Genomic DNA, 72,089 nt, shown 5'->3' on the forward strand with positions numbered 1-72,089 from the left:
CTCAAATATTTAATCCAATTTTCAGTTAATAATGGCCAGTCAAACTTTGAAGAGGCATTGTCTAACTCTGATTAACTCGCCTCTGTTGCCTTATAAAACAAATTAGTCTGAGCATCTCTATCTTTTCTAAAATCATCTTGTACATTCTAGTCTCATCGAATGCTTGATAAATGGATGATGGAATAAATGGAATGGAAATTCTATGCTTCCCAGCATGATTTCACTTACGTATTTAATACTTAGCAAGTTTTACAGTAAGACTCAGTGTTATTTTATTCTTTGGAACCCAATAGAGGAAGCCAAGATGACACATGTACAGTGAAAATAGCAGTGAGCCAGAACTAAACATTAACTTCTAAGTGGGAAGAAATAAGAAATAAAGTGACAACAGAATGGATAAAAAAGTCAAATTTAGCAATCATTTGCAGAACATCTATGGATTTAGTGCAGTTGTATTTTTTTAATGTTTATTTATTTATTGATAGAGAGAAAGAGAGTATGCACATGCAGGGGACAGGCAGAGAGAGGGAGAGAATCCAAAGTAGCACACCATCAGCACAGAGTCCAACAATGAGGCTTGATCTCAACTGTGAGATCATGACCTGAGCCGAAATCAAGAGCCGGACGCTCAACCGACTAAGCCACCCAGGCACCCCAGTGCAATTGTATTGAATTGTATTTTAATGGTATTTGCCATTAGACTGAAGCTCTATGAGAGCAAGACCCAGGTCTGTTTTAGTTGGTGTACCCTTAGAACTTAGCACAGAAGCTACCACGAAAGGAGCTCAGGAAATACTCACCAAGATGAATGAATATTAAAACGGCTCTATGACTGATCATTTCATATAAATTATCTTTGCTAATCTTCAGCACACCCCTGGAGTTGGGTCTATTGCTGCCAATTTTACTAATGAGGGAACTGAGACTAGAGAAAGAAGACATGTGGCCCAAGTTCTCATAACTAATAAGAAGCAGAATCAAAGGGAAAAACATTAGTAGCTAAATACATAATTTATTCTGCCAGAGTAAGTGCTTGATAATTCACTGAAAGCAGTTTCCTAGGTTGGTTAAGTTGGAGGGCAAGATAAAGGACAAAAAAATTGATTTATGTACATAAAATGGAACTAAATATTCAATGGGTTTTTCCATGATGAACAAAAGAAACTAACACAAAATAGAATGAATGGCAAATGACATTACAAACATATTTATCAGAACTAAGAATGTATATGATGACTAAAGGTAGAAGACAGAGCTCCTGATAATGCCAGAAATGATGGGAATAAGAGAATTAAGTTCCTTTTTAGAGATACAAACTTCATAATTAAAGTGTATTTCTTTAACCCACAGAGCAATTGCTTGTACCAGAAATGTCACATGTATAAACCAACTGCAACACACCAGGCAATGAAAAGATGAGACCCCTTAATTCTTACGTGTCTAGATCCCTGGCTTATCCATTGTGTTATGTCATTTCTCTGGTTTGTGTGTACCTTCTTGTGTATATTAGTCAGGATTAGGGCCTGATAGTTGCCTCAAAATGGTAACAAGATAAATAAAAGGAGAAGGAAAAAATAAAATAGTTGCCTTGCCTTTATTGTACAAACTATTTTCCAGATTATCAAAATAATCCATAGAAGAATATTCTTCTTTATGGATAAACTCTGGCTAATAAATGATAGAATTAGAGTAGAACCCTTTTGCAACCCTGATGAAATCATGAATCTAGGCAAGAGTCAGCAATGGCTGCTAAAATCAATAGGTAAAGAGCTGTTGAGGAAATTATAATGGATCAATCAACTGACAACAACTACACTCACTGATCAATTATCACAAAAAAAGATAACCAGATATCATGAGCTTTCTGATGTGATCCAAGAAGAAATATATTGTACTACTAAGCAAGCGGTCTTTCCACAAAAAGTAAACATGAGTCTGATCAACACTCTAGGTCTCCCTGCTCTTTCACAGAAATTCCAGGGAATGAGAGGAACATGGTAAATGACACCTCCTGGAATGCAATAAGCTAAATCCAGGACGTAGGAAACTCTAGAAACAAGTGACTTGTTTTCCTCAATAAGTAAAGGGCAAGTGAAAAAGAAAAAAAAAAAAAAACAGGAAGGAGGAGCTGTTGTTTAGAAGTCTTGTCCTTAACCATATTATAAATAGACATATGCATTGTGGACCTTTTCTGGGACCTGATTCAAATGATACCGACTGTAAACAGACATTTATGACATAATTGGGGAAATTTGGATACTGCTGGACACATTTAGTGATATTAAGAAATTGTTGTTAATTTGGGGAATGTAATGATGCTAAAAATAGTCCCTATTTTTGTAATGCACACTGAATTCTAACATAACATAATAAGCTATCTGAAGTTAGCTTCAACATAATCCGTTAGGGGAATATAAGAGTTACAGTTGAAATAAAATTGGCCATTTGCTGGTAATTCTTGGAACTGGATGATCAGTTTTTTACAGTATTCTCTCTTCTGTTTTGTTTTATTTTTTATTTATTTATTTTGAGAGACAGAAAGAGACACAGAGAGCACAAGCAGGGGAGGAGCAGAGAGAGAGAGAGAAAGAGAGAGAGAACCCAAAGTAGGCTCTGTCCTGTCAGTGCAGAGCTCCAGATGGAGTTCGAACACACAAACCATGAGATCATGCCTGAGCCGAAATCAAGAGTAGAATGTTTAACCGACTGAGCCACTCACGCACCCCTCTCTCTTCTGTTTTTATTTAAAATTTTCCATCATGAAGATAAAGAGAGGGATCACCTGATAGAGTACTGAGAATCTGACATCTCCTTATCATAAAATGAACTTTCAAGGCATCGTGAGGAGCAAGGTGTAGCACTGTAGTAATCGGTTAAGTCCCCATCCCTAGAAATCTAGACTTAGACTCATGCACAATATGGCTGGAAGAGCAAAAGAAATTTCTTTCCGGAGTAATGTTTTACAACACTGTTAAAGTTTCTCTTGTCTCTGATACATTGGCTGACTCTGGTCTTGTGAGAACCTTGTCTCCCAGCTGAAAAGCTTCCACTTGTGCTGGGGTTGGGAGAGGGAAGTAGCCGCTCCCTCTGCCGCAGACCCATGACCTGCTGTCACCCACAACCCTGCACATCAGTAGGAAACTAAACACTGTAAATCCATAGCAACCACCTCAGTGCCATCCAGACTTGCAGAAAGCTCTAGAAAACATGTGTTAATAATGGTTATGATGATTCACTACAAAGCTGGCAGTGTTTCACACTGCCCACCTCACCCAATTCTGCACATAGTTACAGAGACTTCAACAGGATCAATATGAAGAAAAAGATACCCCTAATAATTTGGCCTGTGTTTTTCCAAGAAAACCTATTTTAGTGTGCTTGGCAATGTAGTTTAGTTGGAAAATCTTTTTTTTTTTTTTTTCCTTTAGAGAAAGGCAGCCGTCCGTGCACCTGTTCACATTCTTCATTTGCAGTAGAGAGTATCAGGGAGAAATGGTCAGCCACTTTGGCAGCTATAGTTAGTCAGGGCTTCCTTTTTTGCGACCCTCAGAACAAAAACATTTTTTTTTAATTTGGCAAATACTTGAATGCTATATATAGCTGCAAATGGCCTTTGAGAGACTAGCAATCCAGATATCAGAGAATATATAATATGATATGTCATAGAATTAGAAAGGAAATCATAGGAAATTGGTTGTTTTGAATCAAGAGTTAAATCTCTGGGGCACCTGGGTGGCTCAGTTGATTAAGCGTTCAACTTTGGCTCAGGTAATGATCTCACAGTTCATGGGTTTGAGCCCCATATAAGGCTCTGTGCTGACAGCTGGAGCCTGCTTCGAATTCTGTGTCTCCCTCTCTCTCTTCCCCTACCCCGCTCACACTCTGTCTCTCTGTCCGTCTCTCTCAAAAATAAATAAGCATTAAAAAAAATTTTTTTAAAGAATTCTGAAATCTGGAGAACACCCACCAGATTCAAGAATTCTTAGGTTTTCAGTCAAATAGGAGATTAAGAAGTCACAAAGAAAAAATCTGAAATTTATTCCTCTATTTATATATCAAGTGGTGTTTTTTTCTCGGTGGAAACATTTACAAAATAGGATTGATGAATTATTTGGGGAAAAATGTTGTGTGACATTCTATTATATTATAACTGTATATAATATTTGGTTTTTTCAAAGTCAAAGTCACACTAATATGGGGCCAGACCACTACTAAATAGTAAAAATACAATTAGAAATCTAAATATATGTCTACTTGCTCTTAATAGATACCATTAAAATATGATTAAACCACTGTAAGAACTGCCTTTAAAAATTACTTAATTGCACCTGCTGGGCTCCATACCAGCCATGGTGTAGACTTCTAAAACTGCAGTCTTTGAGCTTCCCTGGTTGTAAAGACTCTCAGTAATCAGGCCCTTCTCATTTTCAATGGTTTGGGGACGTTCTTTTCTTATGTGATCCTCTGTGTGTTCCTCAATAGTTCTCACTTTCACGCTCTTTCTTTCTCTTTCTCTCTCCTCTCTCCAAGATAAGGGCTTCCTCCCCTCTGCAGCACCCATGATCCTTTTCTCTCCCAAATCACAAATTCATATTGCCTACCTTCCATGATATGGCCTCTTCTCTCCCTCTAGCTGTGCTTAGATTGATTTATTGGGTGTTCAGAATGATCTTGTATTTATCTAGCTGTGTTTGAGGGATGAGGTAAGCACAGGGTTCCCCTACTACTCCACCATCTTAACAAAGCAGGAAAGAATATCCAATGGAAAAAAAGACAAATGGTGTCTCTTCACCAAATGGTGTTGGGAAAACTGGACATCAACATGCAGAAGAATGAAGCTGGACCACTTTTTTACATCATATCCAAAAATAAATTCAAAATGGGTGAACGAACTAAATGTGAGATAGTAAACCATCACAATTCTAGAGGAGAACATAAGCAACAACCCCTTTGACATCGACCATAGCAACTTCTTACTAGATACATCTCCAGAGGCAAGGGAAACAAAAGCAAATGTGAACTATTGGGACTTCATCAAAATAAAAATCTTCCACGGAGCAAGAAAACCATCAACAGAACTAAAAGACAGCCTACAGAATGGGAGAATATATTTGCAAATGACATATCTGATAAGTGGTTAGTATCTAAAATCTATAAAGAACCTATCAAATCCAACACCCAAAAAAACAAATATCCAGTGAAGAAATGGACAGAAGACATGAATAGATATTTTTCCAAAGAAAACAGATGGCTAAAGACATTTTTATAAAAAGATGCTCAACACTACTCATCATCAGGGAAATACAAATCAAAACTATAATGAGACACCGCCTCACACCTGTCAGAATGGATCAAAGTAACAATCAGGAAATAACAGCTGTTGGTGAGGATGCAGAGAAAGGGGAACCCTCTTACACTGTTGGTGAAAATGCAAACTGATATAGCTACTCTAGAAAATATTATGGAGGCTCCTTAGAAAGTTCAAAATAGAACTATCCTATGACCCAGCAATTTTCACTACTAGGTATTTACCCAAAGAATACAAAAATACTGACTCCAAGGGTCACATATACCCTGATGTTTATGGCAGCACTATCAACCATAGTCAAATTATGAAAAGAGCCCAAATGTCCATTGACTGATAAATGGATAAAGAAGATATAGATAGATAGATAGATAGATAGATAGATAGATAGATAGATAGATAATGGAATATTACACCGCCATAAAAAAAGAATGAAATCTTGCCATTTGCAGTGATGTGAATGGAGCTAGAATGTATTATGCTAAGCAAAATGAGCCAGTCAAAGAAAGACGAATATCATATAATTTCATTCATATGTGGAATTTAAGAAATGAAGCAGATGAACATAGGGGAAAAAAGAGAGAGAGGCAAACCATAAAGCAGACTCTTAACTATAGAGAACAAACTGAGGGTTGTGGGAGGGGAAATCGGCAGGGGGATGAATTAAATGGGTGATGGCTATTACGGAGAACACTAGTTGTGATGAGCACTGGGTGTTGCATGTAAGTAATGAATCACTAAATTCTACTCCTGAAACTAATATTACATTCTATGTTAACCAACTAGAATTTAAGTAAAAACAGAAAAAATTAATTCCAAAGACAGACTTGGAAATTGAGATTTGCTATCAAATCCTAGAAACTACAATTTGCCTGATTCTGGAAAAATAGTATCTCAAACTATTGAGATGAGGGATTTTCACTTTCTGCTTCCAAAACCTTGTGTGACTTAATAAATTAAAAACATTGAAAAGCTGTAGAATCTAGTTTAAAAATTTTTGAAGTAGAAAGGCGACCACCTAAAAAGATGATTATCTTACAAGATTTCTGAAAGAAACTAATTGCTGGACTGGGACATTGTACTTAATGTTAAGTTTCCCAGGGAGAATAATTTTTTGAAAAAGAACAAATTCATCAGCACAAACAACCTCATTCCTGGAAATAAATTTGAATAGGAATGAATTCATCACCTGCCTCTAGTAGAGAATCTGGCTAACATTGTAAAAATTTGTCATTTAATCAATTACAGCTTTATAAATGGCACAGAAATGTCACTCAAATGCATGTTTCAATTACAAACCCTCTCAGTAAAGACAGAGCAAAACATAAAGGGATAGTAGGATGAGATACTGTGGCTTAGGCACACTGTTCCCCGATGACTTCACCAAAGAATGAAAAGAACTCTTTCTCAAGTATCAGATATCTTAAGAGAACTTTATGCAAAGCAGCTTTGTAGTCAGCAAAAATTGTTTTCTCTAGCTTCATTTGTATTGTGTCTAGGCTGTGATGTTAGCTCAGGTCCAAAACATATGCTTTAGATATCAGAGAAATGGAGGTAAACTATTCATTTGGTTGTGAAAACTGTAGCAGCCTGACTGGTGTTTTGCCTAGGTAGGAGGCTAACCTTCTCTGCACGTACAGCGATAGACACCTCTTAAGTTGAGCTAATTAAAAAAGGATTTGAGAACTTTCCAAGCACCCACTCATGTTAATTGTATAGTACAGAAGAACACCTGCACATGCAAAAACATACAGGAATCTTTTTATTTTAGGGATATAATCCTTGATCGGTGATATCAGTTATTGCTCTTTCCAACTGTCACTTATATTTAGAATTTGTGTGTGGTCTTTTGTCAAATTAATTTTTATTTTTATATGATGAAATATATCATCCTTCTCCTTTATGCTCTAGGTTTCTGTCTCGTTTTCTGCCACGCTCCCTATTTTCTCTAATATGTTTTTTTCTTAAATTTTGATCTATTTATTTTAATGAATGATGTAAGGAATAGATCTAATTTTTTTCTTCCAGACAGACTGCCAATTTTGACAGCATCTTTATTATATAAACCTGGATTAGGATTTTATTTTAAATGTAGGAAAGAACATAAGGTACTGATTTTTTTAATTTTTATGTAATTGGAATTAAGTTGTTCCCTAGGAGAATTACTGGCCAAGAGGTCTCAGTGCTTCCTGAAATTTACTCTACTTAGACAATAAAATTGTCACGAGCTTAGATAATGACGATTATATTTATGCTTATTATAATCTAAGATCCTTAAAGACAGAAACCATACTTTATTGATTCTATATCCCACCACAATTCAGGGATTACTTTGCATATATTAGGTTTTCAATGATACTTTTTTAAATTAACACTATGGTAGTGGAGTATGTATCCAATTTATCCAAGAGACGTGAGAATATCTTGAAAAGAAAAGAGTCTCAAGCTTTATTGTCATCATTGAAGATTCATTTTGCAATACATGAAAACATGTCTACCAACTGCGGTTAACAGGAAAATTCCCACAGGTTTAGTGTGATTATAACATTTGAAGGAAGGAAGCCACAACATAATTGATCATGATAGCAAATTAGGAGATGGCTAATTGTTACAAACACTGTTGATAATGTACCCAACAGTTAGGCCCCTTCTTCCTTGATAACAAATCAGACTTGTTTGGGGCTTCATTCCTTTATGTAAGGTTAATTCTCAAGAGGTGAATTATGACTGTTGTCATAATCATGACATTACATGATGTCTCATTTCCCTTGATAGTGATTTGTTAACGCATGGGCATGTGACCCAATACAGGCAAATCTGCTGTAGGATTTCTTAGAAAAGTTTTCTCTGATAATAGCAGGAAATGCAACAGATGAGACCCTTTTCTTTTTCTCTGGTTGTTGTTGATCTGTCTTCCAGTAACAGATTGCTAAAAGATTAAAAAGACCTGGATCCTTAAGGACATCGCTGAACCACAAAATCAACTAACTCTGGAACTTCCACTAATTCCAGATTTATCATTACATGGAGAATTAAACTCCTTATGTTTAAGTGGGATACTTGTAGTTGGATTTTCTTTACTTACACTTGAAAGCACTATAACTCCTACATACCAAGCAATAAATAAGAGCACAGACTTTGGATCAATGGCCAGCTTTCTATCCACTACTTTTTATTTGGAGACTGAAATAAATTTTTATTTAGTTTCTTCTATCTTGTTTTGTTCCATACAACTGAAACTAATCCCCGTTTGAGTTTATTAATCAATGAAATAGATAATTACTGGCAAGAAAAAGGATAATATGAAACATTGTTTTTTTATTTAGAAATAGAGTTGAGGTACATGGGCACATACACTCCAGTGTTTATAGGAGCACTATCAACAATAGCCAAATTATGGAAAGAGCCCAAATGTCCATCGACTGATGAATGGATTAAGAAGATGTGATAGATAGATAGATAGATAGATAGATAGATAGATAGATAGATACCAGAATACAACTCAGTGATGAAAAAGAATGAAATCTTGTCATTTGCAACAACATGGATGGAAATGGAGGGTATTGTGCTAAACAAAATTAGAGAAAGATATCAAATGATTTCACTCATATGTGGAATTTGAGAAACTTAACAGATGATCATAGAGGAAGGGAAGGAAATATAAGGTAAAAACAGAGAGGGAGGCAAACAATAAGAGACTCCTAAATACAGAGAACAAACTGAGGGTTGATGGAGGTGGAGGTAGGGAAAATGAGTGAGGGCATTAAGGAGGGCGCTTTTTGGAATGAGCACTGGGTGTTATATGTAAGTGATGAATCACTAGATTCTACTTCTGAAGCCAAGACTACACTGTATGTTAACTAGTTTGAGAATAAAATAATAATAATAATAATAATAATAAACAACACATAAATAAATAAATAAATAAATAAATAAATAAATAAATAAAATATTCAAAGTTTACAAACAATGAAAGAAATAGAGTTGAACCTCTAAAATAAAGACCAAAGAAGGACCTTTCTTTGATTCTGAAATCAATGATTGGAGTTCCACATCAATATTGTGGGTGACCATATAAATTATTATCAAACTATCAAGCTTTTGAGAATGAAGAGGCTGCTAATTAAAATTATATAATTTTTTGAAATATTTACTTATTGAATGACAAACTGCTTTATTTAAAAACTATTCTCAATTAAAATTCTTGCTAAAAATGTATGTATATATGTATTTAAAAAAATGTTTAAAATCTTTATATTAATTATGTGAATATTTTAAAATAAAATAAGCAGGATAATTAAGTAGTACTGATATGCATTCACATACTTTAATCAGTTTCTTAACCATGTCTTTGTAATCCTGAGTCACTGGAATTCTTCTAACTGATGTAGTTTTTCTTTAAAAAAAAAAAGTTTATTCATTTATTTTGAGAGAGAGAAAAATCATGAGTGAGGAAGGGGCAGAGAGAGAGGGAGGGAGAAAGAATCCCAAGAGGCTCTGCACCCCACACTAGGCTCAAGGGGGGGCTCAGATGGGGGCTCCATCTCATGACTATGAGACCATGATCTGAATCGAAATCAGGAGTCAGAAGCTCAAGTCACTGAGCCACCCAAGCACCCCTGATGTAGTTTTTCTTATATGCTTTCACTAGTTTGTTTTTGGTGGTGGTTGTTTTTCCCCCACAAAATTGCCTGCAATCATTTTCAAAGTAGTGTTTTATAGTCAATAAATTTTAAATTATTTTTTAACATTTATTTATTTTTGAGACAGGGCATGAATGGGGAAGGGTCAGAGAGAGAAGGAGACACAGAATCCGAAACAGGATCCAGGCTCCGAGCTGTCAGCACAGAGCCCCACGCGGGGCTCGAAATCACGGACCACAAGACCATGACCTGAGCCGAAGTCGGACGCCTAACCGACTGAGCCACCCAGGCGCCCCTATAGTCAATAAATATTAAAATGTTGACACCTTCAGAGCGCCAGGGTGGCTCAGTTGGTTAAGTGTCTGACTCTTGGTTTCTACTCAGGTCATGATCTCGCAGTTTGTGAGTTTGAGCCCTGCATTGAGCTCTGTGTTGACAGCTCAAAGCCTGGAGCCTGCTTCAGATTCTTTCTTTCTCTCCCTCTCTGCCCCTCCCCCACTTGCTCTTTCTCTCTCTCAAAAATAAAAAAACAAAAAAAATTTTTTTGAATGTTAACACCTTCAATGAACTTTTATGTGTAGAAATAACATTTTTTAAATAAGAAAATATTCTTACCACAGATAGTAATTTTTTCACTTAGAAATTTATAAATACTTCAACCCAAAATTTTCAGAGTATTGCCTTTTTGCCTACTTCAGGGCACCTTTCTTCAGTAAATTCTTTTTACAAAACAAAATTTGTCCAATAAGCCATCTCTGCTTGCCGCACATGCATCTCCCACACCAGAGAAGAGGCCATGGCAGAAGCTGCCAGTACCAAACAAAAGTCCAACCCATTCTGATTTACTTTAAGGCAAATACTAATGGTAATGCTTCATTTCAGGGAAAATGCTAAATTGTGTGTGGGATACTGGATCTCCCAACCATAAAACAAACAGTTCCAGACAAGCCAGGAGGTACAGCCAGCCTACCTATAATGCAATGTCTATGATTTGCACTTTGAAGTTTTCTAAATGAAGTACCATTGAAGTATTTAATGAGTTAAATACTTACATACAATGTTAAATGCTAAATACAATGAAGTATTTAACAAGTTAAATACTTGCTAAGTAATCTGAATTTGTAATTTTTTTCAAATTCCTCAAATTCCTCAAATTCAACAAATTACATCTAGCATGTCTTTCCACAGTATTAAGTTCGGCTTTCATATGAACAACTACTGTTTATTACACTCTTATCACACTCTTCTAGATTTTCATAATTTTAACTAAAGTATGGAATTTAAAAACACAAGTTTGACCAGTAAGCAGGTTTGGAATCAAATGTAATACTTTTGGTCATCATTGTGGAACCTGGATGGCATAAACCCCCTGTTTGAGGTAGGAAATATGAAATCAGAAGTAGTATAAGCCTCTCCTTTAAGAAGAGAAATAGCTTTCAAGAGAAATTATAAAGCAATCACTAGATTGTTTTTCAGGGGTAGTAAAACAAATTGACCCTTCTTTGGAAAATCCACTGTATCTTGTGATGTACAAAACATCTTACTTGTTAGGCTAAGACTGAAAGTCATGATACAGACTATGTTTTGCTATATTCTGTTGAGTACCATACTTCTAATATTTCCTAACATTGAACTTCTAAAGAGATAAAAGTCCTCAAATTCATGTTTTTTATTTTAAAATATAAACTAACTCCTATTCTTATATATGTTTTAAGTTTTGTAAAATTACGGAAATTGTATATCCACACCAGCATGACTAGTAGGGAAAAAAGGGAATAGTGATGAACTTTTCTTACAAGTACTTGAAAAGAGAATACATTTGCAATGAAACACCTAGGTATTTTTTAATTTCTTTCCTACTTTAGTCTGGGTCTTCTATTTTCTAAAAATATAGAAACTCAATGTAATAGCCCCGAGTCCATATTGATACGAATACACCATTGAATAAATAAATAAGAGAGAACAGACAAATCTCTCATGCAGAAGAATTCCAAATAACTTATATAGATACTCTGCCCTCGAGGAGGTATAGTAGAACTCCCCACTACTTAAGTATGGGCTACACAGAGTGAATTTGTTCAAAGAGTATAGTATGGAGAGGGGAAGTGGGACAGGTAAGTAACCTTACAGGACAGAAACTTGACAAATACTACCTTACCCATGTAATCAAGGTCAACATCAATAGTGATAAGTCATGTTGATAGTAGGTATCTTGATATGATGTAATGAAAATGGCACTTTACCTCTGTAATCCTCCTCCAAAAAACCCACAGGCACAGTCTAATCTTATCTAAAACTGTTTGGAAAAGTTTCAAATTTCAGTGACAACGAAGTCACCTTAATAATAATCTCCTCAGGGCACCTGGGTGGCTCAGTCAGTTAAGCATCTGACTTTGGCCCAGGTCATGATCTCACAGTTCATGGGTTCAAGCCCCACATCAGGCCCTGCGCTGACAGCTCAGAGCCTGGAGCCTGCTTTGGATTCTGTGTCTCCCTCTCTCTCTGCCCCTCCCATGCTCACACTCTGTCTCTCTCTGTCTCTCAAAAACAAATAAACATTAAAAAATAAATAATAATAATAATCTCAAAGTTTTGAATGACAATCCAACAAACAAATCAGTTTATAATTCAGGACATACACATGTATAATTTAGACCATCTTTTCTGAATTATAAAGTTATTTTCTCTGGGATTGAAGCCAATTATTCAGGACAGATTCTAAACATTGTTTGTATCAAGAGAGCTTTTCATGGGGACATGTGCAATTTTAAAGGACAGACCAGAAATGGTGTGTGGGGGAGGTATTGAATAAACACTTTCTACTAGCTTCTAGATAGAAAGGTCCTTGGAATTATAAAATAAGAAGAGATTAATTCTAGTGAAGATTTACACTTCTATTAACCTTCTCTTCCAAGCCATGTTATGGAAGATCAAGATAGCTAAGCCTAAAGGTTTTTTTGAGATCCGTTGTAAGACACTTTGAGTTTTGCTATTGTCTTAGGTTTTTGCTTAGGGAAGAATAGTAAAGATAAGCAGTGCTTTCCCAGGTAGAGGTGATGTGGTGATGATGGTGGTGAAGATGATGCGTGTTAATGGTAACAGACAGCAACGTCAAGCCACTAATAATATAATTTAGTAAAGAAGTTATCTGTCACAAGCAAAATACTAGGTGCTATACATGTAGTACGTCACTTAGTACAACAAATTTGTGAAGAAAATATTATGTTTTTGTCTAATTTTTTTAATGTTTATTTTTGAAGGAGAGAGAGAGACAGAGCATGAGCTGGGGAGGGGCAAAGAGAGAGGGAGACACAGAATCAGAAATGGGATCCAGGCTCTGAGCTGTCAGAAAAAAGCCCAACATGGGGTTCAAACTCGAGGGGCTCAAACTCACAAACCACGAGATCATGACCTGAATTGGAGTTGGACACTTAACTGACTGAGCCACCTGGGCGCCCTAATTTTTTTAATGTTTTATTTATTTTTCAGAGAGAAAGAGATAAGAGTATGAGCAGGGGAGGGGCAGAGAGAGAGGGAAACACAGAATTTGAAGCAGGCTCCAGGCTCTGAGCTGTTAGCACAGAGCCGGATGCAGGGCTAAAACTCATGAAATGCAAGATCATCACCTGAGCCAAAGTCAGATGCTTAATCAACTGAGCCACCCAGTCACCCAAAAATAATATTATTCTCAAATATGAAAAAACTGAAGTGCAAAAGCCTTACCAACAATAAGTGACTTAAATGTCTGGGCCTTCTCCACTCTATGGTACTCACTCTGAAGAATATCAATTTATTTCTGATATATGAATGATCCATGCATGAATGATTAGCATACATGCATTAACATGCATTAATCTGATGAGTTGTTGGAGCAAGTTTGGGAGAAATGTATTGTTTTTATGTGGGCCACATGGCCCTGAAACTAACTCTCAGGTAACTAAAAATACAGTTAATACTGTACAGTAGAATACTGTAATTCCACTCTCACCTACTCAATTTTTTTTTTAACTGGAAGTCATGGAAGAAAAGTGAACTGAGATTTCAGACATGAAGAATCTTCTTGTATCAACTATATTGCAATGGTAAGATAAGAACATCGATGATCAAGATCTTTGTCTTTGATCCACAACCCTGGCGATGTCATTAAGGACACTGACAGGCTTACAGAGAATACTTTCACTTGAGACTTTACAGTTATCAAAGAACAGACATGGTCAGAATTAATTAAATCTTGGACAGTAGTCACTGTAGCAAGCATGATGAGTTCCTTTCACTACTTCAGAAGGAAGATAGGAGAGCTACAGTAGAGGTTACCAGAATCAGTGATTGAGTATAGGTTCTGGTGGGACTGAGTGATATGAAATGAGGGGCAGCCTGAGAAAAAAGGCTCACTGACTGGAAAGAAACTTGAAAAAACATTACACATACACCGTTCGGGAAAATTCCAAATTATGCAGATGCTCAATGGGCCTTGGGCTAAGAGATACAATAACTAGAAACATGGGGTGTCAAATACCATCAATTAAAGTTGTGCATGAGAAATAGTCTATATTTCTCAATGGTTTGTTTCTTTCTCAAGTATGTCACACACACCGAATTTAGTGTTCTTCCTACCCTTAGAAAAACGTGTAAATACCTTAAGCAGAAACTCTTCAAATTGATCCAAATTACAGACATCAAGAAATTCCCTTATTGAATGTTGCATCTTTGGACAGGATATGTAGTAGTAATTGCAATTTCATGGAACTCCCAGAGAGACTCTAAAATGTAAACTGTGCCTTAGTTGTCCTAGCAAATTTGTATTCAAGTATAGTATATTATACCCAAGGATAGCATGACAGTCACCATCCTAAGACCTTGTGAACATTTCCAAAAACAAGAGCTTTCAGCTTTGTTTTCACGTTAACAGAAGGGAATTAAAAAGCACTTTCTACATCATTTGGAATCTGGATCATCACTCTGTACATGGCCTGTGTGTGAGAATGGAGTGAGAGATGATCAGAATGATGATATAAGGACAAAAGAAAAATTTTTGTTGTTGTTACTGCTTTTAATTTAAATTCAAGTTAGTTAACATACAGTGTAGTCCTGGCTTCAGAAGTGGAACCCAATGACTCATCTCTTATATAATACACCCAGTGCTCATCCCAAAAAGTGCCCTCCTTAATGCCCATCATCCATTTAACCCACCACCTCCCATTTTCCTCCCCCCCCTCAACCCTCAGTTTGTTCTCTGTATTTAAGAGCCACTGGGTGGCTCAATCAGTTAAGTACCCAACTTCAGCTCAGGTCATGATCTCACAGTTCACGAGTTCAAGCCCTGCATCGGGCTATGCACTGGTGGTGCAAAGCCTGCTTGGGATTTTCTTTCTCTGCCCCTTCCCCACTTGCATTCTTCTCTCTCTGCCCCTTCCCCACTTGCGTTCTTTCTCTCTCCAAAATAAATAAATAAACTTCAAAAAAGTCTCTATGGTTTGCCTCCTTCTCTGTTTTTATCTTATTTTTCTTTCCCTTCCCCTATGTTCATTGGTTGAGTTTCCCAAATTCCACATATGAGTGAAATCATATATCTGTCTTTCTCTGACTGACCTAGAAGTTAGATGCAGAATATCTTTAGGTTTGGAATTGTGAATAATATTAGGCTCCAGGGATATTTAAATTTGGAATTATGGTTAACACTTGGTCACAGGAGCTCATTTCATCAATAAATATTGAGCACTTAAGAAATAAAATAAAATTTTAAATTTTAAAATTTTTTTAAAAAGCACCAACTGTAAGAATCCTGTCCTGATAGTAAGTGGAACATTTATTAAAGTCATTCTAAAAGTAAAATGGTATCAAAACAAACAAAAATATCTTATGTGAACATCCCACCCCCAGCCTAAGTAACTTATGAGAGAGAATTGGGATTATTTGTTGTATCTTTATATTAATTTTCTAAAAATGAGTAGGGATGCTAAGAAATTATATTAAGTAGCACCACTGATTTTAGAAAACATTTATTATACTTAACATGTATAGGTTCAGTAACTTGCTCAAGATCTTATGGCTGTTAACTGGCAGAATCAGGATCCAACACCACATATTCAGGTTCCAGAGTCTGTGGGATGGCTCAGTTGGTTTAGCATCCAGCTTCAGCTCAGGTCATGATCTCACAGTTCGTGAGTTCAAGGCCCACGTTGGGCTCTGTGCTGACAGCTCAGAGCCTGGAACCTGCTTTGGATTCTGTGTTTCCCTCTCTCTCTGCCCCTCCCCTGCTCTCATTCTCTCTCTCTCTCTCTCTCTCTCTCTCTCTCTCTCTCTCTCTCTCTCTCTCTCTCTAAAATAAAAAAAAATAAACATTTAAAAAAAATACACTGTGCTGTTTCTAGAAGAACAGGATAACTCTGAATGTCAAGAAATCAAAGTGTTCTAGGGACTCCTCTCGAGTATTCTGAGGCTGGATTCCTATTTTCTTGTAATGAAACCCTACTGATTTTTTTTAAAGTGATCTCTAAGCCCAACGTGGGTTTGAACTCACAACCCCAAGATCAAGAGTTGCATGCTCTCCCAACTCAGCCAGCCAGGGGCCCCAAGAAAATCCTACTGATATTAAACATGGAGCTGTCAAATAGTCCCTGAAATACTAGGATTAATTCTGAGGATCTCGTGGGAGGACAAGGGTGAAGAGTATAGTCTTTTTTGGGGGAAACAAGCATTATCTACTGGAGTTTTTACCCTTACTTTTGGTACTTCATTAAAAGGTAGAAGCAAAATGGGGCATCTGGGTGGCTCAGCTGGTTAAGCATCCAACTCTTGGTCTCAGCTCAGGTCATGATCTCACAGTTTGTGGGTTCAGGCCCCACATCAAGCTCTGTGCTGATAATGTGGAGCCTGCTTGGGATTCTGTCACTCCCTCTCTCTCTCTACCTCTCCCTCACTTGTGCTCTCTCTTTCTGAAAATAAATTAACTTAAAAAAAAAAGGTAGAAGCAAATTAATATAAGGTAGATATTTAAAAAATAAGTTCATGGGATTTGAATAGACAGCAGCCTAATCTGGTCCAATAGTCTAATATCTAAGACTGAATTCTATTTAGCCCATATTTCAAGCACACCTAAGAAGTCCACTCTGTATTTTCTTGGGCAATACAAAAGGAGAAATATTTCACAACTGACAAAGTCCCACAGTGGACTAAGATGAGGTCTACAGGATGAGAGCCTTGGTCATGGAGATTTGAAAATCTTGCCTGTTATCCCTTCATATGCTAGCAACCCCTGGGATTTTCCTTTAAGGTAGATGATGGCTAATAAATCTGGATAGAAAGCAATAAACAGAACACCTGTTGACCAAGGCACAATTGTTTAAATGCATCATCTTCTCTTTCTCTTCCCTTCTCAAACTTGGATTCCCATCTTCAACCAGATGAATTCTAAAGACCATGAGAATGATAACATTCTTAACCCTTTCTTTGGGAAGTTTTATGTCATCACATAAACAAACAAGAGAAAAAGTCCCCTTGAGTTTTTTTTTTTGATAAATGTAACTAAATATGATAAATAATTTTCAAAACTATAGCTGTTACAACTATATTTCTCGTTTAAAAATAAAATCTGTGTGTATGTATGTATGTATTTCCCATTGAGAAATTAGCTTAAGGCATAGTTTCAGCTTATATGACTTATAAGTCTTCTAATAAGCTAACACTTTTCAACAGTTCTTGAAGAAATAGTTGAAGAGATTGTGTGCACTCAAAAGGCTCCATATCACATCTTTGTGACATACTTTAACTAGTCAGGTAACTAGGAGCCCTGAAGAATCACTCCTTTGCCAGCTGATTCTTTATCAAATAAGATCTCTATCTTATCTCTATTGTGATAAGAAGTAACCACAATAACTTCTTTAAAAGTAGCTAATTGAGGGGCACCTGGAAGTTGGTTTTGCTCATCTGAGCATAGGTCATGATCCCAGGTCCATGGGATCTAGCCCTGCATCAGGCTCTGTACTGAGCATAGAGCCTGCTTAAGATTCTCTCTCTGACTCCCTCTCTCTCTCTCTCTCTCTTCCTCTCTGTCTCTCTCTCTCTCTCCCTCTGCCCCTCTCCACCGCTTGCTCTCTCTTGTTCTCTCTCTCTCTCAAAATAAAATTTTTAAAAAGTGGCTAATTAAGGGGTGCCTGGGTGGCTCAGTCAGTTAAGTGTCCAACTTCAGCTCAGGTTATGATCTCATGGTTCATGGGTTCAAGCCCCATGTTGGGCTCTGTAATGACAGCTCGGAGCCTGGAGCTTGCTTTGGATTCTGTGTCTCACTCTCTCTCTCTGCCCCTCCTCTGCTCTCTCTCTCTCTCTCTCTCTCTCTCTCTCTCTCTCTCTCTCAGAAACAAATAAACATTAAAAAAAGTTTTTTTAAAAAGTGGCTAATCAAAATTTGTACCTGCTCCCTTCAAAATCATCTGATAGAGGTATCCAAATGTTACAAAACTAAAACCTAAAAGTTTTGTTATTTTTATGGAGAAAAATATCACCACATAGAGATGAAGAAATCCGGTTTGTTTTTTTAAAGGACCTATATTCTTCATTGGCCCCTAACAGGATGTCCTCTATGATAGAAAAGCCATTTGCTGTGCTGCGCTGAAAGACTGGCACAGGACAAAGGCAGGCCAATGCAGAGGACAGGGGTGCAGACAGGACTGTGGCCTTGCAGGATGACTAAGAGAGCCAAAGCATTGCCTGAAGCAAGATTTTTAGATAATACAAACACATCAAACCAAAGTCATCCTTGCATTATGTTCAATCAGTAGAGTACAACATGTCCTCATCACTCATTTTCCTTCAACACAGAACACTGTATTTCACTGAGCTATGGACCTGAAGCTATTGTATCATCATCAAAAATGCAAATACAAGTCTGGTGGGTTGGAAAAGGTGCTGTCAACTCTCACAGTTTTCGGAAGAGTTCAGTATAAGCAGCACCTAAGAAGACCATCACAAAGGATGTTGGGAAGCCTACCTTATAGCTGAGTTTATTTTTTTGTTTATTGGGAACAAGCATCTTAAGGAATGTTACTAGGACCTTAGAATTTAAATGTGTGCAACAATTACAGCAGTATCACCTTTCCACCTAACTTAGTCCTCTGGTTCTTCTGCAGCACCACACAGGGAGGAAACTAGCCACAAATTGCCCATAAATCCATAAGTACAAAAATGCCAAGTCTTTAAAGTCTGTTTCTGCTCATAGCATCTACATTTTCAGTAGCCACTAGACAAGCAGCTGGACCTTCTATTAAAGTGTAATTTATTTTTAGGACACCTGGGTGGCTCAGTCGGTTAAGCATCTGACTCTTGATTTCAGCTCAGGTCATGATCTCTGGGCTGACAATGTAGAACCTGCTTGGGATTCTCTCCCCTTCTCTCTCTGCCTCACTCTCTTTTTCTCTCTCTCTCAAATTTTTGAGAGGGTTAGTATACAAAACCTATAAAGAACTTACCAAGCTCAGCACCCAAGAAACAAATTATCCAGTGAAGAAATGGGCAGAAGACATGAATAGATGCTTTTCCAAAGTAGACATCCAGATGGCTAACAGACACATGAAAAGATGCTCAACATTACTCATCATCAGGGAAATACAAATCAAAACCACAATGAGATACCACCTCACACCTGAAAGAATGGCTAACATTAACAACACAAGAAATAACAGGTGCTGGTGAAGATTTAGAGAAAGGGGAATACTCCTGCACTGTTGGTGGGAATGAAAACTGGTGCAGCCACTCTGGAGAACAATACAAAGGTTCCGCAAGAAACTAAAAAATAGAACTACCCTACAATCCAGCAATTGCACTACTAGGTATTTACCCAAAGTATACAAAAATATAGATCCAAAGGGATACATGCACCCCAATGTTTATAGCAGCACTATCAATAATAGCAAAACTATGGAGAGAGCCCAAATATCCATAGACTGATGAATGGATAAAGAAGATGTGGGATGGATAGATAGATAGATAGATAGATAGATAGATAGATAGATAGATAATAGAATATTACTCAAAATCTTAGCTTTTGCAATGACACGGATGGAGCTAGAATGTATTATGCTAAACAAGTCAATCAGAGAAAGGCAAATACCGTATGATTTAACTCATATGTGGAATTTAAGAAACAAAACCAAAGCACATATGGGAAAGGGAGCAGTAGACAAAAGGGAAACAAACCACAAGAGACTTTTAATGTTTATTTATTTTTGAGAGAGCACAAGTGGGGGAGGTGCAGAGAGAGAGAGGGTAACAGAGGATCCTAAGCAGTCACTGAACAGCAGTGACCCAACATGGGGCTCGAACTCACAAACTGTGGGATCATGACCTGAGCCAAAGTCAGATTCTCAACTGACTGAGCTACCCAGGCACCCCAGAACCACAAGAGACTCCTTTTTTTAAATTTTTTTAATATTAAAAAATTTTTTAATTTTTTTATTTTATTTATTTTATTTTTTAATTTATATTTATTTTTGAGACAGAGAGAGACAGAGCATGAGCAGAGGAGAGGCAGAGACAGAAGGAGACACAGAATCTGAAGCAGGCTCCAGGTTCTGAGCTGTCAGCACAGAGCCTGATGCGGGGCTCAAACTCATCAACCACGAGATCATGACCTGAGCCAAAGTTGGAAGCTCAACTGATTGAGCCACCCAGACACCCCCACAAAAGGCTGTTAACAATAGAAAACAAACTATGGGTTGATGGAGGGAGGTGGGTGGGAGATGGGCTAGATGGATGATGGTTAATAAGGAGGGCACTTGTTATGATGAGCACTGGATGCTGTATAAAGTGATGAATCACTGAATTCTATTCCCAAAACCAATATTTCACTGTATGTTAACTAAAATTTAAATTTAAAATAAAATAAAAAAACAAGCTCACTAAAAAATGATACTGAGAGATAGAAAGCACTTATCTGAAATTATCTTCCTTTAAACTCAGGTAGAGAATTAAGACCACTTCCAATTCAAAGTTTTGAGCACAAAATCCAGGTATGCCCTGCCATGCACTTGCTGTTTTGATTGAAGATGAACTTAGAAGTCAGTGGAAAGAATCCACCATCTAACAGAATAGCAAACCACAAAATGGTTGTCTCCTGTGAAGAAGCCAGTAACGTTGTATTTGATGTTTCCACTTTGGCTCATTTCCAACTGCTAGGCATTTGGATTCCTAAAATTTTCTTCAGCACTTCTTAACTAATTATTTGTTGGTCAAAGGGGCTGGAACTGTTTCTCCACACATAAACTGGTCTTGGTCATCAATGACTTTTATAATGAGAGAACAACTAAAACACATTGCCACATCTTTCCCAGTCTCCAAATCTTTCTCGGTGATGGAGAAGTCATCTCCACACAAGCAGGGGTAGAAAAACATCACTGAGTCTTCATCTTACTAGAAGTCCTCAATGTCCACCTCATTGTGAAAACCACCATTGTCACTGGGGCCAACAAAAGGCCATCACTCCAGCTACCCCCGCCACCTGACACCGTCCAGCCAGTATAACCTCATGGGCACTGGCCAAGCCAGGTGTAATCACCAGAGGAACTCTAAAGTATAACTTTAAATAGAGTAATGAATTACTGAATAGATGAGGAAACTATGAATTACTCAATTATCCTCTTATTGTTTAAGTCTTGAAAAAAATATTTCCCTAAGCTACAAATATTACAAGAAAGATTTCAGTTTGTTTACAAACTTATACATAAAGTAAAACACACCTGGCTTTTCATCTTTCTGGCTCCAAAGCCAAAACAAGTAAGATAAGAACAACTAAGATAACATCGTGGCTTAAAAGTATGTATTTTCAAAGATAGCAAAGTAAGTCACATCTCCCTGAAATTGAAATCACATATTAATAATTTAGTTCAAGACCATTCTTCTTTTTTCTTATAATGTTGCTAAACCATGTTTTATCCACCTTTTATTTCAGGTAGTTAATCTTCTGGACACGCAGTCAAATTGACTTTTGTTTGATTTAGCTCACCATTCTATCCTGCCCTCATTCTTTGGAATACTGGTTCTGCCAGCCAGCTGCACATACCTCCCTCCCAGCTTTGGACCATCCTTAGGTGAGCTGTGGATATTCTGATGGGTACATTTTATTTCTGCACTAGGACTGGGTCCCTTGAAACTCTAGAAACAAAATGCAGATATAATAAAAATAAAACCTACAAAGCGTGACGGTAAAGTAATGCTTAAGTATTGGCAATGTTATTAGAGTATCTGTATAGTTTCTCAAGATTTGTGCTTTGGTTTGTTATAGTTGGGGTTTCTTCCCCAGCTTTAGTGTGTAATAAATGACATACAACTTTGTATAACTTTAAGGTTTACAATGTGATGACTTGATGTACATGTATATTGTGAAATGATCGCCATCATAAGGTTAGTGAACACAAGATTCGCACTTTTGAATGCATTCATTCTGCATTTATACTTCCAAGTTGTTCAGATTAATGTATATGCCTCGTCTATTGATATGCCAGTGAACCAATGTGGCATTATTAAAAGACAATCTACTCAGTACTGTATATAGTAACTATGAAGCCTAATACTATGTAAGTGAAAAATTAATAAACAACAAACAAGATCCTTGTTAAAGCCGAGCCTCAGTGGTAACAAAGGCTGTTAACATTTGGATTCAACTCAAGAGGTGAAGCCAGACCACTGGTTATGACCTTACAGCCATCAGGCATGAGATATTGCACATTTAACAAGGAGATGGGCTTAGGGGGACCCAGCTGATGGAGGATTTAAGAGAAGGTCATCACAAGAGACTCTTAAAGAGATGAAAGCTGCAGTGTAAAATTAGGCAGGAATCAGAGCTGAAGGCTGAGCAGGTAATCAAAGCAAGAACAAGACAGAATGTGCGAGCCATCCTGAATTCCTACGATATAAACAACCAGCTGTTAGGGAACTTAATCCATCAAAACTAATTAAGGAAAACAGAAGAACATTTTTAGGTTGCTAGCTCTTTAGGCGCCCACACGTGCCAATAATTTACCTGAAATGGGTAGACCTGATCTCATGCTGGAAGTGACCCTACAGAAGCCCTACGTGGACAGGGAATTCCGAAGAGTCTAAAAGTCCCACCGTGAGCCAGCTGCAGGTAGGCAGCAAGCCCACCTGGTACAAACATATTCACTAAGGTCATACCTTCAACTGAGTGATTCCTGACACATAAATAATTTTAAATTAAAAAGAAAAAAATAATAAGGTGACATTAAATATTTTTATTTAACTATATATTTGCAAAGCATCATTTAAACAACTAATCAATATTAAAAAAATAGATATTTTACTTTGTTTTTCATACGAAGTCTTAAAATCCTGGGTGCATTTGCACTTACAGCCTGTATCATCTGGCCTAGTCACGTCGCCAGTGCATAATAGCTGCCTGTGGTTAGTAGCTACCACAATGGACAGGGAACAACTGAACTAACACTCAAATATGTCTGTTACAGCCTTCAACTGATATGTGAGGGGAAAAAAAAATAATGGCCACTCCCATTTGTAAATCACATCACAATCTAAGAAATGTTTTAATATTTTATCTCCTACAATCCAACACAATAACCTATGGGGTTGGTATGACAAATATTATTACCATCTCTGGCTGGCAGATCAGAGAACTTAATAACTTAAGATCTTTATAAGATTACATTCCTAGTAATAAACTTGAACCCAAGTCTCCTGTCCAGAAATTAGGTTACCCCAGAGAGATTAAATTAATTGCCAAAGGCTAGCCAGTGTGTCAACTGCAGAATATGAATTAAAATCTGGGCCATTTTAATGAGAAAGAATGAAATATGGCCCTTTGTAGCAACGTGGATGGAACTGGAGAGTGTGATGCTAAGTGAAATAAGCCATACAGAGAAAGACAGATACCATATGTTTTCACTCTTAGGTGGTTGCTGAGAAACTTAACAGAAACCCACGGGGGAGGGGAAGGAAAAAAAAAAAAAAAGGAGGTTAGAGTGGGAGAGAGCCAAAGCATAAGAGACTCTTAAAAACTGAGAACAAACTGAGGGTTGATGGGGGGTGGGAGGGAGATTAAATAAATAAATAAATAAATAAATAAATAAATAAATAAATTTAAAAAAAATAAAAATTTATATAATAAACTCAAAAAAAAAAAAAATCTGGGCCATTTCACTCCCAAACCAATGCTCTCATTACCACAGCAACATTGCAGAGGTCCTCGTACTTATATACACAATTCTCAAGACTCCCTCACCAGTCATACTAATAACCCCTAGGCTATTCTTACTTGAACTACTATTTAGGGCCTATTCAATAGAGTGATAGAATTCTTCAGCCCTCTCTCTTCATTTATATGTCACAGGAGTGTTTTAATGGAGTCTTAGTTTTTTTATGGCAAGAATAGGAACCTGTAATTTGTAGAAGCATTTGCAACAAATTGCTAAATAGTGAAATGCACAAGATTAAGCTTAATGTGATCCCATTTTTGTAAAACAATGACCAAATATCTTTCTATAGCTATATATTTAAATACATATAACAAATGTATTTACGTCTTTATACTTACAATAGTGTACAGAAGAAAAATTCAGGAGAAAAACAAAGCAGATGGTTATTTGGGGGCTGGGAGAACTATAGTAATAGGTAAAGACAAGTAGGGAAGGGAGAAGCAAATAAAAAATAACAAAGGGAAAAAACTGCATCTACAATATGACTATTTATAAAATAGTAAGCTTGTGCATGTATATACTAAATGTACATATATGTTTATGTGTATATATACACACACATATGTGCATATAATTGTATATATTTTTGTGTTATTATATATACACAGGTATATATGTTTTTAAATGATCTCTTTACAGTCATGTCATATGAATAGTTTGGAGCTGAAATCTAGGCACCAGCATGATCAATTACCTTTTTAAAATTTTAAGCACTGACACTAGACAATTTGCTCAGATTTCAGGAATGTAAGTTTTTTTTTTTTTTTAATTTTTTTTTTTTAGCGTTTATTCATTTTTGAGACAGAGAGAGACAGAGCATGGACAGGGGAGGGTCAGAGAGAGGGAGACACAGAATCTGAAACAGGCTCCAGGCTCTGAACTGTCAGCACAGAGCCTGATGCGGGGCTCGAACTCACGGACCGCGAGCTCATGACCTGAGCTGAAGTCGGCCGCTTAACCGACTGAGCCACCCAGGCGCCCCAGGAATGTAAGTTTTTAATACTTTCCATATAGTTCAATGATTACTCTGAAAGACAGACTCCATAGACTGAAATGTTAATCAGGAGAAACTACTTACTGACCCCTTACTATGTGCCAGGTACGGGCACTAGGCACACAGCAATGAACAAGACAAAGGCTCTATGCTCAAAGAGTTCATATTTTAATGTGGGGAAGTGGACAATAAACATAGACATGTGAGTTGTGCTAATTTCAGGAACTTTTAAGTGCACTGAGTAAGACATAGTGACAATTTGGTCTAAGTCTGAAAAATGATGGGCTGTGGTCAGATTCAGGATACAATCTGGAAATATGGGCAACTGGACTTGCTGGTGGATTCAACAGGGACAATGAGTGAAAGAGGATTCAACAACAATTTCCACAATTTTGGCCTGAACAACCACTGGATGGATGACAGTACCATTTGCTGATATGTGGAAGGATTGAGAGAGAATAGATTTTTATTTCTTTTTGAGAAAACTAGGAGTTTTGACCACGTTAGATTAGAAAAGTCTAAAAGACACCCAAGTGAAAATGTTAAGTAAGCAGTTAGAGTATACTTCTGATGCTCAGGACAGAGTTTAGGGTGGAGCTAAAAATTTGGGAGCCATCAGCACAGAGATGGTATTTAAAGCCATGGGACTAAACAGGCTCTCCTCAGGAAAGTGTAACTAGAAAAGATTACGGAGCTGAAAAAAAACTCTGGGGCAATCCAACATTTAGAGATGTGCTAAAGACAGGGACCTGGAAAACCTAAGAATGATTTGAAGAAGCAAACTGATCAAGAACACAAGTCAAGAGCAACAGAGGAGGAAAGGCAGAATATGTGGCTAACAATACAAGTGGGTGGTAGAAACATGAAGCATTTCTTGTTGGTGGCATCTCTTTTCTCTAGGAAATACAAAGCCAAGTTATCAGTTGAAAGTAAGAAAGAATAAGTAGTGTCTTGAAATTGAAGGGTTAAAGAGAAGATATGAAAGAGTCATCTAGGGAGGCTAAAGGTGAATTTACTGGAAAAGTGAAATAGAATTTTCTGAGTGTCTGATGATTTTGAGATCTGGGGTCCTAAACCTGAGGCAAGGCCTGTGAGCAGCATAGTGTAATTATTATCCGGCACCATTCACCTGCTCTGGTGTAGGGCCAGGATACACAGATAACTGGGGCTAGGAGGGACTCACGTTTGCTTAGGTGCATACAATGGAGGAGAAGGGGGTCAAGAGAGTTAAAGATGTTACTGAGGGAATGGCTATAGAGCCAAAACATGGAATCTAATTTGGAAAAAAAGGGAAGGGAGGACATTAACAGGTTTAAAACAGCAAAATGTGGAACAATTGATAGGAAGTCTTTAAGATGTAGCCCTATCAAGTGGATATAGGGTAAGAGGTAGTGGTCAGCAGGCTGGGAGGCAAAGTCAAAGAGGAAAATGAGATGTGGGAGGTGGTGCAGTCACCAGTGATACCAGCTTCAGATATAAGTAAATATACAAGTCAGGAAAATGGAGAGGAGGAAGAGATTCCTGAAGCAGCTGAGAGCAGAACTCAGCAGCAAGAGAAGAATGAGCCACAGTCACAGTCACCCAGGAGCCAGCAGTGAGAGGAGGCACCTGAGAGGAGGGTAGATGGCACCACAAGGTGAAGTAATGGTAACATCTGAAGTTGGGAACTAAAGAACTAGGTATTTAAAGAGACAAAAAGAGATTTGTAGGCAATGAAGAAAAATAAGAAGCCATCTATTCACCTCCAAGCCCTGAAGTGCACACGGAGCACGAGAAAAAACATAGCTACTTCTGGAGGGACTGCAGAGGGAGTGGTACCAGTAAAAGCTGGTGTCACTTGAACAAGAATGTCATAGGAACAATCAGACAAGGGGCGGAGGTGTTGAGCCGCTTACAGGTGACAGACCCTAGGCTCCCGAAGACAGAGTGGAAAAGTCTGGACAGGGAAAGGCAGAAGAGAGCATCAGACCAGAGTATGCTCTGAGCAATGACAGGAGAATTGTTTTTGAAATAATGGATAATCTGGAAGGTCTCATCATGTAATGGCAAAACTTAAGGTAAGCAGGGATGTGAGGTTTGTGGGAACTGGCCCTGAGAATCTTGGCCCCCTCAGCTCATGACCATGGGAAGTGACATTGGAGAGAACTCAGTCATAGTTCTCCTGCAGCTGGAGAGTTCCAAGTAATGTCCTCCGGACTGGAAGAGTTTTTATATATAAATGTTTTTTCCCCTCATCAAAGGGACAAAGAACTAGGCTGAATACTAAACAAGGCAAAAACCTAGGATGTGAGAGCAGAAATAGAAGTAGGAAAGTACTTAGGGACAGATTCCATAGCACTATAGGTTTCTAAAAGTACAAATTGATGTAATTTGCAACTGTGAACACTGCCACCAACAAAAACAACAACTAAAAAAAGAACAAGATGTCCTAAAGCACAAGGCTTCTCTCCTCCAACAGGAGTTCTGGGAGGAAACTGGGCTGGAAGGTGAATAAATCATGTACTTTCTCTGCCTGTATCAGTTATGACACTTTTGCTGCTAATTTCCTGTACAATTGATTACTGCCTATATCCAAAATCTTTAAATTCTCAAATGTAAAAATAAATATCAAAAAAATTGTTGAGGGACGCCTGGATGGCTCAGTTGGTTAAGCGGCCGACTTGGCTCAGGTCATGATCTCACGGTATGTGAGTTCGAGCCCCATGTCTGGATCTGTGCTGACAACTCAGATCGTGGAGCCTGCTTTGGATTCTGCATCTTCCTCTCTCTCTGTTACCTCTCCCTGCCCCCCTCACTCTCTGTCTCTCTCAAAAACTGAATAAACATTTAAAAAATTTAAAAAAAATTGTTGAATTTTGGGAGAAGGAGGCAAAAAATAAAATAGGGTAAGTGACCAAAAAAAGAAAAACAAACAGAAAGACATGGTATACATATTTTGATTAAGCAAATAATTTCCTTTAATAAAAAGTTAAATTGACAGTGGTCAGTCTTGTGTATTTTAAGTGACGTAACGTGAGCTCCTATATTTATGTAGAACAAATTAGTTTTCCAAACGTAAAGGTCACTCATTTCAATAGTTGGATTTTCTGACTTTTCCCAATTATCAGAGCAATGCATGCGGAAAATGAGAAATAATAAAGTCCCATTATGGTAATGTTACAACGTATCACAGGAAAAGCAAGAAAGAAATCTCTTGGGAAAGTCAATAAATAGGCAGCTTAATTCAATATTACAGTTGTGTTATTATATAGGCAATATTTTTTTAATTTGGAACTGGGAAAATATCTCTAAAGACAGTTTATTTTCTAAAGATGATTTTACTTAACAATTGCCAAATAATTGAATTTACAGTGATACATGCTCATCCAAATGTTCTTAAAGGTGGAGAAGCCCACCATCTGCCCTGTACACCATTTGGAATCAGAATGACTATTTGGGAACCATAATGACCAAAGGCTTCCAGCCACATGCTGCCAGGCTCTGCTCCTCATGCCTGTTGTTAAGAGGCAGGCTGTTGACTCTAGAATTCCTCTATGAGTCATAAAGGACCTGATATGCTTAATGCAATCAATCGTTTGGGAGGATACTCACAATGTAACACACATATACACCAAGCTTTTCATATAAACAGCTCTAAAGGAAATTTATTGAAAATATATGTCAATATTTAGTGCTAGGAATATTATTTATTATATTAGAGCATTAAACTAAACATGTTTCTCATAAGCCAAGTTTACTACAGCTCAGGAAATATCCAATTTCAAAAAGCCATTGGCCACATGTTACGTGAAACAAACTGGTGTAGATTCCTTGTTTAAAAATTCAGGGAATTATAATCTTCTAAAGGAGACAGATAAAATCCAAGTAGTTGTGAAATCATGTGATTGCAACAGACTGGGCATTCTGTAACCATATATTAACTGGTATTCAGTGGGTCAATTTTATTGCTGGGTTAGAAAAACTGAATGGAACGATGAATGTGACTCTACTGTTGAAAGAGCAGAATTTCGTTCAATCTATGGGAAGTAGAGGGTATCTGAAGTTTACATCCTCAAAGTACCTAAGTAAAATTAGGACTCCTACAAATAAGACTTGGATTTAAAAAGCCAATCACTATCACTCTCCACCCAGCAGCAGTCAAACATTAGCTGAATCTACCTGTGTCTACTGTTCCTTCCCTCTCAATGACCGCATGTGGCCAACAAGTCCACAAATCCCAAATTTGCATCATCTCCTGGGTCCAGTGCCTACCGCTGTTTATTTGAATCAAGCTCTCAGTATCCCAGCTCCAAATTCCAGGCTTAACTTGGCTCAGATGTCCATCCATGGTCCAGTCAGCCATAGTGTCATGTGATACATAAGGCTACCCCTGCCACAGATTACAGGAAAGCAGATTCCCTAATGAAAAGAGTGTGTAGGGAAGAGATGACTGGCATCTCTACCACAAAGGCATTTATTCTTCACTGTCCCCATGTCCTAGTCTTGCCCTTGTACGGCTCCCAGCACACCACAGAATTTGTCAATGATTAGCTCAGGGGTGAACACAGTGGTAGCAATCAACCTTGGTATTGCCTTGGGAGCATAAGTAATAAAATGCCTCCATCATAAGATTGTACATTAATTAGGATGTGTGAGGTCACAGAAGGCTCTTTTTTACACTCTTGCTAGTGATATGAAATTCTTACCATACCCTCTATAATTATCTCAATGAGAAATCCCACATTATCTAGTCAGTCTTCTTAAAAGCAAAAAAGAAAAAAAAGTAAAAGCTTTGCTACAAGCAGAAGAAATTACAGTTTTTACCTACACGCAAATAAAAACAAACAGGTATGCATTAGTTAATGAGTGACTTCCTATATTATTTGGTTCTGAATATTTCTGTTCAACCACCTGAGGTCAAATTTTCTTCCTATCATTCTGAAGTCTGAATTTTCTCAAGACGCTGAATACTTCTGCATCTGATCCAAGCTGACTTTCCCTTTACTGTCCCTCTTGATCTCTGTTGTTTTTGACAATTCTAACTGTAGTCTTTTCTGATTTTCAGGTCCTCCTACAGAACCCTGAGTTCTCCTTGAGCCGCTATTCCTAGGGTCCAGAGCCATCTCCCTCTACTGTATAAACCAATCAGCTTGTTGCCTTATTTAATATAGCTCCTATTCACTGGTGGCCATAAACACTTTATTACCAACAGTAATGCTGAGAGTAACTAAGCACCTGATTACTGGTCCAGATAGTAATTACAACAGGGAAAATTCAAATTTTGTCTTTAATTTATTGGTACCTAGTGTTATCAGGCCAACATCACCATAAAAGGCTCCAAAAGTATTTTGTTATAACAAATGTGAGCATCATATTCCACTCTTCTTCTTAAACATTCAAGCCACAAATTCTTTGAACTGTTGGACCAAATGAGAGAATAAGAAGACAAAAAATTTTTTTTCTAAATAAAGACAATTCATGAAAAAACATCTGAGAATAAATACTAGGTATGGTATCAAGAAATGGCAACTAAGAAAATAAGTTACTTATTTAGCAATGCAATATATTTATTTAGCAATATAATAGCAATGCTATTATATTCAGCACATGATTCCAATAATCATGATTTAAAGCTGAACAGAGTCCATTTATTCATAAACACCATTTATAAATGCCTACCTTATTCAGATGCTATGCAGGACAAATCAAAATTAAAATCATATCCCTTGGGAACTTTAGAGTCTAATTGAGAATTGAATGCATAAACAGAAATTATCACTCACAACTTTTTCGTGCTGAATATATTCTATCACATTTTAACCAGGTAGAGGCATTATGTCTTTTCCTACCCACTTGACTGATAGCCTAGCTGAACACAGAGTTCCAGATTGGAAATCATTTCAATCAGAATTTTGAATATGTCATTCCATTATTTTCTGGTATTCAGGGTTGCTCATCTGAAATCGAGTACAATTTTTGAAAACTGGTCAATTTTCTTCATCCTCAGAGACTTTGGGAGTTTCTCTTTGTCAGTTTTCTGGAATTTCATGATGATGTACCAAAGTGTGGATGCTTTTCTCATCTGTCCTATTTTCTCTCAGTGGTCCCTATCAGTCTGGCAGTCCATAGCCTCTAGCCTGCTATTTGATAATTCTCCCCAATTTTTATTCCCCTCTGTTTTCTCTGTTATCTCTGCTTGTTCTAGCACCTGGATAGGGGACCGCTTGAACTTATTTTTTAACTTTCTTATAATTTCTCAAATTTTTGATCTCTTTGGTTGTTTTATTCATAAATTTTCCTCAAATATATCTTTCAAAGATTCTATTTAATATTTAATTTCTGGCCCCATAGTTTTCATTTCTTTGTTTACTCAATGTGATCCAATAGTTTTTATTTCTAAGAATTCTAGTTTATTTGATGTCCTTTTTGTTTCATTTATAAAATATATTTTCTCATCACTTAGGGATATTAATTACAGTTTTCATTATTTTATTTTGCTCTTTACATTTTTTATCTACCCTATGTTCTTTATTTCTACGTATTTGGTTTGGCATCTAAAAATTTTTTTTAAGTTTATTCATTTACTTTGAGAGAAGGCAAGCACAAGCAAGAGAGGAGCAGAGAGAAGGAGAGACAGAATCCTAAGCAGGCACCATGCCATCTGTGCACAGCCCGATACAGGGCTCAAACTCACAAACCGTGAGATCATAACCTGAGCTGAAACCAAGCGTGGGATGCTTAACTGACTATGTCACCCAGGCACCCCTATTTGGTTTGGTTTCTAAAAGAACCTGCCTCATATGTCTATCGATCCTTGATTGCTGATTTTAACAATGAGGCACTAAAAAACCAAGCAGATGCTGCATGTGTAGATGTGACTTGTTGACTACTTCACTGACAGTGGATCTGATGGTGTTGTCCCGCTGGGCCCCTAACTGTCCACACCTGTAGAAATTTTCTCTGAGACATAAATCTCAAGAGAGGAATCCTCCAGTTTTTACCTGAGAGCCTGCCAGTATCATCAAAGCTCATTTAAGAGGTGAGGGGAAGGGGATTTCATGGCACAGTGTGTAGATTTTAATCTAATATCTTTGTTTTCTGTATGTTTCACCTGCTTTCAGTTATGCCCAAGTCCAGAGTCTGCTTCGTTTAACCTCTCCAGAAATTAACCTCTAGTCTTCTATGGAGAAGGGGCTCAGCAAACTGTGGAAGGGGATCAGAAGATCTAACTGCTTTTATATAGATTTTCAACTGATCCTTACATTTTTGGCCCTGCTTGTACCCCCTCCCTCTTTTCAGAAGTACCTGAAATTCCCAAGCCTAGCTTCTAGGGCTCTGGAGCACACTCAGCTGACCTGGATGTTTCCCTCACTGCTAGCTTGAGTTTCAGATTCCTCATCTTCTAGGTCTGTTACTATTCATATATCTGGGGAATAAAGATGGCCATAATTATTTTGGCCCATCTGTTCTATTAAAACTACTACTTTGGGGCGCCTGGGTGGCGCAGTCGGTTGGGCGTCCGACTTCAGCCAGGTCACGATCTCGCGGTCTGTGAGTTCGAGCCCCGCGTCAGGCTCTGGGCTGATGGCTCGGAGCCTGGAGCCTGTTTCCGATTCTGTGTCTCCCTCTCTCTCTGCCCCTCCCCCGTTCATGCTCTGTCTCTCTCTGTCCCAAAAATAAATAAAAAACGTTGAAAAAAAAAAAATAAATAAAACTACTACTTTGACTAATAAAACATGGCAGAAATGGAGCTGTGCGAGTTGTCAGACCCAGGCCCTAAGAGAGTGACAGCCTACGGATCCTGTCTCTTGGACACTCATTTAGATGGCCTGAACTACCGGGAAACAACCGAACCACGCTGCAGGACAGACGACATTGGAAGGCCCTGAGACTGCATGGAGAGAGAAAGAGATCCACCTAAGCCCAGACTCCAGCTCCCTCTGCTCAAGTGCATGAATAAAGCAATCCTAGATACTCCAAATCAGTCCAACTGCAGAGAAATACCCCTCAGGAATCACAGTCAATACCATATGAAATATTAGAATCACCCAACTGAATCCTGCCCAAATTTTTGACCATAAAAATTGTAGAGTATGATATAATATTTGTTTTAATCCATTAACTTTTGAGATAGTTAATTATGTGGCCATAAATTACCAGAGCAATCTGTTTTCCACATCCAAATTATGTTGTATTTTTCCCCTCTCCTGGTCTCTTTGCTCTTGGGACTTATAACTTTTTTTTTTTTTAATCTCTATGCTGTCATTTTAGGGAGCTTTCAGTGGCGGTGGTAGAGATTGCATATATGCTGTCCACCATGCTTAATGAGAAGCCACCTCAGTTACTCTTTAATCTCTTTTATATTCCGAAGTATGATTTATCTTTTTTGTATATTTCATTGTTAGGTTTTTGTTGGATTTTCAAAACATAAATGGAAAATTCTGATGGCATCAGCTATCTCTTCCATTAATTACACTTCCACAAACCAAAGTCATTCTGATAAAACAATTACATTCCTTCTGGTCTACCAACACATTTGCGATATTAAGATTGAGCCATATTTCTAACAAAGTTTAGCATTCATTATTCTGCCCAGAAAAGTCAATGACAGATAACAGCAATGAATTTAATGCCACATGTCAACTCATTTTACAGAACTAAAGAGTCTGTCCTTTTTTAAAATCTAGTTAAGGAAATGTCTACTCTCATCTTTTAGCCCTATTCCTGACAGGATCCATCAGTACTTGGTAAAAACTGGAGCAAATTAATGCTTTCTGGCTTGCATTAGCAGCCAGCAAGGTCATTCATTAGTGTGTGAAATACACCCAGAATTTCAAAAAGATAGAGGTGTCATTTGAGAAAAGAACACACTAGTGCTTCATCCCAATCACTCCTACACCACAACCCAAGTTGTAACACATGATCCTTTTCAGGAACATGGCATTACGTAAGAGTATAACCAATAACAGGTGCTCTGATGTTTCCTTAGAAGTCAGCATGCTACTGACATATAGATAAACAGTAATTACAGTGATTTAGGGATTTAGAGGAGTTGATGACTGCTGCTACCATAAGCTTGATTATAACAGAGAATTAGGGATTGGGGAAAGAGGAAAGAAGGGTAACCCTAGATATGTCTGTATTTCCAAGTGGGTGCTCAGTAGACATTAGTTTCCCGATCCTTTCTTTTGTCCTTCTGTGAAACTACCCAATGAACACAGTATATGGGGCCAATTCAGGAGAAGGGGAAGAACAAGGATTCTGGAGAATGGGCTGTACAATGTGCTGTGGTCCAGTGCTTCTCAGATTAATGTGCATACAAATCACCTAGGATGCTCTTAAAATGCAGGTTCTGATTCAGTAGGTCTCACTAGTACTGAGGTTCTGCATTACTAACAAGATTCAAAGTTATGCCAAAGTTTCTGGCCCACAGAACTCACTTTGAGAAGTGAGAATATAGTCAGATTTTATATATATCTCTTCTCTCATTAAATTTCAGCTCTTATCCTCCCAGCATACCAACAAAATTCAGAAAATATTTTACCAAAGGTTTAGGACAAAAGAGCACAGCATAGCAACTTTAAAATTAGGCATATATGTATCCCTAAATACCTCATTCTTTTAATATGCTTTTTTGAGCTTTATAAATAAATGTTATAATCTTCTGAGACTCACTTTTTTTCATCATGTTTATCAAATGTATCCGTACAGCTGCCACTTACAACAATAATGATAAAGTTCTGATTCTTAGCTCAGCGGTGTGTTCACAAGTGTTCATTTTATTACTATGCTTCAAAATTAAACATCACTGTGTATTCTTTTATATGTTTCAAGTACTATATTCTAAAAACATTTCAAATAAATATTTCACACCTTCTTTCTTAAAGTTCCTACAGCCATTAACACCGCCAGCAGTGTCTTCTGATCATCCACTCCATGGAGCCCAATCAAAGACCAATCACTTGGTTCCAATCCCCCTCCCTCTCTTCTTTCATTTGTTTTCCTCTAATTGAAGCTCTTAACTCTTCAATCCCTATTACTGATTTTTCTTCATGTATTATTCAACATTAACTTATGACAGCTGCAATGTCTCAGCAGTTTTATTCAATAATACAATATTCTTGCTCATATAAAATCCAGAGCTAAAGTTCCTGGCCATGACATCTTCTGGGCCACTCTTGCAGGTACTCAACCTCAGGACTCATGATATTTCCATAGTTCTACCATATTAAAAGCTCTCCCTTCCAGCTGTGTGGTAAGGAAGGAAGAACAAGGAAGACTGCACAAGGGCTGTTTATGGCCTCAAAGTGGCACATATCACTTCCACTCGCCTTCCATTAGAAGGACTTAATGACACAGTCCACCTGGACACAAAGGGATACTGGGGAAAATATGTCTTCTTGTGTTCCCAGGAGAAAAATAAAATAGTTTTGTAAACAAAGAAAAAATAACTTACCCATTCTCCCTTCCACCATACACAGCCCCTTAAAAATTAAATTCTTGGGGCACCCGAGTGGCTCAGTCGGTTGAGCATCCGACTCCGGCTCAGGTCATGATCTCACAGTTTGTGAGTTTGAGCCCCATGTCGGGCTCTGTGCTGACAGCTCAGAACCTGAAGCCTGTTTCATATCCTGTGTCTCCCTCTCTCTCTGCTCCTCCCCCACTCGCACTTGGTCTCTCTCTGTCTCTCAAAAATAAATAAACTTTTAAAAAAATTAAATTCTCAATAATGTTCATGAAATGAATTGGCATGGGTAGTTACCTGTGAAGAGGGATTGATCTGACTGCATACACCTGGCTTCTTGAGTAACTGCTGAATAGTTTGAAACTCAATTTTCCTATATTGGTTTAAAAAATGTTCCTATATAATTGAAAGTCAATACACTGTTCATTGATAATTGTATTACCTTTGGGTAATACAAAAAGTAAATTATAGTCCCTGTTCCCTGAAGGTTTATAATCCAGTTAGGAAAAAAAGATACTAGCTGTGCAATAATATAGAATTTAAATATCAACTTTAAAATAACACACATATGTGGAATTTAAGAAACAAAACAAATGAACTTAGGGGAAGGGAAGGAAAAATAGGAAAGAAACAGCAAGGGAGGCAAACCATAAGAGACTCTTAAATACAGAGAAGAAACTGAGAGTTGCTGGAGGGATGTTGGGTAGGAGGCATGGGCCAAATAGGCTATGGGCATTGAGGATGGCCCTTGTTGGGATGCACACTGGGTGTTATACGTAAGTGATGACTTACTCAGTTCTACTCCAGAAACCAATACTACACTGTATGTTTACACTAATTTGAATTTAAATAAAGAAAAAAAATGGAAAACATCCCAAGGTACTCTTTCCTAAACAAATCAGCTAGGAAAGTAAAAGACAAACAAACAAACAAAATAACACTAGACCAATCGCCAAATGATTGTTGCAAATCCTATGGAATATAAATTTTTTTAAGAAAGTAGTAATTATGGCTGTGGAAATATGGAATCATTTGAAAATATTCATAGATGACTGATTCATTGATTGATTGATATAGATAATAGATAATTAGATGATAGATGATAGATAGATAGATAGATGGATAGAATAGGTCCTTTTCTCTAAGAGGTACAAGATATGCTTGTGATGCACAGAAAAGTACACATAGACAGAATTGAGCACATTTTAATTTTACTAGCTTGACCTATGCTGCAATAGGCCCATTTATCCTATGGCTCAGTTCCTAGTATAGTTTATGCCTCCGTAAAAATAAGGTACTATAATGTTCTACTCTAACTATTATGCTTCCATTTTCTATTAAAAATTCCCTTGGTAATAAGGAAACAGGCAGGTTCATTTATCCCACAGGGCCTATAAATTCAGCAAACAACATCCTGTATTGCCCTTAAAATTAATCACATCCCAGAGTGCCTCAAAATGAACTTTAGCAAATAATGCAACTGTGATAAAATTTGCATATCAGATTTACAATGTATTCAAAGCTTCTATTTCCTCCCATCTCAGCACTTCTTTCCTAAATGAAATTGTACATATCCGGTAAGAGCAAAGGTGAAGTGCACTGCAAGAAATGTCAACCTTACTAAAAGAAACAGATATGTGATGTGTGGTCTGGGACCACGGTGACAGTATGTACACAGATGGTAAATCTGCATTCAGATTCGCAGTTGTGGTTTGGGGCAGGATACATAGGTTACCTAGCAAGATAAGATTTTTCTCTTGCTGGCAATTTCATAACAGGAAGTAGAGCCATTTAGAATTATTAAAGGGAAAAGTTGTGGCTCACATTAATTAGCATGTGAAATATATTGAGCATTTCAAAAAGATAGAGGTGCCATTTGAGAAGGGAACACACTAGTGTTTCATCCCAATCAGTCCTGCACCCCAATCCCAGTTGTAAAACATGATCCTATTCAGCAGCATGGGAGTTGTAACCAATAGCAAGTGCTCCAAGTGATATTTTCCTAGAAGTCAGCATGCTACAGACATATGGCCAAATAGCAATTACAGAGACTTAGGTATTTATATGAGGCATATAAATTCATTTATATGAATTCTAAGACATCAGGACTAGTCAAAGGAAAAACCCAAAGTGATTCCCACCCTGAATGTTCATTGACCTTTCCTACCCCCATGACAAACTTTCTCTCCTGCCCCTATTACAAACACCTGGTGGCCTCCAGCTCTCTTCTTCCACCAAAAATGTTCTCTTAGAAAGAAATCTGCCAACATCAAGTTATCTGTCTGTACCCTCATGCTGTGCTTCTCAAACGAGAAGCATGGACAACGTGGAGCAAGTGCTAGGGAGCAGTTAGCCAGCAGACACCTGAAGTCACAGGGTAAAACTGGGGCCACACATTGCGAAAGTCAACTTGATTCAAGGTAGAAGACTTTTCTATCGTAGGATCAAATGTACATTTAAATTAATTCTAAAGAGAAACTCTCCGTTGGTGGCAGATTGGCTTCCTAATCTATACCACTGTTATGGATCTAGGTCCAGACATACATATTCGCCTTCTTCTGTCCTTATGGATAATTAAGAGGAAAATTTTGAGAAGCATTGTCTTTACACTTGTACTATGTTTGGATCTACTTTACTTTTCAATGCAGTCTTGTTACTTTCCAATGATTCAGGAAGTATATCTGTATAGGAAACTCTCTTATCCACAAAGCAAAGCTTCTCACCTTTTTCTGTATGAAAACACCTGGGGATGTTTTCATACTGATGAGCAACACAGAGGGTGATCCTCAGCAGAGTATTAGAATCTTGGCAAAACATTGATTCTGATAATTCCCTCAGGAGGAGTTATTCTATTACCTCATCCCATACTTCTACCTACTCATTTAGCCAATAAACATTTATTTAAGGTCAATTCTCTGTAAGTCACATGCTATGCCATCATTCAGAAACTTACATATATTTGAGGCTGGAGATAAAGAAGGCAGTGAACAGTTTATTGTAACATAATGCAAAAATTAGAATCCATAGACCTTTGAAATGGCAGTAAATGTGTCTAAAAATCAAGAGAATAAGAAAACAATAGCTAAAGCAGATCTAGGGATGATTCAGATTTTGAAGTTAGCAGAGAGGTTCCCTTACAATCTTCACCATTGCCTCTCCTCATCTTAACTCAGTCATGAACAACTCCAGGAGACCAGGAAGTACAGTAACAAGGATTCAGACACCAGCACACAACACAGAGCAGAATATGCATGAGGAGGAATCTGGGGACAGATTGTCACAGGACTGGCACAGAAATCATATAGAATAAGGACTGCAGAGAAAGCACTAGGTTTGGCAAGTATAAAGTCAATGATGACCAATCTTTGAGATAACTAAGAAGTACTTAGGAAGATTTTTGTGGGTAGGAAAACAGAGAGTAAAGCATACAGTCCTGGAGTAGATTTAAGAACACAAATTTAAAAAGACTGACATCGGAAGGGCACCTGGCTAGGGCATGTGACTCTTGATCTCAGATTCATAAGCTCAAGCCCCACATTGGGTGTAGGGCTTACTTTAATAAATAGATAGATACATAGGTAGATAGATAGATAGATAGGCAGGTAGATAGATAGATAGATAGATAGATAGATAGATAGATAGATAGATAAAAGAATAATCTTGGGTGACAAGGATAAAATCTGTAACCTCCTATTTAAATGTGCAAGAAAAACTTTAATGTAAATTTATTTTTATAACTAAATTTATTCTGTTTCCAGCCCTCATTCCCGTACAGTAGCAAAATAAAACAAAAACTCTCATATGTGCATTTAAGGTATCTCAGTCTTTTCTTTAATATTAATTAAGGGGGTGCCTGGGTGGCTCAGTCAGTTAAGCATCCAACCCTTGATTTCTGCTCAGATCATGATCTCATGGGTTCATGGGTTTGAGCCCCACATGGGGCTTCACAGGCTGACTGTGCACCCTGCTTGGGATTCCCTCTCTCTCCTTTTCTCTCTCCCCCTCCCGTGAACTAACTAACCAATAACTAACTCTTTCTCTCTCTCTCTCTCTCTCTCTCCCTTCCTCCCTCCCTCCCTCTCTCTCAATAAATAAATAACTTTTTAAAAAGATTAATTCAGGATCTTTTAGATTAGTTTTTGGGGGTATAATTTCAGGGATCACTTACTTAGGTTCTCTGCTTTCTGCTTGACCTAAATCTTGGGGCACTTACTTATCACTGTGGCACCAATGTAAGGGATGTCTGATGTACATCTGACCCTGCTTTTCAAATATTCACACCTTCTTGAATATATCCCTCACTTCACATGATCCCCTATGTCTGCCACACTGGCATCTGCTAAAATATGGCTGGTTTTTTTATAGTACCCCTAGCTTCTCTAGGCCCCTCTGCATCCTCCTTGCCCCAACGAGGGCTGTTTTAGGCCCTGGTAGACTTCCTTATCTCCAAGGAAGCCTGATAATGACAGGCTGCACTCTCAGTGTTACACCGAATGTGTCCTCCCACAGGCCTACAGCACTCTCCTCAACCAGGTCTAATATCCCACTGTGACAGTGCCATGTCACTTTGGCACCATGTGGAATGTGAAAAGGGGCTTAACAGTTTCCTGGGATACACCCTGGAAAGGAAGAAACAAGACACTCTCGTTTTATCCCTGCTGTCTCTTCCTCTCCCTCTCAACCCTCCTAGAAGGTTTTCTACTTTCCACTTTTATCTGGCAACAACTCCAGACAAGTTCAAAATGATCAGATCCTCCTCCCCTCACTGGGGAAATAAAGGAGGAAAGCTACAACAACATAAACTCAATTGCTAAGAAAATGAGAATGTAAAATGGAACTTTTATTGAATATTATTCTTTAACACTTGGAAAGCTTATGTGGTAGGCTATGTTCAGTTCTGCCATGGGCCCAAAACACAACAAAAAATAGAACATAGACATATGTGACTGAGACACAAGCAGGAATGCCTTTATTGGCACTGGTACTCTGTGTCCCCACCCATAGAGTAATTGTTTCAACAGCAGGAAAGGACCTGAAGTTTCTTGTCTTCTCTGAACTAGTGGTTCTTAAATTTCCTCATAGGCAGTACTGTCAACAGGATCTGGGTGGCAGCTCCTTAAGGAACAAGGGGAGGCATCAGGTAACTGCATACATTGGCTTGCATACTTTTCTGGTGGACATAATTTACACAATTGTTTGCTAGGCAACCAAAGTGAAAGTAACCTTGAGCCATCTTCAGTTCATCATTCCAGTGAGTCTTAAACCGATACCAACTTTCATAGCCTTGCCTAGCTCAACGTCCCCCTCCACTGACCTTCTGTTATCCCATCTTAGCTTTCTTTCTTAGCTTTCTTTCTCCTTATAACTTTGACTTGTCCAATAAGAACTCTTTCCCTGAACTCTATCTTGAAATTTCCTTCCTGGCTTGCCCTGAGACCCTCTCAGGTCAACTTTTCCCTTGGATATCATCCCACAGGCTCACCTCTCTCCAGTTGCCCTGGCCTCAAAGATGATGCAAGCCACCTTTTTAAAGACATTTGTATCAAAAGAAAAATAATTATGCAATCAACCACCTTACACTAAATTTCAGGAGATCCTGGCCTCAGCATGCTACAAATCAGACTAGGCTTGCAATATTCCATTATTCTACTTGTGTGTAAGACTACTGTAATCAGTTTCCTATGGTTGCTATAATCACAGACTTGACAGCTTAAGGCAATGTAAATTTATTCTCTTACAGTTTGGGAGACTGGAAGTCTGAAATCAGTTTCACTGGGCTAACGTTAAGCTGCTGGCAGTGCTGATTCCTTCTGGAGGCTCTGGGGAGAATTCATGTTATTGTTTTTTCCTAGCTTCTAGAGGCCATCTGCATTGCTTGGCTCAGGACTCCTTTCCTGCATCACTTCAATCTCTTGCTGCCATCATCTTCACAAAACTCCCTCCAAGTCCCTTTTATGAGGTCTTGTGTAATTACATTTAGGGTCTGCTCAGATAATGCAGGATAATCTTCCCATCTCCAGATCCTTAATTTACTCACTTCTGCAAAGTCCCTTTTGCCATTTAAGGTAATAGTCACAGGTTCCAGAGATTAGGGCACAGATATCTTTGGTGGAGCCATTATTTAGCCTACCACAACTATAAATACATAATAACAGAAAAATGTCAAATGTCAATACCACCATGAAAGTAAAAAAAAAAAAAAATACTACAGTAACAAGGAAAAATAACTTCTATAACCACAATCATTAAACCACTCATTAAAAAAAAACTTTCATAATATTATTAGGGACTTTCCACTGAATATATTTAAGAAGCTTCAAATTTTTTTTATTTAACATCCATGTGAGGAGAGCTCCATGGAGAAATCATTTTTCTTTTCACTATTAGAAAAACTCTAAGCTCACCTACAAAAGCAACAATTTCTATGTGTACCAGGTGTAATTTAAATAAAGCCATGAAAAAATGGCACTGTTTAGGATCCAAAGATAATAACCTTTTTCTTTCATGCTTTTTGTTTATACTTAAATAATGTGGACAAGTCAACTATACATCAATTAAAAAAATAATAAGGTGGATATTAGCAAAGTAAGGGCCATCAAGTAGCAAGGGAAAGTAAACAAAGTGCTTTAAAGATCATTCAAAAATGTCTTTCAGAAAATTCTGTGCACTTGTAGGTAGTCACATTTTGTTTTCAAATTACATCTTTATTGGGGCGCCTGGGTGGCTCAGTCAGTTGGGCATCCAACTTCGGCTCAAGTCAAGATCTCACGGTTCATGAGTTCAAGCCCCCCATTGGGCTCTGTGCTGACAGCTCAGAGCCTGGAGCCTCCTTCAGATTCCGTGTCTCCCTCTCTCTCTGCCTCTCCCCAGCTCACGCTGTGTTTCTCTCTGTCTCTCAAAAACAAATGAATGTTAAAAAAAATTTTTAATTACATCTTTACTTTTATAGTGGGTCAACTTGTCAGCAAAATATAGGCATCAACTTTCAACATGGTATTAAAAGACATATTTCATGAACCATATTGCTTGGGCTCCACAAGGTATAAATAAGTACCCTTCTGTAGCAACTTGCCTAACACTGTGAATATTAGGCATACCTTGAAAGTCATAGTGCATATTCTGACCTAAGAGCAGTATAAGCTTTAACTCCTCTGTGCTTCAGTTTCATCTGTAAAATAAGGATAGTTCCTACTTCTTAGGGTTGTTGCACAAATTAAATCGTACACAAGAAAGTACCTAGAGTAGTACCTGGAAAATAATAGGTTCTCAATCCACTTTAGTTACTTTCATTATCTCAGCTTTTGGATTCACCAGTTTAATTTTTAACAACAAGAAAAATCTAGAATGACCATAAAAATAAAATATAGCGGGGGCGCCTGGGTGGCGCAGTCGGTTAAGCGTCCGACTTCAGCCAGGTCACGATCTCGCGGTCCGTGAGTTCGAGCCCCGCGTCAGGCTCTGGGCTGATGGCTCGGAGCCTGGAGCCTGTTTCCGATTCTGTGTCTCCCTCTCTCTCTGCCCCTCCCCCGTTCATGCTCTGTCTCTCTCTGTCCCAAAAATAAATAAAAAACGTTGAAAAAATAAATAAATAAATAAATAAAATAAAATAAAATAAAATATAGCGAATTCATGTAAAGTACATGCACTCATCAAATTAGATCACAAAAATAGACTACCTTAATAATAAACACATAGGTCAGTGAAACAAAATAAAGAACCCAAAATGGGCCCACATAAATATGATTTTAACTGATTTTTGACAAAGCTGCATAAGAGTTCAATGAAGGGAGGATGGCCTTTCAACAAATGATTATGTAGCAATTGGGCATCCATAGGCAAAAAAAATAAATAAGCCTTGACTTAAATCTTACATCTTGTTCAAAATTAACTCAAAATGGATCATAGATTTAAATATAAAACTCTGAAACTGTAAAATGTTCAGGAAAAAAAAATACAAGAGAAATTCTTTGGGCTCTAGAGCTAGGAAGAGTTCTTAGAATTGGCACCAAAAGCAAAAGCCATAAAAAGAGAAACTAATAAATTGGACCTCATCAGAATTTAAAATTTTGTCCTATGAAAGCCCATATGAGGAGAATATACAGATAGCAAAGAAGCACATGAAAAAGATGTTCAACATCCCTTGCCATTAGAGAAATACAAACTGAGACCACAGTGTAATTTCAGTACACACTTAACAGAATGGCTAAAATAAAAAAGTGACACCACCGAAGGCTGGCAAAGCTATGTTCAGAAACTGGATCACTCATATATAGCTGGTGAAATCATAAAATGATATAGCCATTCTAGCAAACAGTTTGGCAGCATCTTGTAAAACTAAACACTCATCTACTATACATCCCAACAATTGTACTCCTGGGCCTTTATCCCAGAAAAAGGAAAATTTACATTCACACAAAGACCTGTGTGTGAGTGGACCCAGCAGCTTTAACCATAACAGCCAAACACAGGCATCTGTCCAGATGTCCTTTAAGGGGTGGAAGGTTAATCAAATTGTGGCACATCCATATCATGGGGTACTACAGCAATTAAAAAAAAAAAAAAGAAGGAACCATTCATACACACAACAACCTGGCTAAATCTCCAGAGAATTATACTAGGGGGATAAAAGCCAATTTTGAAATCCAACTATGATATGTATGGTTCCAACTAGATAACATTCTGGAAAAGGCAAAACTACAGAGACAGTAAAAAATCTGTGGTTGTAGGGGTTGCAGGGAGGAAGGAATGAATAGACAGAACACAGAAGATTTTTGGGACAGTGAAACTATTTTGTGTGATACAGTAATGGTAGATATATGTCATTATACATTTGTGCAAACCCACAGAATGTACACTAAAAGTGAACCCAATATAAAATGTATAAACTATGGGCCTTAGCTAATAATGATGTGTCAATTCAGGTTCATCAATTGTAATATATGCATCATTCTGGAGGGGGAGGCTATGCATGTGTTAGAGTACATGAGAACTCTCTGTACTTTCTGCTCTCATTTTGCTGTGAACATACAATTACTCTAAAAAATAAAGTCTATTTTTTTAAGTTTATTTATTTATTTTGAATGGAGGGAAGGGGTAGAGAGAAACAGAGAATCTGAAGCAAACACTGTGCTGTCAGCACAGAGCCTAACACAGGGCTGGATCCCACGAACCATGAGATCATGACCTGAGCCAAAATCAAGAATTGGATGCTCAACCAACTGAGCTACCCAGGACCCCCCCCCCAAGTCTATTTTTTAAAAAAGGTCACTTCAGAGGCACCTGGGGGGCTCAGTTGGTTAAGCATCCAACTTTGGCTCAGGTCATGATCCACCACTCGTGGGTTCAAGCCCCACATCGGGTTCTGTGCTGACAGCTCCAAGCCTGGACCTGCTTCAGATTCTGTGTCTCCTTCTCTATCTCTGCTCCTCTCCCACTCGTTCTCTCTCTCTCTGTCTCTCAAAAATAAATAAACTTTTAAAAAAAATTTTTAAGGTTACTTCATGCATGATTATATAACTTCATTGAAATGGCAAAATACAGCAATAAGAAACAGATTACTGGTTGTTTAAGGAAAACGTGGGAGCAGAAGGAAAGTAGGTGTGGTTATAAAAGGATAACACAATGGGGTGCCTAGGTGGCTTGGTCAGTTAAGCATCAGACTCTTGATCTTGGCTCAGGTCATGATCTCATAGTTCATGGGTTGAGCACCACATCGGGCTCTGCACTGACAATGCAGAGCCTGCTTGGGATTCTGTCTCTCCTTCTCTCTGCCCCTCCCCCACTAATGCACTCATGCACATGCTCTCTCTCTCTCTCTCTCAAAATAAATAAACTTTAAAAAATAAAATAAAATAAAATAAAATAAAATAAAATAAAATAAAATAATAAAATAAAGGATAACATGAGAAATCCTCGTGGTATTGGACCTGTTCAGTATCTTGACTGTAGTGGCAGATACATAAATCTAAAAAATGATAAAACTGCATAGAATATACACACACACACATACAATATACAGATGCACACATATGTGTGAAAGTACAAGTAAAACTGGGGAAATATGAATAACATTGTTGGATTGCATCCATGTCAATATCCTGGTTGTTATTACACTATAGCTGTTACCATTGGGGGAAACTGAGAAAAAGGTACAAGAGATCACTCTCTATTATATATTACAACTGTATGTGAATTACAATTATTTCAATTTTAAAACTGAACTTCCTTTCCAGCAGGTTTTAACGATGCCACAGAAACTTGCCATAGCCTTCTTAATTTTGCTGTTTATAACCAATGGTCACTCTTCAACTAAAGTCATTAGCAAATGAACATGGCATGCTTCCTCTCTTTAAGAACTGAAAGCTAGAAGCACTTCAGTTGGTTGAGGGTCCGACTTTGGCTCAGGTCATAAACTTGCAGTTCATGAGTTCAAGCCCCATGTCAGGCTCTGTGCTAACAGTTTAGAGCCTGGAGCCTGCTTCAGATTCTGTGTCTCCCTCTCTCTCTCTGTGCCTCCGCCACCCACACTCTGTCTCTCTCTCTCTCTCTCTCTCTCTCTCTCTCAAAAATAAATAAACATTTAAAAAAATTCTTTTTTAGGGGTGCCTGGGTGGCTCAGTCGGTTAAGTGTCCGACTTCAGCTCAGGTCATGATCTCGCGGTCCATGAGTTCGAGCCCCGCGTCGGGCTCTGGGCTGATGGGTCGGAGCCTGGAGCCTACTTCCGATTCTGTGTCTCCCTCTCTCTCTGACCCTCCCCCGTTCATGCTCTGTCTCTCTCTGTCTCAAAAATAAATAAACGTTAAAAAAATTTTTTTTTAATTCTTTTTTAATTTTAAAAAGAACTGAAAGCTATTCTAGCCTTAGAAATTCCTGATGTACTGGCATTTAGGGCTTGCCTCATCTTGCCTGTAAGGTTGTGCAGCCTTACCATCCAGAGATTAAAGGAACTACAGTCCACATAGCCAGGTCCTGACAGTGTTTGGTAGCTCACAGGCTTTGTCGATGTCACTGAAACATCTGTGAAAATTATCTGCTCAACTGGGTTAAAAAAGCAACTTACTGGCCAGGGGGAAAGAAATTTATGCCACAGAAAATTATAAAGATGCAGCCAGCCACCAACAAAAATATTACGACATAAGGCAGATGGTGATGAGAATCAGAAAGATCTATAAAGAGAATTTCTTTCTCTGCAGCAACCATAAGGGTACACTTCCGAAGTAAAGAGAGTAGGGTAGCCTGGGTGGCTCAGTCGGTTAAGCATCTGACTCTTGATTTCAGCTCAGGTCATGATCTCATGATTTATGAGATCAAGCCACTCATTAGTCTCTGTGCTGAGCCTGCTTGGGATTCTCTCTCTCTCTCTCTCTCTCTCTCTCTCTCTCTCTATCTCTCTCTCTCTCAAAAATAAACTTACAAAAAATAAGGAGAATCAAAGTAGACCCCTCTAAGCTTATCACTGCCCAAAACTTAATTTCATTTCAACCATGAAATTGTATCTACTGTCTAAAGTGTAAAATGTAAAGATTTTGTTGGGTTCTAATTGATACCATCTGATAAGAAACACCAGATTTTGATGCCGAGAGAAGGGAAATTAGCTAAATATTGAACTGAGAAACACCAGATTTAGACTGTTAATGAAAGACCACATATGGAGCAAGGGAGGAAAACAGACCAGAAGACTGGTTTACTGTTTTCTTTTAAATTTTTTTCTTTTTTGCCTTTCTTTTTTCTTCTACTTCTCTATCTCTTCTTCTCCTTATTGTATGTTTTGTTTCATTTTTTAAGATTCTGCACTCAACCTGATCTCCCCAGCTTCTACCTAAATAGTTCATTTCCAGGCTTCTGATATGTCTAAATTTTTCAGACAGACTTGGGAAAAGGGGTGAAGCAGAAAACACAGACATGCATTAGCATTCAGGACTGAGAAGCAAGCCCCTCAGGAAAGAAGGTTTCCAAAGAATATAAATAACTTGGCTAAAACCTTAGTCACCAGCAAAGAGAAAGCAAAATGTTTATCATAAGCCATCTATCCTGACCCATTTACTCAATCCTAGTTAGGTTTAAATCATTATATATATACACATATATATGTATATAATATATGTGTATGTATATGCATATGTATATGAATATGTATATGTATGTATACATACATATCATATATACAGTGACAGTATCATATATACACATATATATACATACACATACAAAGATTGTGTATGTATATATACACATATATGTATATATGTATATGTATGTATGTGTATATATACATATATGTATGTATATGTATGTATATGTATACACATACATACATGCATGTGTATGTATATGTATACACATACATACATACATATGTATGTATATGTGTGTGTGTGTATATATATATATATATACACACATGTATATATACATATATATATATATACACACATACACGATCTTTTCACTAAAACCTAAGGCACCTAGACCAAGACAGCACCAGTTTGATATCTTCATGACAAATAAAACTCAACATGGGAGAGACACCTTCGCACCTCTACAGGGAGGGGAGCTGAGTATAGGTGAGGGCCCATGTCCCACTGAAGGTTCCATATAGCATGGTCCTGCTGGGACCATGCTATGTAAAGGAAAAGCCTTAACATAGCAACTAAAAAGATGTATTTGTGAGATCACAGGAGTCATCCTTATAGATGCCCAGAAATGTATAGAAGGGATACAAGGGGTAATGGGAATAATGAAATAGTAGATAGCAAAAAATCCAGAAAAAAAAACCCACATAATTTACTGTAATTAGTATAAGCACATTTTTACCCTTAAGCTGATGTAGTCCAGGGAAATACGAATTTCATGTACATACAGTTTACTTTCACTTAACAAAGAAAGTACTCAATTGGAATAAATTGACCTCTGGTCTCCTCCCAAACCTACCTGAGTAATCCTTATGGATGTCTTTTTATACTTTATATAGTTAGTCAAATATAGCTTTTGCTAACGACAGGTTTTTATGTCAGCATGTAAATACTTGTAAATAAAAACTACAGAATATAATTTCATGTATACAGCAATTCATTGACTGCCAGCAGTGAATTAAATGCAGCATATAACATTCCATCAACTTCCCAATAGATGTGATCTTTTACCTCTGAGCAAACTATCTATAACATAGACTCCAACATGTAAAATAAAAGTTCTTCATGAAAGAACCTCCAGGTCTTACTTGCAACACTTTCCAATTTGTCCTGTGATTTTACCTATCTAATAAATTCCTTCTTCCTAAATGGGAATTTCCATGGCCACCTTTGGTCATTATTTTCACATCTGAACTGCACTCAATAATATTCTTTAAAAATCAGTCCCTTCTTTGTTCTATTTCATGCCCTCTTGCTTTTGAACTATTATATCCTTGAAGAGTTTCCTTTTATATACCTTTTCTATCCTCCAAACTTTTTCTGCATTCGTCATGTTCACCTTTCATTTCCCTCTCAAGAATGAGCACTGACCTCATTTTTTTAGTCTCAACAAGGATCTGTGACCTAAAGATCTTTTATCATCGTGGCTGTCTTTATTGATGCTTAATTATCATTCCTCTCATATAAGGTTCAGAATCATGCACAAAGCTCCAAGTGGGGTGGATTCCCAGTTCTTTGAAATGCTTTTATAATGATGCGAACCTGTGTTCCATTAGCCTTCCTGATTATTAAAAGGCTCCTGCTCTCATTTTGTTTCTTCTCACCTATAAATCTTATTACTAATACACCCTTTAAAAATGTTTTATATATATATATATATGTTTTATATTTTGTATATATATAATTATATTATATTATAATAATTATATTATATAATTATATATAATTATATATTTTATATATATATATATATATATATATATATATATATATATATATATATATTGGAAGCCTTGGCCTAATTCTTTTCTCCATTTTTCTAAAATTTCCAATGTGGTTTCTAATATGACAGACAAGCTCTGTTTAGTGACAGTATCATAGCCAATGAGGTTTATCCAAAGCACAATTACTGCTAATTGAAAACTTCTCTAATATGACATACAACAAGCACAATGACAAACATTTTCTTTAGTACAAAAATCAATACAGTAGTTACGTTTTGCTAATTAAATCAATTTACATAAATGTTCTATCTCACCAAAATACCACTTAATGATTTTCTACATGGTATCTGTCACAAAAGGAAAGGAAGCTGGGCAAAATAAGATGAATGGAAAGAGTAGCATAGAATTATTCCTACTCCTGGAAGAGGGACCCAAGAACCTATATTATTGATTGTGTACTAGTTGAGTCAGCTCTATATGAAGAACATATTTTGTGGCTTTTTTTTACATTATTTGAAAGTATTCACCAAGCACACAAAAATACAAAACTTGCAACTAAACAATAACCTAAAAATTCAGAGAACTTATACTTTTTTATCAGCTTTGGTTTCTGAGACTTTGACCTCATTTTGGTTTTGCTTTTATTTTACAATTCTGAAAATCAAGTAGTGAAAAAGTTCCCAAGCACAAATTGTTCAAGGTCACATACAAGTTGATTATGCAACCAGAATCAGAAGTCATGGCCATCATGTTCACACTGCAGATAATCTTTTGCCTTATTACCTTAGAACACTCCACAGTTTTGCTTTCCCTGTTTCACATTCCAGGAAAAATGACAATTAGTGAACTCTGAGATGTGCCATCTTCTTTTTCCTTCTTCACCAATTTCCCTGAAACTAACATGCTCAAACTTAATCTATCACATCCACATCTTATCTGCAGTGTCCAGAACAGAGGAAAAGAAATCCTTAGGCACTGTCCCAGAAAACAGAAATAGGCCACCAGTTTATGTAAAATAGGAGCAAATCAACAAATGGTCAAAACAATTCATCTTCCTACTTGCTTTCATACACACACACACACACACACACACACACACACACATATATATATATGAAGTATATATATATATACTTCTCACAAACTGTTTATCTAAGAAAGTTCCTACAGAGAGATACCTCTGTTCAGCATAACCCACATCTGACATTCTGGGGAGCTTTCTGCTAGATTCTAGAAGTAAGAATTGGAAGCAGGAGGGCATGTCTTATTCATATTTTTTACCTCTACATGTAGCAAAATACTTACCACATAATCGGGACTCAAAAATGTTGAATCTGGGGTTCCTGGGTGGCTCAGTCAGTTAAGCATCCAACTCTTGGTTTCAGCTCAGGTCATGATCTCATGGTTTGTGAGTCCCACATCACGCTCTGTGCTGACAGTGTGAAGCCTGGTTGGGATTCTCTCTCTCACTCTCTCTCTCTGCCCCTCCCACATGTCCTCTCTCTCTCTCTCTCTCTCAAAATAAATAAATGAACTTATCAAAATAATAATTAAAAACGCTTAAATAAAAAATGTTGAATAAATAAAATACAATGTGAGCATGCTACAGTCCACTTCTAGATCATACTTGCATTTGAGATCTCACTGCCAAATTATTATAAATTATACCAAATATAGGTAATGAAATAACTTTAGATGATTTCTCATTTCTCTCCTCAGAGTTTACTATCATGTTTTATCATTAAGGTTTTGATCACCTGGGAGACAGTGAATGCCAGAGAAACATGAGCTAAATTATGCAGTCCTGTGGTTAAAAGTGCTGACTCTGGAGCCAGGTTGTCTGGATTCAAATTCCTGCTCTACCACATACCAGCTGTTGATGGTACACAACTTAATTAATGATTCCATGTCTCAGTTAATCCATCTGTTATAACACCACTTACTTCATCAAGTCGTATAAGTATTAAATGAGCTAATATTTGTAAACCTCTTAAAATAGTGTCTGGCACATAGTAAGGATTATATAAGTGTTTTGAAAAAGTGGTCTTCTGAGATACTACCATCATTTAGTCAACTAAGAAGAATTTATTATTTGTTATAGGAAAAAAATGGCAGGCTAAATCTCTATGAAAATATTCCATGCTAGATGTAATATTTTAATTGGTAGAGCCTATCAAGAACTGAGAATAATTGATTGCATGATGATGGGTATAAGTCATGAAACTAAACTTGTCTTCTCCACCCACCTCTCCCTGTTTATACTCACACAAAAATTTTAGAGTAACATTTCCTCCTAAAATCTGGAAATGTGCTTTAAAGCACATTGTTTCTCTTTGCCAAATGGAGGAGGCTTTGGCCTCTGGCAATACAAAGAACAAGATATCCTGAAAAATCCTTTCAGACAAAACACCGATGTGAGCTGACTTGCAATAAAGATTCTTTTAAGTAAATAGCTAAAAATACAAAAAGTGAAAGAAGTCCTCAGAGGCCACAGAATGAAGAAAAAGCAAGAATCAGTGTGATAAATTGGTACTCAAATGACTCCTGTCCTAAAGGCATGTCCTGACTCCTGGAACCTAGAGCCTTCCATCTTAAGGCTACACTGGATGGATTAGACAGAAACTTGCCAGAAGACAGCAACACTTATTATAAAGCTAGAGCAAATATGACTGTTTAGTAATGCTTCAGGGATAGACAAACAGATCAATGGAACAAAAAAGAGTGTCCAGAAATAACACATGCATACATGAATATGTAACACACGACAGGAATGAATACAAACTAGGGGAAAGGAGGTGTTATTACAAATTGTAAATAAACGATCTAGGGTAATTGGGTATCTTCATTGTGTGTGTGTGTGTGTGTGTGTGTGTGTGTGTGTGTGTGTGTGTGTGTTAACAACAGTTCTTTTTAGATTAATATCTAAATTCAAGTTAGTTAACATACACTGTAATACTGGTTTCAGGAGAAGGACCCAGTGACTCATCACTTACATATAACACCCAGTGCTCATCCCAACAAGTGCATTCCTTAATTCCATCACCCATTTAGGTCATCCTTCTACCCACCTCCCCTCCAGCAACCCCGGTTTATTCTCTTTATTTAAGAGTCTCTTATGGTTTGCCTCCCTCTCTGTTTTTATCTTATTTTTCCTTCCCTTCTCCTATGTCTCCTGCCACAGAATAATGTCATTTCAGTGTAAATTAAAGACCTATGAGAAGAGCAAACCATAAAGCTTTCAGAAGATCGTACAGGAAAATACCGTCAAGATTTCAGGAGAGGGAGAGATATTTGATATATAAAGATTACTGATACAAAGAAAAATGATAAATTTAATTAATTAAAGTTAACTTTTCATCAAAAAACACCTTAGAAAGAGAAGGAGTGAGCAATAAAATAGAAAAAGACATTTGTGACACGTATAATTGACATAGGACCGGTGCAGAGAAGACATAGAGAACTGCTACCATTTGCCCACCTCCAAGGCTGCCAAAAATAATAGAAGTCAAACAGTATCAAGTATTGGTGAGGATGGAAAGCAAAGAAAATTCTCATGTACTGCTGATAGGAGTATAAATAGTAAAGTCATGTTAGAAAACAGTTTGGTATTAGCTAGGAAAGTGATGATGCACATAGTGTGAGTAAAGGAAAATTGGAATCTTAAAAATCTTTTTGTATTCAAAAGAAGGTATAAAAGGAGGGAAATCATATAAAAATGACAGAATAAAAACTGTAAAATAAGAAGGAATTAAATCCAAATATGTCATAAATTACACTATGTATAAAATTCAAATTTAAATGTTCAAATTTACCAATAAAGAAATACTATTCTGTTGGATTTATAGAAAGTGTTCCATTGTATGCTATTTACTAGACACATCTACATGATTAATAGAAAGCTACAAAGTTTTTATTAATAAAAAACATGCCCCAGGTAAAGATCACTCAAAGGAAATCCGGTATAGCTATATTAATAACAGACAAAAATAGATGTGAAAGCAAAAAGAATGATCAGGATTCACTATAATGACAAAATCTTTTATTTAAAAGGACCATCTATTATTTCTAAATATGTATCCTCCTAAGAACACAATTCTTTATGGCAGACAAGCCAGCTATTCACCAATCATGGGAATGAAGTTGGATTATATCTCCCAGCTTCCCCTTTGTTAAGTAAGGCCATTTGCCTAGATCTCATCAGTGGAATATGAGCACTCCATTTCATGCCGTGTGTGTGTGTGTGTGTGTGTGTGTGTGTGTGTGTGATCATTTATGTAGTAATTCACATTTATTCAATGATGACTTTGATTATTTAGAGATCCTTAAATATTAAGACAAAGTCCTAATTCTCAAGGAATTTCAAGATTCTGATGACACACATATAGAAAAAGCATGTATAGTGCAGTAATAATTGCTATAACATATTGGAAATATGTACAAAGTACCACCAGAACCAAAAGAAAGGAGTGTTCAGTTTACTGGGGAAGTCAGCCATTGCATCACATCACAGAGGAATCGACAATGAGCTGATTAATGAAAGCAGATAAAATGAAGAGATACAACACAAAGGCATGAGGGTCTATGGCTCGTTTAGAGAAAAGCAAGCAATTCGATAAGACCAAAGCACATGACCCATGTGGAGAAATGATCCAACCTAGGACCATGGCAAACAGTACAGAGAGGAGAATATTCCAGTGGTACTAAAGAAATACATAGAAATGAATGACTTACTGAGAAGTAGGAAGAAGGGGGCATGCAGGATCACGCACAGGTGGACTGCAGTGGCATTAACTGAAAAGGAGATCAGAAAAGCAGGTTGTGAAGCAGTTGTGTTTGAATCTGAGAAGAATGCTTCAACTGAAGGTCATTTGTGTGTACCCGGGACAGTGGGCTCATATAAATTTGCCTGGAGATTATTTAAAGTAAAATATGAGAGCATGAAGGATGGTATAGTTTTACCCCCAGATGCTTAGCAACCTGATGCTAAGTACCAGGAGAATCTGAGAGTCTAAGTGAGAAGGTGACCAACATTCTAATTATTTGTAAAATTTCTCCTCAGAAAACTGGTGGGCAGTCTGGAGTGGTGAAGCATTTCTAAATCTTTGCTACCAGAGTCTCTGGAGACATGTTAATCTCTTCTCATAGAACAATCTGGGCCAGGGAAAAAGAAATAAGAAAATGCATTTTCTAATTTAATTTTTATTTAAGACCCAGTATAGCAGAACTGTATATTATATGTAGAATATTGATTGTGCTTGGGCTCAATCCTTTGTGGAATCTTCCAAATCAAGCCAGGGAGATGTCCTTGCCAAGTTCACCCCCACTTCAGTCCCTCTTATGGCCCATGATATTCTCCTCAGGGTAAAGTGCCAGAACTGTTTTGCATGGAAAGGAAAACAAAACTAACCTATGAAGGAGCTCAAACAGCTCTGCCACCCAAGTGAGCTGAGGCAGGCCTCAGTTTAACTTTTAACGGTTCTGATGTCAGAAGAGGAAACTGAAGGAAGCCCCCTGACAGCTTCTGGGAGCAGTGAACAACCAGATGAAGGGACCTGCTAAACCCCATGAGCTGCCTGCCTTCTCACTGTCTTTGAAGGTGATCGGTAAGTGTCCCTCAGATTCCAACTGCAGCTTTTATGTTATCAGCTTTCAGACTTTATTTGAACATTTCTTTTTTTGGACTGGGTCCAGAAACTGGACTGAGTCAGATTGGGTCTGACTTGGAAAGAAGATTGGGTCTGGGGTTAGACTAGGTCTGACTTAAGCTGGAGTGGGTCTAGTGTTGGGCCTCAGGTGAATAAAAACAAAAGTTTAAGGCTGAATAAGCAGTTTAATCTTACCAAAGATATAATAATCTTGAATTACAGGGACCACAGTAGAGAAATTTTAACCTAGATAAGCTTATCCATTTATAAGATGACCTAGAGAAAAAGCGGTCTCAGCCAAGCACTCACCATAAAAGGTAGAGGGGAAATTACTTTTCCTCCTCTATAGTTTCTGTTGACCAGAATGAGACCTGCTGGGGCACCTCACTTGCTCTAGATCCTGCAGACAGGATCCTGGGAAAACTGGCAGAAGCCAGAAAGGGGTGAGAATTCTTACCCAAGTTAGCTCTCCTAGATCTCTGTCTGTAGTGCCTGGTTGAGAGAGGAAAGTAAAAAATTTTACATTGTTCCTTTCCAAATTCACACTGACAGGCAGAAAAAAACATTAATAAGAATTTGATCTTTGAATTGTGACTTGTGAACTTGTTTTCAGGTACCCATTGGTTGTTGATCCTTACTCTCCCAGGGACAGCCATTACCTTCTTGTTTGTCTCATTTTGTGTCCTAAGAACTTGGCTTGGCAGCCGTCAGGTTGGGGTCCCAAAATAAGGACAAACAGAAATGCAGGTTGTACCCGATTTGGCTGGACAGAAATGTGGGTTGTACTTCATTTGCAGCTAGTGTCCTACCACCATTGGGTGGTACCAATGAGAGGTACCACCTCTCAGGTCAATTGTCTAAGTCTGTCTTTCTTTGGTTATCTTTGGGAGTGGCTCTGGTTCTTAGGAGGACAGTGTCTTTTGCACCCTCTTTGGGGATGCCTCTTGAGTCCAAGGGGTTGTTCAGAGCTGCAAGGAATATTTACTGTTGTTAGCTGTAGCCTGACAAGATATTTGAAAACAATATTTGTGTTTTTAAGTAACTCTTATGGTGAGAAGCTGGCCAAATTGGAAGCTGACATTCAGAGACTGATAGGAATTTATTTTAGACCTTCTCCTCTAAGCTAAAATGAAACTATGTACCCAGAAGGAAACATTCTGAAATCTTTGTGGAATGATTTGCTAAAACATTCCAAGACACACAACTCAAAATCTAGAATATAAGGAACTTTTTATTTACATCTTAGTTGAAGATCTTCTCCATAATATAAAGAAACATATTGAGGATAATATAGTTGGATGGGGTGGGTCAGCCTCTTGATATCCTTCAGTTTGCAATCCAGTCCTCTGAGGAACCAAAAACAACTGTACTTGTCTTACAAATCTAGTCTTTATAGGAACAGAAATGTGACTCTAGAAACAACTCAAAGCCCACCTATCCTATTTACCAATCCCAAACCTCCCCTACTCATCTCAAAAGACCCAAAGATATTGTAAAAAAAAAAGACTTAGGGAACAGAATTTATCTTGGGGGAACTTGCATTCTTTCTCTATGCTTTTTGAGATGCAAGTATTCTACTTGGTTTTCTCTAGGAACCAAGGTAATTCTTATCAGAAGGAGAAAAAAGAAAAAAGAAAAGGAAAAGTTATTTTGATTACTATCTTGCACAAATATTAGTAAAAATCTTTAGCCATCTGTCATCTGAGAGGGTAACTTTAATTTATTCCATCTGCCAGAAGCACAATTTGGGTCCAACTGTTCTTTTACAGACAAAAATATTACATTGTTGGAGATGTCTTATGGCTAAAATTTTAAAATAAAAGCTATAAGGTATCTGTTTGCATTTGTCTATATGTTTATGTATGTCTGTGTGTACATGTTATAAACATGTGATATTTTTTCTACCTCCAGATGGCATTGTCCACATTAATTTGTAAAGACCTCTGTTGACTTGTCTTAAATACAAACAAGTATTTATATAAATCAAGTATATTCTCAGAAATACAGAAATTAACCCAAATAGTTTCCAACTCCATTTGATTGAGGATAATTTTCAGTAAAAAAAAATTTTTAAGGAGAGTTTACCTTTTTTAGTTTAATTTTGAAAAAACATGCTATCAGCATTAAATATAAATTTATTCTACCTAGATTTACTAAAAATCAAATAAGCCTGTTATCTCTGTTGCAGACTTTGTTAACAAAAGAGATAATTAAGATAATGGTTAGTTATTTAATGTCTCATAAAATTTTCATGACTAATCGAAACATAATTGTTAAGAACAGGTGAATTAAATAGATGTAATTAAGATAAAAGTTTATAAATGAACTTTCCAATAAGAATTATGCTTTATGGTATATCTACTCAAAAACAGTTTCCATAATCTTTTCAGTAACTTGAAACTTTAAAGTTATACTGAGAAAATTTAGATGATGGATAGTCATTGAATATCTAGATCATTTCCAAATAAGATGAAATACTGAAACATTAATTATTAAACACAGATTTATCTACATTTGGCTTCTTATTACAAAAGAGCTAAAGATACTTGGGTCAATCAGTTAACATGCCTTGTGCTATTTTGAAAAATTTACTATGAGGAAGAAGTCTAGAAATTATGAAATGTATTTATAAATTTGCAATCCAGAAAATCCCAGTGCAACTGACAATCCACAATTGCTCACTTCTTAGTTTTCACTAGGAATAAAGGATTTGAAGGGTAAGGAATTCTAATTAATATATGTAATTAAAACTACTTGGAAATAACAAAAGTGAAAGGAAAAAAATGTGTCTGAAAAGTAGGTAAGGAAAGTAAAATGAATTATTGTTCCAGTATGAGAAAAAAGAAGAAAAAAATACAATAAATCTGAATGCATATAAATAGTTGTAGAAGTTTTGTTGGGAAAAAAATTTTAGTGTAGTCAAGCTAGTCAAGATTAGAATGGATGTATTTAAGATTTTAAAATGAATTTTAATATCAAAAGCACACTGGTGCAAAATTAGAATTTGGTTTTCTCTCTGTTAGAAGGACAAAGTTTTCTGCTGATAAAGAAATAGGTGCCCAACAAAACTCCCAGATTCTCTGGCCAAAGTTGTTTATGATAATAGGATAGCCCTTAATTATCTTTCAGGTAAACAAGATGTCTGCGCTATGGCCAACAGCATTTGCTGCACTTAAATTAACATTTCTGCGAAATTGAGACTCAGCTACATAAGATCACTGAACAAGTCAGTTGGCTTAAGGAAGGGACTTCCTCAAAAGTCTGATTGGATTGGGTCTGAGTGCTTTGGGTCATGGGGACCATGGCTGTAAAGTGCACTCCATACATCAAGAATGATCCTGCTCATAATAATCATAGTAGTCTCCCTGGTGCACTGTAGTCTCACAAAAGTTTTAAATGCATGTTCACAGCTGCTAACCACCAAGCAAATGACCTCTCTAAGAATAGAACATCATAAAAGGAACAAACAGAATGACCAACTTAAAGAATGTGAACCCAACATTGTGACCTGTAAATAACACACAGAGATTTAGCAAAACCTGCAAGAACTCCAGAGTGGTACCTGAGAATAGCACTAATGCCTTACATTTTCTATCAAATTTCTCAATTAGACTAAGGGTCTGATCAAAAGCAGGGAATTGTTAAAAAAACAAAAAAACAAAAAACAACAAAAAAAAACAGGCCCATGATAGATTTGTTTATGCTAAGCTCCACATTATCATACTAAGATTTAACTTACCATTTTGGGTCTTCCAGAAATGGAATTTTAAAACAGTCAATCAGGAAATCACCTGATCAGGGTGCCCAGGGTGGCTCAGTCAGTTAAGCATCTGACTTCAGCTCAGGTCATGATCTCACCGTTCATGAGCTCATGCCCCTCATCAAGTGTACTCCAGCCCTGCTTCCAGTGAGCTGGAGACTCGCTTCAGATGAGCCCTGCTTCTCTCTCTCTCTCTCTCTCTCTCTCTCTCTCTCTCTCTCTCTCTCTCTCAATCTCTCTCTCTCTTTTCATTACTCTCTGTCTGCCCCTTGTAAGATTCTTTCTCTCTCTCTCTCTCTCTCTCTGTGCCCCTCACTCACTTGAGTGAGTTCTCTCTCTCTCTCTCTCTCTCTCTCTCTCTCTCTCTCTCTCTCTCGATTTCTCAAGGAAAAGAAAGAAAAAGAGGAAATCACCTGATTAGCACTAGTTATGTAATCTGCCTGATAGACCCTTGCCATCCCCTGAAGGAAAAGTAATCTTAGAATAATCAACCTGCTTTTTTGCCTAATATAGCTTCCTCATTCCTGCTCTCTTCTGCCTACAAGTCTTTCAGTTTGTAGAGCTCCTCAGAGTTTCCTTCTATTGGCTAGATTGGATGCTGCCTGATTCAAATCAATTTTTGCTCAAATAAACGCTTAAAAATTTTAATATGCCTCAGTTTATCTTTTAACAGAAACACAAACACCACAACCATCAGCAGCAGTCTGGAGCTTTGAGTTTGTAGTGACTTCATTCTCCTATTTCTATCCACAGCTCTTTGTGGGAGGCACCTACTCCGTGGCAAGGGGTGGTAATGGTATCCTCCTTGTCAATAGTCCCAAGGCAGTTCCCTGCCACTAGTTAATGTTCTCTCTACTTTCCCCATTGCATATGCCTTCTGTTTCCTACTCAGGTCTTGACCAGTAGAAATTGCACTTCATCTAAGAGAATGAAAACAAACCCGAGCTAGTTCTCCATCCATGAATAGGTATGGTTTGTTTTTTGATTAGCCAATATATAGAAAGAACTCAAACTTCGGACTCCAAGAGGATGAGACATAGAATAGGCATGTTTTGATGAATGTACAAGTAAAATGAGTTTCCTAAGTGCCCACAGTGGTGAACATGGAGCAGCTGGGATAGCAGGAAGAGCAGCAGCTGGGAAAAGGGACTTCCCAAAAGTAAATGGGAAAGTAGAGAACCATCTCTTTTGATTTCCACAGGATACCAAAGAGAGGAATTACTCTACCACTCGGCAGTTTTGCCTGGGGCTCACATTATTTATCCCTAATACCTCCCTAATTTTTTTAATTTTATTTACTTTTATTTTGAGATAGAAAGAGAGATGGGGGGAGGGGCAGAGAGAGAGGAAGAGAGAGAATCCCAAGCAGGCTTCACACTCAGTGTGGTGCCCAGTGGGGCTCAATCCCACCACCATGAGATCATGACCTGAGCCAAAATCAAAAGATAGACACTTAACCAACTGAGCCACCCAGGTGCCCCTAGCCCCTAATTTTTTAATTCAGTATCCATTGACTTCAACTAGCAAAAACTATTGCTCTTTTTAAACCTATTTTTCTTAAACTAAGAGCTTCATACCTTGTTTATTTTATTATATGTATTTTATTCAAATAAAAATCACATTCTCCTAGTGAGAGTTTCCCAGATTAATATGCCTACATATAAAAGTAAACTAAGATGCAGGTATAGATCAGCTATTATACTTTCTGATAACACTATTGTTTTTCAACTTGCATCTCATGCCACCTAGTGTTATAATTTGGTGTTACAACTTGACACTACCAACATTCATGATTTCAACTCTGAAAAAGATAACTTCAAATATGGGGTTTCCTAATTAAATAATGAGTCTAAGGAAATTTCACACATTATACCATCTTGTAGTAAAGTCTTCCACAGAATGGTATTGGATAAAGGCCTGAGTTTTTTTAGAATTAAAGCTACTCAAAAATAAATTCTAAAATAAAAACATTTGTCATATGATTCTACCTCCTTTCTTCACTTCAGGTAAGACCAAGAGCCATTTAAGTAAATTGAAATCAAATCTGTTTGAAAATTAGCATTGCAAAAGTCTTTGACCTACTTCTATCGCAATTTTCTTATAATAGTGAAGAACCCTCCAAGTTTCCTGTCAACTGTCATCAGCCCTTTTTAATGTCATAAATTACAAAAAATGCTAAATCTAATTATTTAAGTCAGAGATATAGAATAAAAGCAAAATCCCACTTTTTAGTTTTCTATCTACAACAACAGTTTTTGAAATTCAACAAATATTTATTTTGTGCAAAGAACTGTTCTAGCTTTATGAATTAATGGGGAAAACAGAAAAAAAATCTCTGCTTTTATGTTATTAATTATATTCTCCAATACTCTTAGAATTATAGACTTGTATAGTTGGAAGATATCTTAGAAATTAGTTAATCCAATCTAGTTGTTTCATTTGTAATTCTTTACTTACAAAGAGGAAAACACAAATACAACTGGGAAAAACAGAAATGCACAAAAGCCTATCTTTGAACATTCACAATACTCTGAGTTTATAGCAAAGTTTTACTTCTAACCATATCTGGTCCTTGTTATACATGAATAAACCCTGGGTGTAGACTCCAAGCCACTGATTTCCAATTCCCATCCCTGCCTTATACTGGTCCCATCTATACTGGACTCCTGCCTACCACCATCCTATGCTCTTCCCAATGAGTCTATATACTTTTCTAATTTGTCCTTAGCACAAGGGTATTATACTGAAAATCAGCCTGCTTGAGTAGGGCCCTGATGCTCCAATGATTCCTTCTAGTCCTCCCTTAGCTGTGGGGTCAATTCTACTTCATATATGCCTTATGTGGACTTCCTGATGAGACTAGAAAGAATTCCTGCAAGTCTACCTGAGTTTGAATAATACTCTGCTACTGAATTCATTCACCAGATCTTGGTAGTGACACTTCAGAAACCATACTGGGCCTTGAGTTTTTCTCATCAGAATCAGCCATTGCAGTTAGGGCAAAAACTTCTACCCCATTTAATTTTCCAATGGCTTTGCAGTGTAATTAGGTTCATTTGTATTGTGAGATTTGAAAGTTATCAGCATACGGATGATAATAGAAGTTAAAACAGTGGACAGAATAGCCCAGGGATACAATGTAAAGAATAGGAAGAGAAAATGCTCAGTGTCTCTTTGAGAGCCCATCCTTCTCCCAATTTCAGGCCATGTGGTTTAGAAAGAGATATGACCAAAATGCCAATTTCAGGAGTGAGTATGTGATCCAGGCCTGGTAATTCCAAGCCCTCCCTTCCCTTGGCCATAGTGATTGATTCAGGAATGATCACAGAACTCAAGCAAGGCCAGTAAAGTATACCTTAGACAGCTATAAAGTTACCCAAAAATTGGCATTCTTTTTCCCCCAGGATCAATATCTATAATGATAATGTAAGTCTAAAGTTGCCAGTGGTCAACTTTGTCATTATATGGGACCAAAGAATGGAGGAATATAGAGCAGATTCTAATGACAATATTAGAGCCTATGAATCATGCCCACTGTTACATTCTTCTTATTGCTTAGGTTGGTCTGAGTTGGGTTTTGGTTCCTAATAACTGATTATAGAACCTCAAGAAGCATCTATTTTTTTGTTGTTGTTATTGTATATGAAAAACAAGAACGAATGAAATAAATAACATATGATAGCCAAATATATAGAAAGAGAAACAAAGAAGCTAAAGAAAGTCACAAAAAATAAGACAGGATATGAAATATAGGATGGATCAATAGAGTCAAATGTCAAAGAAAAGTCACGTGGTCATAAGTATGAAGGTGAAGAAAAATTATTGGATTTGATAATGAGAAGATAACAGATTACTTCTGAGACAAAGGAGCTATGGAGATGAGATGGTAGGAAAGAGGGCCAAAAGAAAGATTAAGAAAGCTTAAATTTGGACAATGGTTTGGAGCCCTCTTTCTCTGCTATAAGAGGAAAAGAAAGTTTAAATAAGAATTAAATACAATTGGAGGTTTAAAAAAACACAGAGAATGTGAGGAAATTTATACTTAAGAAGGACTGTATTTTCAATGGACAAATCAGAAAATATTCTAAGCAACATGTTGGATTTGAAGGAATCCACAAATATAAAGGTTTGAAGCATTGGTCATGGGTAGTGAAAGAGGGAATAAAAGGGAAAGTCATTAGAGATGATGAAAAGAACATAATTGCATGTCCTTAAATCCAATAGAAATATTCTAATGAACCAAAACCCATTGCAGCAAAATCTAATTTCTTGCTATAAAAATAAAAAGGGAGGGGTGCCTGGGTGGCTCAGTCAGTTAAGTGTCTGACTTGATTTCAGCTCAGGTCATGATCTCCCAATTAGTGGAATCGAGCTTGCTTGGGATTCTCTCTTTCCCTCTCTTTGCCCCCCATCCCGTTCATTCTCTCTCTCTCTCTTTCTCTCCTCTCTCTTTCTCTCAAAATAAATAAACGTTAAAAAAAAAAACAGGAAGAGCAGGCTATGAAGACATAGAACAGTTGAGCATACAAACATGAGGAGAATCACTATTAAAAAATAATTAGCACAAAATGCATCCATATCTATTCAAACACTTGGTATAAAGAACCTACAAGATGCTAAGTACTGTTTGAGGCAACAGGGATTCAATACAAAATCAACTGAAAACATCCGTGCTCTTGTGGAGTTTTCATTCTAGCAGGAAAAAGAGACAACAAACACAAACAAAGCAACACATAATATGATATCAAGTAGCAACAGTTCTGAAGTTCAATAAAGAAACCAAATCTATGTAAGAGGTTTGGAAAGGTTGTCAGGCCAAAAGAAAGCTGTAGTAACCATACTTCTATCAGACAAACTAGATTTTAAAGCAAAGACTGTAACAAGAGATGAAGAAGGGCATTATATCATAATTAAGGGTCTATCCCTCAAGAAGATCTACCAATAGAAAACAGTTATGCCCCCAATGCAAAAACACCCAAATATATAAATCAATTAATCACAAACATAAAGAAACTCATTGACAATAATAAAATAATAGGAGGGGACTTTAACACCCCACTCATAACAATGGACAGATCATCTGAGAAGAAAATCAACAGGAAACAATGGCTTTGAATGGCACACTGGACCAGATAGATTTAACAGATAAATTCAGAACATTGAGCCTATCCTAAAGCAGCAGAATACACATTCTTTTTGAGTGCACATGCAACATTCTCCAGAATAGATCACATACTGGGTCACAAATCAGCCCTCAACAAGTACAAATATATTGAGATCATACCATGCATACTTTCAAACCACAACACTATAAAACATGAAGTCAACTACAAGAAAAATATTTTTAAAGACCACAAATACTTGGAGATTAAAGAACATCCTACTCGGGGCGCCTGGGTGGCGCAGTCGGTTAAGCGTCCGACTTCAGCCAGGTCACGATCTCGCGGTCCGTGAGTTCGAGCCCCGCGTCGGGCTCTGGGCTGATGGCTCGGAGCCTGGAGCCTGTTTCCGATTCTGTGTCTTCCTCTCTCTCTGCCCCTCCCCCGTTCATGCTCTGTCTCTGTCTGTCCCAAAATAAATAAAAAAACGTTGAAAAAAAAAAATTTAAAAAAAAGAACATCCTACTAAAGAATGAATGGGTTAAACATGAAATTAAAGAGGAAATTCAAAAGTACACGGAAGCAAATAAAAATGAAAACATGACAGTCTGAAACCTTTGCAATGCAGCAAAGGTAGTCCTAAGAGGGAAGTATATTGCAATATAGGCCTACCTGAAGAAGAAAGAAAAATCTCAAATACATAACCTAACCTTATACCTAAAGGAGCTGAAAAACAATAGCAAATAAAGCCTAAAGCCAGCAGAAAGGGGGAAATAATAAAGACTAGTGCAGAAATAAATGATATAAAAACAAACAAACAAAAAACCATGGTAGAACAGATCAACAAAACTAAGAACTGGTTATGCAAAAGAATTAATAAAATTGATAAACCCCTAGCCTGACTCATTAAAAAGAAAAAAGAAAGGACCCAAATAAACCAACATGAACAAAAAGGAAGAGATCACAACCAACACCACAGAAATACAGACAATAATAAGAGAATATTATGAAAAATTATATGCCAACAAAAAGGGTAACCTGAAAGAAATGGATTAATTCCTAGAAACATACAAACTACCAAAACTGAAACAGGAAGAAATAGAAAATTTGAACAGACCCATAACCAGCAAAGAAACTGAATCAGTTATCAAAAATCTCCCAATAAACAAAAGTCTAGGGCCAAATGTCTTCCCAGGGGAATTCTACCAAACATTTAAAGAAGAGTTAACACCTATTCTTTTGAAGCTGTTCCAAAAATAGAAATGGAAGGAAAACATCCAAACTTATTCTATGAGGCCAGCATTACCTTGATTCCAAAACCAGACAAAGACCCCACTAGAAAGGAAAATTATAGGCCAATATCTCTGATGAACATGGATGCAAAAATCTCAACAAGATACTAGCAAATAAAATTCAAGAGTAGATTAAAAGAATTATTCACCCTGATCAAGTGGGATTTATTCCTGGGATGCAGGGCTGGTTCAATATTCACAAATCAATCACTGTAATACACATTAATAAAAGGATAAGAATCATATGATCTTGTCAATAGATGCAGAAAAAGCATTTGATTAAACACAGCATCCATTCTGGATAAAAACCCTCAACAAAGTAGGGATAGATGGACTATTAGTTAACATCATAATGTCATATGTGAAAGACCATATATGAAAAACTGAGGGCTTTCCCCCTAAGATCAGGAACAAGATAAGGATGTTCACTCTCACCATTACTATTTAACATAGTACTGAAAGTATTAGCCTCAGCAGACAACACAAAGAAATAAAAGACATCCAAATAGACAAGGAAGAAGGCAAACTGTCACTATTTGCAGACAACATGATGCTCTATATAGAAAACCCAAAGACTCCACCAAAAAAATTGCTAGAACTAGTACATGAATTCAGCAAAGTCACGGATATAAAAACATATAGAAATCTGTTGCATTTCTATATACCAATAATGAAGCAGCAGAAAAAAATCAAGGAATAAACCCTATTTGCAATTGTACAAAAAACAAAGATATCTAGAAATAAAGCTAACCATAGAGGTAAAAGATCTATACTCTGAAAACTATAGAACATTTAGGAAAGAAATTGAAGAGGACACAAAGAAATGGAAAAGCATTACATGCTCATGGATTGGAAGAACAAACATTGTTAAAATGTGTGTACTACCCAAAGCAATTTACACATTTAATGCAATACCCATCAAAATGCCACCAGCATTTTTCACAGAGCTAGAACAAATAATCCTAAAATATGTATGGAATCACAAAAGACTCCGAATAGCCAAAGCAATCCTGAAAAAGAAAAGCAAAACTGGAGGCATCATGATTCTGGACATCAAACTATACTACAAAGCTACAATCATCAAGATAGTATGTTACTGGCACAATAATAGACACATAGATCAATGGAACAGAATAGAATATCCAGAAATTGACCCACAACTATATGGTCAACTAATCTTTGACACAGCAGGAAAGAATATCCAATGGAAAAAAGACAGTCCTTTCAACAAATGGTGTTGGGAAAACTGGATGGCAGCATGAAGAAGAATGAAACTGGACCACTTTCTTACACCATACAAAAAAATAAATTCAAAACGGTTGAAAGACCTAAATGTGAGACCGGAAACAATCAAAATCCTGGAGAAAAACACAGGCAGAAACCTCTTTGACCTTGGCCAGAGCAACTTCCTCCTAGACACATCACCAGAGGCAAGGGAAACAAAAGCAAAAATGAATGATAATGACTTCATCAAAATAAAAGCTTCTGCACAGCAAAGGAAACAATCAACAAAACTAAAAGACAGCCTACAAAATGGGAGGAGGTATTTGCAAATGACATATCTGATAAAGGGGTAGTATCCAAAATCTGTAAAGAACTTACTCAACTCAACACCCAAAAAACAAATAATCCAGTGAAGAAATGGGCAAAATACATGAATAAACATTTTTTTTCTAAAGAAGACATCCAGATGGCTAACAAACACATGAAAAGATGCTCAACATCACTCATCATCAGTGAAATACAAATCAAAACCATGATGAGATACCACCTCATACCTGTCAAAATGGCTCAAATTAACAACACAAGAAACAACAGATGTTGGTGACAATGTGGAGAAAGGAACCCTCTTTCATTATTGGTAGGAATGCAAAATAATACAGCCACTCTGGAAAACAACATGGAGGCTCCTCAGAAAGTTAAAATTAGAACTACGCTATGATACAGCAATTACACTACTAGGTAGTGTACACAAAGGATACAAAAATACAGATTTAAAGAGGCACAAGCACCCCAATGTTTATAGCAGCATTATCAACAATAGCCAAACTATGGAGAGAGTCCAAATGTCCATCAATTGATGAAGGGATAAAGAAGATATGGTATATACATACAATAGAATATCACTTGACCATCAAAAATAATGAAACTTGCCATTTGCAACAACATGGATGGAACCAGAGTATATTATGCTAAGGGATATAAGTCAATCAGAGAAAGACAAATACCATATGATTTCATGCATATGTGCAATTTCGGAAACAAAACAGATGAACATATGAGGGGGCGGAAGAGAAAGAAAAACAAACCATGAGAGACTCTTACAGATAAAGAACAAACTAAGGGTTGATGGAGGGGAGATGCGTGGGGGATGGGCTACCCAGGTGATAGGTATTAAGAAGAGCACTTGTTATAATGAGCACTGGGTGTTGTATGTAAGTGATGAATCACTGAATTCTACTGAAACCAATATTGCACCGTGTGAAGATCTGGCTAATGTGCAGTCTATATAGAACAAACAGCAAATATGAAAGTCCAGAAATAGGGAGGGAATTGGCATGTTTGAGAAGTAGCCAAAAAGTCATGTGGCTGAATCAGCTTGTGAGTGAGGATTGATAGGAAAAGAGGTTGAAAAGGTAGCCAAAGTCCAGGTCACGAAGAGCCTTGTAGGTGAGAAGTGTGGCTTTTATTCTCTATATGATATGGAGGGTTCCAAATAGGAAAATGGCATAGTACCACTTATGAGTCAAAAGGATTGAGCTGCTATATGTATGTGGAGGCAAAGAATGTATGGAAAATCTCTGTACCTTCTGTTCAGTTTTGCCATGAACCTAAAACTTTTAGAGAATAAAGTTTATTTTAAGAAATATGTTGCTGAGATGTAAAAACAGAGAATTAGTATCTTAAAACAAATAAACAAACAAAAACCAGGAATAGATTTTCCTGGCTACAGTGTGGAGCAAGGACATCAGTTAGGAGATTGCTACAGAAATTGAGTCAGAGGGATGCCTGGGTTACTCAGTCAGTTAAGCATCTCACTCTTGTTTTGGCTCATGTCATGATCTCACAGTTTGCAAGTCCAAGCTCTGAATCAGGCTCTGCACTGACAGTGCGGATCCTGCTTGGGATTCTCTCTCTCTCTCTCTCTCTCTCTCTCTCTCTCTTTCTCTCTCAAAAATAAATAAACCTTTAAAAAAAGAAATTGAGGCAGAGATGGAGGTTTAATATATAAATGTGAATCCACGGAATAAGCAGGAATGGGCTATATAAATTATTACCATATAGATGATATTTAAAACCACAGGACCGGATGAGAAAGTGTAGAGGGAGAGAAGGTCCAAGGACAGTGTTTGGGGTATCCCATTACCTAAGAAGAAACCTTCCAAGAAAAATGTACTTGAGAGTAACACAGGATTAAACAAAGATGGAGGGGAAGAGAGAATGCAAAAGGAATTTGAATAACTCTGAATCTTTTATTTTCAATTAGTAAGTCTCAAAAAAAACTAGCAGTTGACTTTATACATTATAGTAATCATATTATCACTGACAGAAAACCATTGGAAACTTGCCCATGACAACAGCTATAAAAGTTCAAATGAATTACATGGCAAGAAGTGATGTATAATTGACATGTGCCAACTATGCCATTAACCACAGTTCTTTGCAGTTTCTTCTCTGTGTTTGTTTTAAAAGTCCTCTTTCACACCTCCAACTATTTAATCACCGTAGTATTGACAGGTGTTTATTAAAGATCATTATCACCAACATGAAAGCTTAAATGAATCCACTGCCCTTAAAAATAACACATTCTTTGGGGCACCTGAGTGGCTCAGTCGGTTAACCGTCCAACTTTGGCTCAGGTCATGATCTCACAGTTTGTGAGTTTGAGGCCTGTGTCGGGCTCTGTGCTGACAGCTCAGAGCCTGGAGCCAGCTTCAAATTCTGTGTCTCCCTCTGTCTGCCCCTCGGCTGCTTGCACTCTGTCTCTTGAATTGTCTCAAAAAAAAAAATAAAACAAACATTAAAAAAATAATAATAATGCACTCTTCAAAATCATTTCATGGCATAAACAGATTAAGTAATCCCCTTCATATTTAGCTCTATTCACAATAGCCAAGAGGTGGAATCAACACAAATGTCCATCGACAGATGAATGGATAAATAAAATATGGTGTGTGTATATATATATATATATATATATATATATATATATATATACAACTGAATATTATGCAGCCTTAAAAAAAAGAAAATCCTGTCACATACTCCAAAATGGATAAACTTTGAGGGGGCATTATGCTAAACCAAATAAGCCAGTCACAAAAGAACAAACATTGTATGATTTCCCTCGTATAAAGTATCTAAAGTAGTCAAAATCATGGAAACAAAAAGTAAAAAGATGGGTGCCAAGTCTGAGGACAAAGGAGGAGAAATCAGAGTGCAGTGGGTATAGACTTTCAGATTTGCAAGATGAAAATGTTCTAGAGATCTGTTGCACAGTAATGTGAATAAATATACCCAACACTACTAAACTGTATATTTAAAAATGGTTAAGATGGCTAATTTAATATTGTGTTTTTGCAACAATAAAGACTAATGATAATCCCCTATGAACTAGCATTGGTTCCTAGAATAAAGCAAGATCACTGATTTTCTTGCTTTCAACTCTGACAGGTGAATTTTTTTTATCCATTGGCCCTTGTATTAGTCTGATCAGGCTGCTGTAATAAAATATCATACACCAGGTGGCTTAAACAAACAAATTTATTTCTCATAATTCTGGAGGTAAGAAGTTTGAGATCAAAGTTCCAGGGGATTTGGTGCATGATGAGGTCTCTCTTTCTGGCTTGAAAATAGCCATCTTCTCACGAAGTTTTCACATGGCAGAGAAAGGGAGAGAATGAGATTTCTGGTGTCTCCTTTTATAAGGACACTAATCCAATTGGATCCAGGCCCCAACCTTATGACCTCATTTAACCCTAATTACTTCCTTACTCCAAACACAGGAGGTTAAAGGCTCAACATAGGAATTTTGGGGAGACACAACCAGTATAGTAGCCCCATTGATTGATATATACAATTTTCTCATAGACATGTATTACAAGTGTAGTGCTTTGGGTATATGGTAGCAGAAGAAATATAATTCCTAGAGCTGAGGTTTTAAGTTTGCTGATACAAACACCAATAGAATATATCATACAATCACAGATACAATAATTTCTGACAGTAATTTTAATGTTATAAAGAACTGAAAATGCACCTGTTTGACTCTTTAGAAAACAAAGTACAAGTCAGTAGCCACAGGAAATAAGAAGACCATAGATAAATGATAAGGTAAATAAGCAAAAAAAAACTTTATTTCATTCAATAATGTTTTATCATTTTCCCTGTGGACTTCTACCTCTCTTTGATGAAAATGCTAATCTTTCCAATAAAACTGTTTTTTTTTAACATTTATTTATTTTTAAGAGACAGAGAGAGACAGAGAGTGAGTGGGAGAGGGGCAGAGACAGAGGGAGACACAGAATCTGAAGCAGGCTCCAGGCTCTGAGCTGTCAGCACAGAGCCTGATGTGTTTCTTGAGCCCACAAACCGTGAGATGGTGACCCAAGCCGAAGTCAGACACTTAACCAACTGAGCCACCCAGACGCTCCTCCAATAAAACTGTTTTTTAAAATGTTATATAATGAAGGGTGCCTGGGTGGCTCAGGAGGTTAAGCTTCTGACTTGATTTTGACTCAGATCATGATCTCACAGTTCATGAAACTGAGCCCGCTGACAGCATGGAAACCTGCTTGGGATTCTTTCTCTCCCTCTTTCTGCCCCTCCCTGCATGCGCTCGCTCTCTCTCTCTCTCTTTCAAAATAAATCAATAAACATTTAAAAAATAAATAATAAAGTAAAATGTCATAATGAATGTTTATTTCACATTCATACTTTGAATTTTGAATTTTCTCTGGTTCATCCACTAAACTTTCAATAAAAAACAAAACAGACAGTGTATGAAGGAAAAGGGAGTTCACAAAACTTGACTATACAGTCTTGCTTTCAAACTTGCTTTCAGCAAAGATGTCTTCTTTACCATTGTTCGATTTCCACGTCTAGCAGCATACCTAGTGCATTGTGGTACATTCTATCTATCTATCTATCTATCTATCTATCTATCTATCTATCTATATCTATCTATCTACACACATATGTACGTGTATTTATTTATGATATCAATTAAGGAACAAAAAAATGAAGGAGATACTGATAACTGATTCATACTGAAAACTCACCAATTAGATAATCTATCTCTGTTCAAAATTGAAGTACAATATGACATCACAATTGTAGGAACATATTTTATGAAGTTGATACCTGTTGACTCTCATTTGCTTCTATACTATATTTTTGCTTTGTTCTAAAATGTGCCCATGACATACCAAAGTTGACTGACATGGTGGATTGGGGCTGAAAAACTTCAGGTGATGAGAGATTATTTACCAATCTGACAGTTTCCCAATGGTTCTGAGTGTTGAAATGTCATATGTTTCCAGGAAACTGATAGCATCTCAAGAATTAAAACACTAGGGGCGCCTTTGTGGCTCAGTTGGTTGGGTGTCTGACTCTTGATTTCATCTCAGGTCATGATCCCAGGGTCGTGAGATTGAGCCCTGCACTGGGCTCCTCACTGAGTGTGGAACCTGCTTACGATTCTCTCTTTCCCTATGCCCCTCTCCCCTGCTCATACTCTCTCTCTCTCTCTCTCTCTCTCTCTCTCTCTCTCTCTCTCTCTGTCAAAAATAAAATTAAAAAAATTTTTTAAGAATTAAAGTACTAATCTGTG

At 37.2% G+C, this 72,089-nt stretch overlaps 1 pseudogene; it reads right to left on the reverse strand.

Annotated features, from left to right (window-relative positions):
- Window positions 1–21,141: 21,141 nt before the first annotated feature.
- On the reverse strand, window positions 21,142–49,070 carry LOC131508046 (diphthamide biosynthesis protein 3-like; annotated as a pseudogene).
- Window positions 49,071–72,089: the final 23,019 nt, after the last annotated feature.

This window comes from Neofelis nebulosa, chromosome 3, assembly GCF_028018385.1.
Source record: "Neofelis nebulosa isolate mNeoNeb1 chromosome 3, mNeoNeb1.pri, whole genome shotgun sequence".
In the NCBI taxonomy this organism is placed as follows: domain Eukaryota; kingdom Metazoa; phylum Chordata; class Mammalia; order Carnivora; family Felidae; genus Neofelis; species Neofelis nebulosa.